The sequence below is a fragment of the Carcharhinus amblyrhynchos genome, chromosome 8, assembly GCF_965287045.1.
Source record: "Carcharhinus amblyrhynchos chromosome 8, sCarAmb.v2.hapA, whole genome shotgun sequence".
In the NCBI taxonomy this organism is placed as follows: domain Eukaryota; kingdom Metazoa; phylum Chordata; class Chondrichthyes; order Carcharhiniformes; family Carcharhinidae; genus Carcharhinus; species Carcharhinus amblyrhynchos.
In genome coordinates, this window is record NC_137331.1 from 121,911,026 (window position 1) to 121,983,114 (window position 72,089).

The window sequence follows — 72,089 nt, forward strand, 5'->3', positions numbered from 1 at the left end:
CCCCTGTCACTAAGGGGCAATTTGCCACGGTCAATCAACCTCACCCGCACATCTTTGGGCTATGGGAGGAAACCGGAGCACCCGAAGGAAACCCATGCAGAGATGGGGAGAATGTGCAAACTCCACACAGGCAGTGACCCGAGGCTGGAATTGATCCCGGGTCTCTGGCGCTGTGAGGCCGCAGCGCTAACCAGTGTGCCACCAAGTCATCCCTTTGGTCATGGGTTTCTTGGTCATGAATCTGAAGATGTTCGTATGCAGGTGCATTGTGTAATAAAAAAGGCAGATGGGATTTTGGTATTGATTGCGAAAGGAGTGCAGTACAAAAGTTGCTGCAAATGTATAGGGTGTTGGCGAGATTACATCTGGTGTTAGGGTGGGATTTTCCAGCCACACTCGCCCCAATTCCGGTAAAACCCTGCCCAAGGTCAATAGACCTTTGCATGGTCTATGTCCTGCCTGCCATTATGATACCTGTGGTGGGCGGGATGGAATAATTCCACCCATCGTATCCAGTTTTGGTCTCTCTATTTGAGGAAGGGTGTGGTGGCGCTGGAGGCAGTTCATAGAAAGTTAGAATCATAGAACCCTACAGTGGAGATAGAGGCCCTTCAGCCCATCGAGCTTGCACCAACCACAATCCCACCCAGGCCCTACCCCTCATATCCCTACATATTTAATCACTAATCCCTCTAACCTATGAATCTCAGGACACTAAGGGGCAATTTTTTAGCATGGCCAATCAACCTAACCCTCACATCTTTGGACTGTGGGAAGAAACCGGAGCACCCGGAGGAAACCCACGCAGACACAAGGGGAATGTGCAATCTCTACACAGACAGTGACCCAATCCGGGAATCGAACCTGGGTCCCTGGAGCTGTGAAGCAGCAGTGCTAACCACTGTGCTACCGTGCCGCCCTCTGGATTGATTCTGGGGATGAAAGGGTTGATGTATGCGGAGAGATTAAACAGTTTGGGTTTGTACTCACTGGAGTTTAGAAGGATGGAAGGGGATCTTATTGAGGTATATAAAATTTTAAGAGGGATTGATCAAAGAAAATAGACCGAGGGCGAGATTTTATGGTCTTGCTCAAGTGAGATTGGAAATTCCCACCTGAGGTCAATGGATATTTCTGTTGCCCTCACCCGCTCCTATTCCATGGTAGAATTCCAGCATAAATGTTTCCTCTTATGGGGCACTCTAGAACAAGAGGTCACAGGTATAGGTTGAGAGGTGGTAGATGTCAGCACATGCACGATAGCTCTCTCTGCTGCTACAGCAAGCTGGCTGGTCATTTAAGCCATGCCCGCTCACTCTAGTGGCTGGAAATGGTCTAGCCCATTTTTTCATTGTTTAAGTTTTTTTTTTGGGCGCCGCACCTGCGCAAAGATATTTTGGCCTTGGAGGGAGTGCAGAGGAGGTTTACTAGGCTGATACCGGAGTTGAAGGGGTTGAGCTATGAGGAGAGGCTGAATAAACTGGGCTTGTACTCGTTAGAGTTTAGAAGAATGAGAGGATATCTCATTGAGACGTATAAGATGATGAATGGGATGGATAGGATAGAGGTGAAAAGACTCTTCCCGCTCAAAAAAGACAATAGGACTAGGGGGCACAGCCTCAAGATAAAAGGGGGGCGGTTTAGAACGGAGTTGAGGAGGAACTTCTTCACTCAAAGGGTGGTGAATCTCTGGAATTCTCTGCCCGTTGAAGTGGTGGAGGCTGCCTCGCTAAATATTTTTAAGACGCGGGTTGATGGGTTTTTGGTAGGAGAGGGGATTAAGGGTTATGGGGAGAGGGCGGGAAAGTGGAACTGAGCAGCGACAGATCAGCCATGATCTTATTGAATGGCGGGGCAGGCTCGAAGGGCTGGATGGCCTACTCCTGCTCCTATTTCTTATGTTCTTATGTTCTTATAAGTTCATGAGATTCGGAGTAAAGGCTCATCCAAAAAACTGATATGAAACCCTCCTGTGTTCATGCTAGCTGGACAGTCATACAATTGCCCATCTCATGTTTGATAGGCAATATTGATCTGGTTAATTTACTAACATGAATTTATCATAAAAAATAAAGTTATACAGAAGGAAGACTCACCAATTAGCAATAGTACTATTGAACCATAAAATCCCTACTGTGCAGGAGCAGGCCTTTTGGCCCATCAAACCTACACCCAGGCCCTAGCCCCTTAACCCCACATATACCCTGCTAGATCCCCTGACAGCAAGGGGCACTTTAGTAGGGCCAAGTTCCCTAACTTGCACATCTGTGGAACGTGGACAGAAGCCGGAGCACCCGGAGGAAACACACACAGACACAGTGCAAATTCCACATAGACAGTCACCGAGGCAGGAATTGAACCTGGGTTCCCTGGTGCTGTGAGGCAGCAGTGCTAACCCACTGTGTGGTGGCACAGTGTATATCACTTAGCTGAGTTTAAAATGAAAACAAAAGACTTTAAAGTTTTTATACCATTTTTCCACAAAGTCTTACAAATGAAATTTTATACTATTGTGACAAGGAGTTTAATGGCTGAATTACACAGAACTCAGCAATTGGCAGTGGTTATAATATACATTCCCAGCCTTTGGATTTGGAACTGTCAATCAATGCAGATTTCCACCACATTCGCGCTGTCAATCAGATACCAGATTTCAGATTCTGACATCTGAAGAAGCTGATTTCAATAGGCAAGCGTGTTGGTTGCTGGCTCCCATCAGGAAGGACATTCCCTGGAGATAACCGGACTGACTCTGATAGCAGGAATATAATCACCTGAGAAAAATAACAAATCACATTGTCCAGAACACAGTAAAGTTTATTTATCACTCACAAGTAAGGCTTACATTAACACTGCGGTGAGGTTACTATGAAATTCAAAGTACAAGGAACCCTCTGAGAGTAATCTAATAAATAGAACCCAGTTCATTCTTTTTGAAACTGGCTTTGATCTTGAGGTGGGATTTTATGCTCCTAACCTCCGCTTGCAGGTAAAGAACAACTCATATAGCGTGGCATGGTGGCACAGTGGTTAATGTTGTTCCCTAGAGGGAGCGGGCAGGGCTTAAATGACCAGCCAGCTTGCTGTAGCAGCAGAGAGAGCTATTGCGCATGTGCTGACATCTACCGTCTCTCAACCTATACCTGTGACTTCTTGTTCTAGAGTGTCCCATAAGAGGAAACATTTGTGCTGGAATTCTACCACTCCACCCGCCATGGAATAGGAGCAGGTGAGAGCAACAGAAATATCCATTGATCTCAGGCGGGAATTTCCGATCTCCCTTGAGCAAGGCCATAAAGTTTTGCCCTCAGTCTACATTTACTTGATCAATCTCTTTGAAAATTTTATATACCTTGATAAGATCCTCTCTCATCCTTCTAAACTCCTCGATGGCCTGACATGCTGCCAAGGGCAGTGCTCCCACAAAGAACACAAAGAACAACACAGTACAGGAAACAGGCCCTTCGGCCCAACAAGCCCGCACCGCCATCTTAACAATGTATTTTTCCTCCACCTCCCCATGAAAGAAGTTGATGTTGTTACAGCAGGGTGTGGAATCTTCCACGTTCAACACAAAGCAGCCGTTCAACTTGATAGAACGTAGAACACTACAGCACAAACAGGCCCTTCGGCCCACAAGTTGCGCTGATCATGTCCCTACCTACCAGGCCTATCTATAACCCTCAATCCCATTAAATCCCATGTACTCATCCAGAAGTCTCTTAAAAGACCACAGTGAGTTCACCTCTACCACCACCGACGGCAGCCGATTCCACTCACTCCCACCCTCTGAGTGAAAAACTTACCCCTGACATCTCTTCTGTACCTGTTCCCCAGCACCTTAAATCTGTGTCCTCTCGTAGTGACCATTTCAGCCCTGGGAAATAGCCTCTGAGAATCCACCCTATCTATTCCTCTCAACATTTTATAAACCTCTATCAGTTCACCTCTCAACCTTCGTCTCTCCAGGGAGAAAAGACTGAGCTTCCTCAACCTATCTTCATAAGGCATGCCTCCCAATCCAGGCAACATCCTTGTAAATCTCCGCTGCACCCTTTCAATAGCTTCCACATCCTTCCTGTAGTGAGGCGACCAGAACTGTGCACAGTACTCCAAGTGGGGTCTGACTTATACAGCTGATGTGGAAGCTTTTGACGCAGCAGAGACACTGGGCCTGATTTTACCATCAATTTGCACCCGTTTTTGGGCATGAAAACTTGGTAAAAGTCGGGCATGCATTTACATTGACTTAATGGGCTACACACCCTACTTTACCGGCACTTCTCGTTACCACTGCCATGTTCACCCACCCAGAATTGGTGCAAAACAGACACGCTCCATAAAAGCCCGATTCAGGGGCCCCAGTTAGTGAGGAGGTAAGTGCCGAGTGTCCGACAGCTTGAGATCGGCGGGGTGGAATGTGGTGAGGGGGTGAGGAAGGCGGGTCCGCTGCCACTCTGCCTGACATCAGTGGGGAGGAAGTGGGGGGAGGAGCTGTGATTGGTCTGGGTGGCGGGAGCTGGGGGGATAAGGGGGTCAGTAATGTTGTGGCGGTGGGACAATGTCTGTTGGACCGGGGTGGGTGGGTGGGGTGGGGGGGGGGGGGTGCATTATCTGGTCCGGGAGGGATGTGGTAAAGGAGTCGCATCCTATCTTTCTCTTTTTTGCGCATGCGCAGTTGGAGGCGCTGATTGGAACTGTAGGGTTTCGGGTGCGTTAAGCCCCATCCACAGGCTCGTGACCTGGAATCGCTAATGTTTTTTCAGGCAGAGTGTGTCTAGGGGCGCCTGAGAACGGGTCTAAAAGTTGGATCTGAAACACTCCCAGTTTCAAGTCCGTTCAGCACTTAGAATCAAAATGGTCAAATAGGGCGCACAGGATCTGACAGGTAAGTGTCTTGACCAGATGGAGTGAACTACACAAGGTGACTGCAACTTTACAAACACTATGGGGAGTAATGGATCACTACCTAACACTAACACTACAGGGAGTAATCGATACATGGATTTGGGCCGGTGTCCGTGGGAGTTTGCACATTCTCCCTGTGCTTGCATGGGTTTTTTCCAGGTGCTCCGGTTTCCTCCCACACCCCAAAGATGTGCTCTTAGGCTGATTGGCGTAACAAATTGTCCCTAAATTAGTCTCTCCTCAATCTGGAGTGCCATAAGCATAGACAAGGGTCACAGGTGGAGAGGGGACTCATAATGTTAAAATGACGGCGTGGGCTTGTTGGGCCGAAGGGCCTGTTTCCCGTGCTGTGTTGTTCTTTGCTCTTTGTAATGATGAAAGGATGACCTGAGGGGATCAAGGACACACCAGTAATCACAACAGTATACTGGACACACTGAGATAAATTGACAGTCTAAGCAGCATCTTTTCAAAGGGGATGAGTCATCATCCCTCAGGAGATGAGAGGAGAGATGCAGAAGCAAGTTCTCTAAGGAATAAAATCAACACTGAGAAAGGCAAGAGAAATGCTCTCCTGGCCAAACTTAGAATCTCTACAGTGCAGAAGAAGGCAATTCGGCCTATCGAGTCTGCACTGACTCTCCATAAGAGCATTTTACACAGGCCCATCTCTGCCCACATCCCCGTAACCCAAGTATTTATCAAGGCTAATGCATGTAATCTACACATCTTTGGACACTAAGGGTCAATTTAGCATGGCTAATCCACCCAACCGGCACATCTTTGGACTGTGGGAGGAAACTGGAGCACTTGGAGGAAGCCCACACAGACATGGGGATAATGTGCAAACTCTACACAGACAGTCACCCTAGGCTGGAATCGAACCTGGGTCCCTGGTGCTGGGGGGCAGCTCTGCTAACCACTGTGCCACCGTGCCTCCCATCAGCTATTAAGTTAAAGGCCACATTGATCAATGCAGTGTTTGTCACGAGTATCAAGCTACGCAAGCTAGAGAATAACTGGTGATGCCTGACATCCCAGTAACACCACGGAATAAGTTCTTCACATTGGCCAGGAGCGATTATCTTGTCACAGTCGATGACCATTCCAACAGCTGGCAGGTAAATCAGTTGACTTCAATGACATTGAGAGAAATAGTAGGATGCTGAAAGGCACTTTGGCTGGCATTCCAGATATTGTGATGAGTAACAATGGCCCTCGGTTCACTAGTAAAGAATCCACTTTCAATTCATAAATGACTGATAAATTCATTTCCACACATCTTCTACACACTATATCTCTTTGATTTGATTTGATTTATTATTGTCACATGTATTAACATATGCTGAAAAGTATTGTTTCTTGAATGCTATACAGACAAAGCATACCATTCATTGAGAAGGAACGGAGAGAGTGCAGAATGTAGTGTTACAGTCATAGCTAGGGTGTAGAGAAAGAGTGCCAAATTTGTAAGAGATTGAATTAAAGCATTGTTAGAGAGTTTAAAAGTGTTAGAATGAAGTTTTAGAAGCACAGAGTGAAAATAAAAAATAGAACATAAGAACATAAGAAATAGGAGCAGGAGTAGGCCAACTAGCCCTTCGAGCCTGCCCCGCCATTCAATAAGATCATGGCTGATCTGTCTTGGCTCAGCTCCACATTCCCGCCCTCTCCCCATAACCCTTAATCCCCTCGCTTATCAAAAACCCATCAACCCGCGTCTTAAAAATATTTAGCGAGGTAGCCTCCACCACTTCAACGGGCAGAGAATTCCAGAGATTCACCACCCTTTGAGTGAAGAAGTTCCTCCTCAACTCCGTTCTAAACCGCTCCCCTTTATCTTGAGGCTGTGCCCCCTAGTCCTACTATCCTTTCTGAGTGGGAAGAGTCTCTCCACCTCTATCCTATCCATCCCATTCATCATCTTATACGCCTCAATGAGATCTCCCCTCATTCTTCTAAACTCTAACGAGTACAAGCCTAATTTATTCAGCCTCTCCTCATAGCTCAACCCCCTCAACTCCGGCATCAGCCTAGTAAACCTCCTCTGCACTCCCTCCAAGGCCAAAATATCCTTGCGTAAGTACGGCGCCCAAAACTGCACACAGTACTCCAGCTGCGGCCTCACCAATGCCCTATACAGCTGCAGCAAGACCTCCCTACTTTTATATTCAATCCCCCTCGCGATGAAGGCCAGCATCCCATTCGCCTTCCTGACCACCTGCTGCACCTGCAAGCTGGGTTTTTGCGACTCATGCACAAGGACCCCGAGGTCCCTCTGCACCGTCGCCTGATGCAGTTTTTCTCCACGTAAGTAATAATCCTTCCTACCATTATTCCTACCAAAGTGGACCACCTCGCACTTGCCAACATTAAATTCCATTTGCCATTTCCTAGCCCATTCGCCCAGCCTATCTAGATCCTTCTGTAGACTCTCCCCACCCTCCGCACAATTTGCCTTTCCCCCAATCTTGGTGTCATCAGCAAATTTCGACACCCTGCACTCGGTTCCCTCCTCCAGATCATCTATATAAATGGTAAATAGCTGAGGCCCCACCACCGACCCCTGGGGCACTCCACTAGTCACCATCCGCCAATCCGAATAGCACCCATTGACCCCCACTCTCTGCCTCCTACTTGACAACCAGTCCTCTATCCACGCTAACACCCTACCCCCAACTCCATGCCCCCTTACCTTCTGCAATAACCTCTTGTGAGGTACTTTGTCAAATGCCTTCTGAAAATCCAGAAAGACCACATCCACCGGCTCTCCTCTATCCACCGCCCTCGACACATCCTCATAGAACTCCAGTAAATTTGTCAGACACGACTTCCCCTTAACGAAACCGTGCTGCGTCTGCTCTATCAAGCAATTCCCCTCAAGATGCCACGTTATTTCCTCCTTGATGACGGATTCTAACTTTTTACCTACAACAGACGTTAAACTAACCGGCCTATAATTCCCCGCCTTTTGCCTGGCACCCTTCTTAAACAACAGCGTAACATTAGCCGTTTTCCAATCTTCCGGCACTTCCCCGGAATCCAGCGACGTCTGGAAATTAGGAGGCATGCTGAGCACAGCTTGTAAGAAGTCACTTCACTCCGGCGATACCTTGGAATAAAAAAGTCAAATCAAAATGAGGCCCTGGTGAAGAAGAAAAAAGAGGCACATGACATGCATAAGCAGCTGGAATCAAGTGAAACTCTTGAAGAGTAAAGGGGGTGTAGTATCAAAGTTAAGAGAGAAGTCAGGAAGATAATGGTTGCAAAGCAAATCATTTCAGGTAATCAGGTCTTTACAGGTACAGGCGGTTCATGTCACACTACATGTAACCCTCACCATTTGGCCTGGGCTTGCAAAACCCTATTAACTCTCCAGGCTTGAGACAGTTCACACCTCTTATTCCTCTCTCCACTCGCACTGTCTGTACCTGTAAAGACTTGATTAGCTGTAAAGACTCGCATTCCAACCATTATCTCGCAATTGAGTCTTTGTCTATATATGCCATGTTTGTGAAACCCTATCTCCACTCACCTGGTGAAGGAGCAGCGCTCCAAAAGCTCTTGATTCCAAATAAACCTGTTGGACTTTAACCTGGTGTTGTGGGACTTCTTACTGTGCCCACCCCAGTCCAATGCCAGCGTCTCCACATCAACCTGTTAGACTGTGTAGCGTGCCAGAAACAATACTTTTCATTGTGTACTAATACATGTGACAATAAGAAATCAAAGTTAAAAAAATCAAATAGATCTGAGTATTTGAGACACTGTCAAACCTTCAACATGCATCATTGGCATAACATCGTGGGCTAAAGGGCCTCTTTCTGTGTTGTACTGTTCTATGTTCTATGTACCAACTAATGACGCTGCTCCTTCACAGCAATCGGGCAATCGGGGAGAACTGACTCACCAGCTGCATTGGGCATAGAACGGGAATCAATCCCAGGAGTTCATGAATCTCCATCAACTGCAATGGAACAACAACAGTCACCAAGGTAACAAGGGCACAGGAGTGAGAATCTCCAGACAAGAATCATCACCCAGACAAACAGCCAATGGCAATACTAAATTTAATTAAGATTTCTGTATGTGTAAAGACTGGGGTTAAGGATTTGTGGTCCTGCGGAACTAAACGGCAATTTAAACAGCCTGCCACGTCTGAACAAAGAACAACACAGCATGGGAAACAGGCCCTTCGGCCCAACGAGCCCGCTCCGCCATTTCAACATTGTGAGTCCCCTCTTCCACCCATGACCCTTGTCTACGCTTATGGCACTCCACATTGGAAACCAGATTGAGGGGACACTAACTTAGGGACAATTTGTTACACCAATCAGCCTAAGGGCACATCTTTGGGGTGTGGGAGGAAACCGGAGCACCCGGAGAAAACCCACGCCAGCACGGGTTGCATCTGCTGGCAGGAGACGCACCGCAGTGGTGTGGGCGATAGAATCCTGGCCAACGTATGCAATACATGTGGACAGACTGGTGAGTGGAACAAACAGTTGTCAATGCACGAGAGGAGAGGGGGTGTATAGTGGGCAATGTGGGTAATACACCATCACACACAGGACTGTGCCTGCAAATGTACCTTGAGCTCGTAAGGGATTGTTCTGTATGAAAGGGGGGGCTGATTGGGTTTTGAAATGATTGATCTGGCTTTACATTGTTGGGTAACTGTGCCACGAGGCTGCCTCTGGAGGCAGGCATCTTCCGATCAGTTCACTAAAGACCTCTCACTGAACAGCCCTGAAGGAGGTTTGAGCAGAGCCCTCAGTGTGGAGACTGCTGACAGGATGGGTGGAGCTGTCGCTCTTGGCTATGGGCGAAGGTTTATTGCTCGTCCCTCTCTCCCCATTGGTTATGAATTGGGTTCGACCTGATTTCTCACTCAGCGACGTAAAGGCAGAACTTACCTTTCTACAGGTCAGAGAACGTCGCAGCACTTTGGAAGGTAAAAGAGCACATCTGCAACGATATGCGGGACCAGGTGGATTGGTCGCAGTAAATTGCCCCTGAGTGTCAGGGGGATTAGCAGGGTAAAGGGGATGGGGCCTGGGTAAGATTATTGCCGGTGCAGGCTCAATGGGCTGAATGGCCTCCTGCTATACTGTCCGGATTCTATGAAATGCAGGAAATTCTGCAGTCAATTTCTGCACAGCAAGATCCCACATATCTCAATGTGATGGGGGGCATTTCTGTTTGATCATCAAATACTTTAAGTTCTAAAGTTAACTTATTTATTAGTGTCACGTGTAGGCTTACGTTAATATTCCAATGAAGTTACTGTGAAAATCCCCTAGTCGCCACACTCTAGTGCCTGTTCGGGTACACTGAGGGACAATTTGGCATGGCCAATGCAGCCTAACCAGCACATCTTTGGACTGTGGGAGGAAACCGGAGCATCTGGAGGAAACCCACGCAGACATGAGGAGAAGGTGCAGACTCTGCACAGGGAGTGACCCAAGCCTGGAATCGAACCCGGGGTCCCTGGTGCTGTGAGGCAGCAGTGTTAACCACTATGCCACCGTGCCACCCCATGTACCTTTATCATTTTTTTGAGGTACTGGAAAGCTTGAGATCTAAGTTCCCACAAGCAGAGATTTGAAGATTAAATTTACCTCAAACTGAAAGAGACACTGCGCATAATATCTTTAAGAATACTTTGGAGAGGTGGCGTAACCTCTTGGGAACACCCAGCTTACCTCTGCCAAAAGCCTGCCTCGGAGGGTTGGTTTTGATTCCATTACCAGCAATCAATGGAGGCAATCCTTTGGTTCTGACTGCTGCCGCTGGCTGCATTATTGATGTGACGAGACACGAGATAACCGCTCATTATGATTTCCTTTTGAATCTGTGCCAACAGACAAGCCTCAGGCTCGACTCCACTCGAAGGCAATTCAAGCTTAACACGGACATGAGGGGAAAGACTTTCCGATGAATGTCAGCCCTGCCTCCCTGGTCACTGCTCACCTCTTCCCTGAGTCACAGCTTGCTGGGTTCAAGTTACACGCTGGAGACCCGAACCTCAAAAATCTAGGCAGTATGGAGGGAGAACTTCACTGTCGGGGGTGCTGCCTTGTGGATGAAACATTAAGCTGAGGCCCTGTTTCAAGCGGTGTAGATATGGACGGCACAGTGGTTAGCACTGCTGTCTCACAGTACCAGGGATCCGGGTTCGCTTGGGTCACTGCGCATCTCCTCCAGTTTCCTCCCACAATCTGGAGGTATGCAGGTTAGGTGGATTGGCCAGGCTAAATTGCCCATTAGTGTCAGGGGATTAGCAGGGTAAATACATGGGGATAGGATCTCGGTGGGGTTGTTGTTGGTGCAGGCTCAATAGGCCAAATGGCCAATTTCTGCATTGTAGCAATTCTGTTCTATCTCATGACACACTTTTGAATCATAGAACCATAGTGCAGAAATAGCCATTCAGGCCATCGAGTCTGAACCGATTCTGACAGAGTTTCTTACCTCCCACAAACCCACACATTTCCCATGGCTAATCCATCCAAGATACACATTTTGGACATTGGGGCAATTTAGCCTGGCCAATCCATCTAACCTGCACATCTTTGGGCTATGGGAAGAACCTGTAACACCCAAAGGGAACCCATGCAGGCTCAGGGAGATGACCTATCATCTCCTTGAGACAGAGGATCGGCCATGACCATACTGAATGGCAGAGCAGGCTTGAAGGGCTGAATGGCCTCCTCCTACTCCGAGGTTCTATGCTTCTGTTCACCTCCATCACTCAATGTGGTTGTGAGTTGCACTTTCTCGCCACTCTCTGGGTAAAGACGTTTCTCCTGAATTCCTGATTGGGATTGTTAACAATTCTCTTATGCTGATGGCGAGTTGCTGGAAGGCTTAATTGAAGCTAACTGACAATTGTTTAAGGATAGGACAAACTGTCCGCATGCTGGAATATCATGAGAGTGTCCAGTGAGTGGAAGTTATTCAACCAGCTCTCCCTTCTGGCACAGAAGGATTGATGTTAAGATTGAAGGGATCAGAAGAGTGGATATTGGGCCCAGAGAGCTGGTTGATGACAACGTGTTCCAAACCATAAGACAATAAGATATAGAAACAAAATTAGGCCATTCAGCCCATCAAGTCTTCTTCACCATTCAATCATGGCTGATATGATTCTCATCCCCGTTCTTCTGCCTTCTCCCCCTTATACAAGAGCCTATTTATCTTTGTCTTAAAGACACTCAATGACCTGGCCTCTGAAACTCTCTGTGGCAAAGAGTTCCCCAGATTTACCTCTCTCTGGCGGAAGAATTTCCTCCTCATCTCAGTTTTAAAGGAGCAACACTTCACTCCGAGATTGTGTCAAAAAATTCATTGAATTCCTGCGGCGCAGAAGGAGGCCATTTGGCCCATCGAGCCCACACCGACCACAATCCCACCCAGGCCCTATTCCCGAACCTCACACATTTACCCTGTTAATCCCCCTGACGCTAGGCTCAATTTAGCACGGCCAATCAACCTAACTGCACATCTTTGGAGTGTGGGAAGAATGTGGATCACCCGGAGGAAACCCACGCAGACACAAGGAGAATGTGCAAACTCCACACAGACAGTGACCTGAGTCAGAATTGAACCCGGGTCCCTGGTGCTGTGAGGCGGCAGTGCCAATCACTGTGCCATCTTGACAATCAAGTGTCCTCAAGTTCTAGTCTTTTCCACAAGTGGAAACATCCTTTCCATGTCCACTCTATCCAGGCCTCTCGGTATTCTGTAAGTTTCAATAAGATCCGCCCTCATCCTTCTAAACTCCACTGAGTATAGATCCAGGGTCCTCAGACACTCCTTATACGACAAAGCCTTAATTCCTGGGATCATTCTTATGAACCCTTGAGGTGAAGGATAGTTTGGTGTTGACTGAGTGGCCAAGGATAGCACTGTGGTGACAGCCACCATTCTGAAGGGGGAGAAAGACAAATGCATTATTCATTCGAGATTAGATTCGATCTGAACATTTCTACCCTGTCCAAAACTGGATCAATGAACATTCATAAAAAAGCAATTAAAAAGTCAATGTTTTGCTTGCTAAAGCCTCGTTCAGCTTATTAATGATGTATGGAACTCCACGGTGCATAGTCAAGCTAAAAATTAAATATTCTACCTCGGGCTAAACTGTCTGCAGTGACTTCCATGCAGAAGATTATGAAACATTGTCATCTTTGAAATGAAATGTCGAGGCAGATTCAACAGTAACTTGCAAAAGTCAATTCAATAAATCCTCGAAAATCAGATGTTTGTTGGACTCACAGGGGAAACTCCAGCCTGGCCAATTATTGATTTTTGATTTGATTTGATTTATTATTGTCATGTATTAATATACAGTGAAAAGTATTGTTTCTTGCGCGCTATACAGATGAAGCATGCCTTTCATAGAGAAGGAAAAGAGACGGTGCAGAATGTAGTGTTACAGTCATAGCTAGGGTGTAGGGAAAGGTCAATTTAACATAAGGTAGTCCATTCAAAAGTCTGACAGCAGCAGGGAAGAAGCTGTTCTTGAATCTTTGGTACATGTTCTCAGGCTTTTGAATCTTTTTCCCTAAGGAAGAGAGAATGTCTAGGGCTCGTGGCATCCTTAATTATCACAGAACCCTGCAGTGCAGAAAGAAGCCCTTCAGCCCATCGAGTCTGCACCGAACACAATCCCACCCAGGCCCTACCCCCATATCCCTACATATTATACCCACTAACCCCTCTAACCTACGCATCCCTGGGCACTAAGGGGCAATTTCTTAGCATGGCTAATCAACCTAACCCCCACATCTTTGGACTGTGGGAGGAAACCGGAGCACCTGGAGTAAACCCACGCAGACACGAGGAGAATGTGCAAACTGCACACAGACAGTGACCCGAGCCAGGAATCGAACCCAGGTCCCTGGAGCTGTGAAGCAGCAGTGTTCTCACCTTAAACCCTATGCCTCCCCTACCTTTGGGAAAAGATATTGACTATCTAGCTGATCTGTGCCCCTCATTATTTTACATGATTTCATTATTTTATCATGTCTGATAAAAAGCTGCAACTTCCCTAACAAAAAATTTGAAAAATTAGGGCTTTTTAAATTGGAACCAAGGAGATTATTGGGTGATTTGTTAGAGGTGTTAGAACGGGGACAGACATAAGGACATAAGAAATAGGAGCAAGAGTCAGCCATCTAGCCCTTCGAGCCTGCCCCGCTATTTAATAAGATCATGGCTGATCTGAAGTGGATCAGTTCCACTTTCCCGCTTTCTCCCCATAACCCTTAATTCCCTTGTCTATCAGAAACCTATCTACCCGTGACTTAAATATATTCAGCGAGGTAGCCTCCACCACTTCAACAGGCAGAGAATTCCAGAGATTCACCATCCTTTGAGTGAAGAAGTTCCTCCTCAACTCCATTCTAAACTGCCCCCCCCCTTATCTTGAGGCTGTGCCCTCTAGTCCTGCTGTCCTTTCTGAGCAGGAAGAACCTCCCCACCTCTACCCTATCCATCCCCTTCATTATCTTATACGTCTCTAAAAGATCCCCCCTCATCCTTCTAAACTCCAACGAGTACAGACCCAGTCTATTCAGTCTCTCTTCATAGTCCAACCCCCTCATCTCTGGTATCAGCCTAGTGAACCTCCTCTGCATTCCCTCCAAGGCCAAAATATCCTTGCGCAAGTGCGGTGACCAAAACTGCAGGGGAGATGGACTGACTCCAGTATTTGGGAGGCTTAGAGTAAAAGGGCCTTAGATACAAAATTAAATGTAAGAGTTTCAGAATGCAGAACAGCAGAAAGCTTTTTGCGTTTCTGTGAGAGGCCATGAAATGTGCGCGTGGAATCAATGATTAAAGAGCAGCTAATGTCAGCATTTGAAAAAGCCTTTACGATCGGTATTTGAATAAAGAGGAATACAGGGAAATACACTCTCTCTGACCTACATAGAATCCTTACAGTGCAGAAGGAGGCCATTTGGCCCATCAAGTCTGCCCCGACCACAATCCCACCCAAGTCCTATCCCCATTACCCCACACGCTTACCCTGCTAATTCTCCTGACACTAAGGGGAAATTTACCATGGCCAATCCAACTAACCTCTACATCTTTGGAGTGTGGGAGGAAACCAGAGCACCCAGAGGAAGCCCGCGCAGACACAGGGAGAACGTGCAAACTCTCTCAGAATTTTACATGTTTTAATAAGATCACCCCTCGTTCTTCACACCCTCTGACTGAATTTTTTTTCCCTCTGGGCCCTTTTGTATCTCGCCCCTCTCGCCTTAAACAAATGCCCTCTGGTTTTAGACTCCCCTACCTTTGAGAAAAGATGTTGACTGATCTATGTCTGTCATTATTTTATATTATTTCATTGTTTTATAATGACTGATAAAAAGCTGCAACTTCCCTGGCAAAAGACTTGAAAGCCAATGACCCAAGGTGAGAATTGAACCCAGGTCCCTGGCATGGTGAGCAGCAATGCTAACCACTGTGCCACTGTGTGGCCTACACTGATCCTGAGCTCAGCAATGCCTCAAGTTTAAAATTTTCATCCTTATCCTCATCCCTCCATGTGTTCCTGCTTCTGCAACACCCATTAGTCTTCAGTGCCACTGTGTCTCTGTCTTGCTACAACTTTTAAGTGTTGTTGGTGAGATTGTGTATGGTTTTGGTCATCTTATTTATCCAAAGATGTGTAGTTTAGGTGGATTGGCCATGCTAAAATGCCCCTTAGCGCCCAAAGATGTATAGGATTAGTGGGGTAGATACATGAGGTTATGGGGAAAGGGCCTGAGTAAGATGCTTTAGCAGAGAGTCGAGACAGCCTTGATGAGCGAAGGGCTTCCGTCTGCACTGAACTGTGTACAGTTCTGGTCATCCTATTATAGAAAGGATATTATTAAACTAGAAAGAGTGCAGAAAAGATTTACTAGGAAGCTACCGGGACTTGATGGTTCGAGTTCTAAGGAGAGGCTGGATAGACTGGGACTTTTTTCTTTGGAGCGTAGGAGGCTGAAGGGTGATCTTATAGAGGTCTATAAAATAATGAGGGGATAGGTAGTCAATATCTTTTCTCAAAGGGGCTAAACTAGAAACAAGAGGGCATAGGTTTAAGGTGAGAGGGGAGAGATACAAAAGTGTCCAGAGGGGCAATTTTTTCACACAGAGGGTGGTGAGTGTCTGGAACAAGCTGTCAGAGGTATTAGTAGAGGTGGGTACAATTTTGTCTTTTAAAAAGCATTTAGAGAGTCACATGCATAAGGTGGGTATAGATGAATATGGGTCAAGTGCGGGCAATTGGCACTGGGGGCGGCATGGACATGTTGGGTCGAATGGCCTGTTTCCAAGCTGTAAACCTCTATGACTCTACGCATAGTAGGGATTCCCTGATTCTATATTACGATGTACTTGCACTGGAAACAGTTCAGAGAAGGTTCACAAGACTGATTCCTAGGATAAAGGCTTTATGAAGAAACTGATTGGGCCGAAACTCATTGTAGTTTAGAAGAATGAGAGGTGATCTTATTAAAACGTGAGAGAATTTGACAGGGTCGATGCTGAGAGGATGCTTCCCCTCTTGGGGGCCTTCAGACCTAGGGAGGCACAAAGGATCTCTCATGTAAGATGGAGATGCAGAGGCATTTCTTCTCTCAAGTTTGTTACTCTTTGAAATTCTCTTCCACAGAGAGCAATGGGTCCTTGAATATAAACTGCTTTTTAGTAGTGAAGGGTTACAAAAGACAGGCAGGAAAATAGAGCTAAGACCACAGTCAAACCAGCCATAGTCTTATTAAATGGTTGTGCAGGCTCGATAGGCCAAATAGCTTATCTTTGTTCCTTAATGTTTATTTAATTAGTGTCAAAAATAGGCTTACATTAACACCACAATGAAGTTACTGTGAAATTCCCCTAGTCGCCACACTCTGCCGCCTGTTCGGGTACACTGAGGCAGAATTTAGCGCGGTCAATGCACCCTAATCAGCACGTCTTTCAGGTTGTGGGAGGAAATCAGAGCACCCGGAGGAAACCCACACAGACACAGGGAGAACGTGCAGACTCCACACAGACAGTGGCCCAAGCTGGGAATGTGAACCTGGGTCCCTGGCGTTGTGAGGCAGCAAATCTAACCATTGTGTCACCCGGCCATCCATATTGAATATCATAGAATCACTACAGGGCAGAAGAGGCCATTCAGCTATAAGATTCAATGACACTGAAAGTAGCAACACAGATGGAGAAGGTAGTCAAGAAGGCATACGGCATGCTTGCCTTCATCAGCTAGGGCACTGAGTTTAAAAATTGGCAATTCATGTTGCAATTTTTTAGAAGCTTAGTTGGCTGCACTTGGAATATAGAACAAAGAACAAAGAACATCACAGCACGGGAAACAGGCCCTTCGGCCCAACGAGCCCGCGCCGCCATTTTAACATTGTGCTTTTCTTCTTCCACCCATGACCCATGTCTACGCTTATGGCACTCACATTGGAAACCAGATTGAGGGGAGAATAATTTAGGGACAATTTGTTATACCAATCAGCCTAAGAGCACATCTTTGGGGTGTGGGAGGAAACTGGAGCATCCGGAGGAAACCCACGCAAGCACGGGGAGAATGCGCAAACTCCCGCAGACACTGGCCCAAATCCATGCATCTGCACAGCAAACAGTGATAGTCACTGAGCTGTCGTGGTGCCCATCTGCTGGTCCAGTTTAAGCGTATTGAATGGCGGGGCAGGCTCGAAGGGCTAGATGGCCTACTCCTGCTCCTATTTCTTATGTTCTTATGTACACAAACAACACAAAGTACTAGGCTACTCACGAAACATCCAAGAGCAGCCCATGCACAACCCACCGCGTGTATGCCCCTTGTTGGGCAACAAGGCGGACCAACACACTACCAGAAGGATGTGAAGGCTTTGGAGAGGGTACAGAAAATGTTTACCAGAATGTTACCTGGTATGAAGGGCATTAGCTATGAGGAGAGGTTGGAGAAACTTGGTTTGTTCTCACTGGAACAACGGAGGTTGAGAGATGACCTAATAAAAGTCTGCAAGATTATGAAGGGCATGGACAGAGTGGATAGTCAGAAGCTTTTTCCCAGAGTGGAAGAGTCAATTACTAGGGGGCACGGGTTTAAGGTGCGAGGGGCGAGATTTAAAGGAGATGTACTAGGCAAGTTTTTTACAGAGGGTGCTGGGTGTCTGGAACTCGCTGCGGGAGAGGTAGTGGAAGCGGATACAGCAGCAACTTTTAAGGGGCATCTGGACAAATACATGAATAGGATGGGAATAGAGGGATAAGATCCCCGGGAGGGTAGGGGGTTTTTAGTTCAGTTGGGCAGCATGGTCAGTGCAGGCTTGGAGGGCCGAAGGGCCTGTCCTTGTGCTGAATTTTTCTTAGTTCTTTGACCTGGAAGGACAGGAAGGGAGCTTGGATTAATGTTTAATGCAAAAGGCAGACTTGTAAAACTTGATGGAACTTTTGAAATGGGCCCCATTGACTGATTAATAACCCCTGTGGCAGTTAAACTGGCTAAGTGGCTTATTAACTGCAAGGGAAGCATTAGGTGATTAACGTTGCAAATACAGTGAGATTAATTTCATGTCTCCCATTCCAGCCGCTAAAAACACATTTCGGATGTGACATCTGTAAAGCTGTCGCGTTGGTGTGGTTTCGTTGAGAGATAATAAATGGCAAAGAGGGAAAGAAGTGGCCCCTTTACTTTTTCCTGAATTGAATGAGCTGCGCCTCTTGTTCCTCTTTTTCCTGTCAGCACACTATGTGCAAAATGAGTCAGACAAATGGTTGCTCTCAGAGACAATCTGTACAGAAGATTCTCTCAAGGTTAGCGGTATAGGCCATCGAACAGTGTTTATGCTTATAGAGCCTTTTTCAACATTAGGATAAATTGATTTGATTTTGATTTATTATGTGTATTAACATATTGTTTCTTGTACCCTATACAGACAAATCATGCCGTTTATAGAGAAGGAAAGGAGAGAGTGCGGAATGTAGTGTTACAGTCATAGCTAGGGTGTAGAGAAAGATCAACTTAACGTGAGGTAGGTCCATTCAAAAGCCTGACAGCAGCAGGGAAGAAGCTGTTCTTGAGTCATTTGGTATGTGATCTCAGACTTTTGTAATTTTCCCCTTCAGAAGAAGGTGGAAGAGATGCTTTGCAGCTGATGAAGTGTCTTTTTAAGCGCGCTTACTGTTATAATGCAGAGAAACGTAATGACATATAGAGAGCATGTTGGTGAAAAAAGCATATGGGACACGCCTTTATCAATCGTGGCGTAGATTATAAAAGCAATGAAGTTGTTTGGGACTTTGGTGAGGCCGCAGCTGGAGTACTGTGTGCAGGTCTGATCATCACATTATCGGAAGGATGTGATTGCACTGGAGGGGGTTGCAGAGGAGATTCACCAGGATGCTGCCTGGGATGGAATATTTAAGTTACAAAGAGAGGCTGGGTAGGCTTGGATTGTGTTTTTTTGGAGCAGAGAAGACTGAGTGGTGACCTGATCAAGGTGTACAAAGTTATATGAGGGGCATGGACAGGATGGATAGGGAGCAGCCGTTCCCCTTCGTTGAAGGGTCAGTCAGGAGGGAACATCGCTTCAAGGTGAGGGGCAGGACTTATTGGGGGGGGGGGGGGGTGCTGTGAGGAAAAGCATTTTACCCAGAGGGTGGTGAGGGTCTGGAATGCGCTGCCTGGAAGGGTGGTGGAGGCAGGATGTCTCACTTCCTTTGAAAAGCACCTGGATGAACACTTGGCACATCATAACATTCAGGGCTATGGGCCGTGTGCTGGTAGATGGGATTAGGTGGGAGTGCAGGTGTTTCTCATGTGTCATTGTGAATTTGATGGGCCGAAGGGCCTCTTCTGGGTGGTGTGAAACTATGACATGGCCATTGGTGAGGAAACAACACTCATTGTTGACCTTGAATAAAGCTGCTCACAAAGGGTTAGAAATCTCTACGATGTGGATTTCCCCTTCCTGGGTCCATTTTTAACCTGGCACCGAGCCAATGAGATCTCCAGTCCTCCGGCAAGTGTGATGTCATCAAAAAAGGGAAGCAACCAATCACATTGAAGCACTCTCACAGACCGCAAGCTAGGCAGCTAAAATGACCTGATTTTTTTCTTTTTAAGTTAGGATTTTGCACAGAGCGCCGTACCTTATTCATAGAATCCCTACAGTGCAGAAGCAGGCCATTCAGCCCATTGAGTCTGTACTGACCACAATCTCATCGTGGCTCTATGCTCCCCACGCATTTACCCTGCTAATCCCCTGACACTCGGGTCAATTTATCATGGCTAATCAACCTAACCCGCACATCTTTGGACTGTGGGAGGAAACCGGAGCACCCAGAGGAAACCCATGTGGACACGAGGAGGAAAAGCACATTGTTAAGATGGCGGCGTGGGCTCGTTGGGCCGAAGGGCCTGTTTCCTGTGCTGTGTTGTTCTTTGTTCTTTGACATGGAGAGAACGTGCAAACTTCACACAGGCAGTGACCTGAGAGTGGAATTGAACCCGGGTCACTGGCGCTGTGAGGCAGCAGTGCCGTCCGTGTATGTCTGTATGGGGACATACATGTGGGATTAATGTGGAAGATGAAGTATCATGAAAAGCTATTTTTTAAATTGTTATTTTAAAATTGGGATTTTTAAAATCATAATAGAGAAATTTGATTTTCAATAATTATAAAACTAGTTTTTCAGGATCAGTGACACTGTTCAGCAGGAATTATGAATTCAGTAATCTGTTAAAAAGCAACTACACCTCACTCAACAAGATGTAACTTCTTCACAGGCGCTTTTTAATAGTGGGTTCAAATGTTTAATGTTTATTTATTACTGTCACAAGTTGGCTTACATTAACATTGCAATGAAGTTACTGTGAAAATCCCTTACTCTGGCACCTGTTCAGAATTTAGCACGGACGGTGCACCTAACCAGCACAACTTTCAGACTGTGGGAGGAAACCGGAGCACCCGGAGGAAACCCACGCAGACTCGGGGAGAATGTGCAAACTCCACACAATGGCCCAAGCCGGGATTTGGACTTGGGTCCCTGGTGCTGCTAACCACCGTGCCACCGTGCCACCCAAAGGGACAAGCGCTCATCACTTTCGTGTTTTCTAATCAATTGCAGTCTGAGGGAGCTTCAACTGCACATCCTCTGGAGAAACATAGAATCACAGACAGCAACCTTCATATTCAATCGCGGATACTGTCAGTTCTGTGGGAGGAATGGCTGCGAACGATCGCAGTTTTGCTACTAGTGCGAAATTCTGCCTAATGTATATCATAACACAGGGAAAGTGACAATGGAATAGAAGATCAAGATGACAGAGTGTGTAGCGATAAATGTTATACTGACCAGAACATGACATCCTAAGGCTAAGGGATGACAGAAGTGTGCTTCTGTAAGATCAAAGATATCAACAACAACCATCTTTATCGTTGGAAGTTATTTATTTTCGCCTGGAAAGATCACACAGTTGGGAACAGGAGTATAAAATACGGCTTATTCAGCAGAAGCCACCGTGTTTTCTCTGTTCCGCATTACCAGTTCCAATTTGTGTGCACTAACATGCATAAAGGTCTGCGATAATATTTCGGGAAAGGTCATTCATACTTCAAAAACATCTCATTCTGTAAAGGTCAAGCAATTAATTTCCAGTCTCACCACAGCTCAGACAAGGTATGCAAGAGATTAAATGTGACTTTTACCAGTCACCGGGGACGGGGATGACACCTGTCCATATAGTGACATATCCCAAATGAGGCGGGGGTTTGAAGCCACAATGAATTCTCTGAACTTAAAAGTGTGTTGTCATATTGCTGTTACAGTGGTGACTGTCAATGTCCCTCACACTGTTTGGTGCGGGAACTTGTACAGAAAAGACGTGACAAGTGCCAGCTTGAAAGCTATATCTGCTTGGAATATTAAACCTACGCTTAAAAGGATCGCTATGACACTATTGTCCCCGGTAAACCACTGTCCCTTTGTGCAAGCTGTGGCGATTTTTGATTTGATTTGCTATTGTAACATGTATTAGTATACAGTGAAAAGTATTGTTTCTTACGCACTATGCAGACAAACTTACCGTACATAGAGAAGGAAAGGGGAGAATGCAGAACGTAGCGTTACAGTCATGGCTAAGTTGTATTTAAGGATCAACTTATTACAAGGTAGGTCCATTCAAAAATCTGATGGCAGCAGGGGAGAAGCTGTTCTTGAGTCAGTTGGTATGTAGCCTCAGATTTTTGTATCTTTTTCCCGATGGAAGAAGGTGGAAGAGAGAATGTCTTGGGTGTGTAGGGTCCCTAATTATGCAATGGATGGGAGGCTGGTTTGCGTGATGGATTGGCAAATGGTGAGAATTATTTGTAAACCTCACTGAAGAATAAGTAAGTTTCGCTCTACTATTCATAGAAACCTTACAGTGCAGAAAGAGGCCATTCAGCCCATCGTGTCTGCAACAATCCCACCCAGGCCCTATCCGAGCCTAGTTACCCTGCTAATCCCTTTAACCTATCACATCCCCGGATATTCAAGGTTAGTTTAGCATGTCCAATCAACACAACCTGCACATCTTTGGACTGTGGGAAGAAACTGGAGGAAACCCACGCAGACACAGGGAGAATGTGCAGACTCCTTACGGACAGTGACCCAAGTCGGGAATTGAACCCGGGTCCCTGGAGCTGTGAGGCAGCAGTGTTAACCATTGTGCCACCCCTTGTATCCGAATACTCAATAAACATTAGCAGAGAAGTGGTAATGAGTTGGTATTGGTGAATATTCCTTTATCTATGATTTTTAACCCAGGTACTCAAGGTTAGAAAGGTGTGCCAATGGAAACTTCTACTTTTGTCCATTTTAAATGATTGGGTTAATACCACATTACCCCAGTCACAAGGGGACATAAGTTCAAGGTGAGAGCAGAAGGTTTAGCAGGGATGTGAGGAATAATTTTGTTGCCCAGAGAGTGGTGAAGGTCTGGAATGTGCTGCCTGTGAGGGTGGTGGAGGTGGGATGCCTTCCATCCTTTAAGAAGTACCTGGATGAACACTTGCTATAGCACTCAGGGCTATGGGCCAACTGCTGGTTAATGGGATTGAGTGGGAGGTCAGATGTTTCTCATGTGTAGGTACAGACTAGATGGTGCTTCTCTCCCAGACCAGTTTCCTCTCCAAATCTTATGGCACTTTGTCAAAAGTGATCAAGGTGTGTCTTTCACATCGCTATTTTGAGGTTTAGGAACTAAACATGCCGGCAAAACTGGTTCCACGGAGATCAGAGCACCCTTATCAAAGCAAAGAGTAACCTTCCCTCCACGGAGGCATCAGGGCTCCTCCACCGAACGGCCATCAACAGCAACTCCCTCTCACCCCACCCCCACCAACCCTGTTATCGCCAGCACCCTTACCTTCCCCGTGGTCATGGCTGTCATTGACCACCGTCCTTCCCGGGATCTCCCACTCTCCCTTCCCACCCACCCCCCCCCCCCCCCCCGCCTTGAGAGTGGGCTCAAGATCTCATCCACCTTCTCTATACGCAGTTTCCTAACTCGAATAACTTCTATCAGGTCACCAAAACCGCAAGAAACTACAAAGGGTGTGAACGGAGCCCAGCCCATCTCAGCCCAGCCTCCCATCCATTGACTCTGTCTACACTTCCCAGTGCCTCGGCAAAGCAACCAGCATAATCAAGGAATCCATGCTCTTCTCTTTTCTACCTTCTTCCATCAGGAAAAAGATACAGAAGTCTGATATCACGTGCCAATCGACTCAAGAACAGCTTCTTCCCTGATGCCACCAGACTTTTGAATGGATTTAGCCTCGCATTAAATCAATCTTTCTCTACACCCTACACAACATCCTGCACCTTCTCCTTTCCTTCTCCCCTATGTACTCTATGAATGGTATATTTTGTCTGTATAGTGTGCAAGAAACAATACTTTTCACTCTATCCCAATACATGTTATGAATCTGTGGAATTCCCTGTCCGGTGAAGTAGCTGAGGCTACCTCTTTGAATGTTTTTAAGGCAAGGATAGATTTTTGAACAATAAAGGAATTAAGGGTTATGGTGAGCGGGTGGGTAAGTGGAGCTGAGTCCACAAAAAGATCAGCCATGATCTTATTGAATGGCGGAGCAGGCTCGAGGGGCCAGATGGCCCACTCCTGCTCACAGTTCTTATGTTCTTATGTGATAATAATAAATCAAATCAAATTGGATCAAATCAAATCACCCCTCAGCGTGGTCTTCTTCTGAGTTCTGTCTTTCCTGAAAGCTCTGGAATCAACCTAGCAAATCTTTACTCTAAAATCTTTAACTGTTTTGACAAAGGGTCACCTGGACTCGAACTGTCAGCTCTTTTCTCTCCTTTTCTCAGCTGCCAGCATTTTCCAGTATTTTCTCTTTTGGTTTCCGATTCCAGCATCTGCAATCATTTGCTTTTCTTTTAATCTTTGCTGTCACCTTGCCAGTAGCTTGATATCTCTTTTTGTTATATGGAGACTAGAACAATGCACCCAAGGGTGGTGTAGCTTCATGCATAAGTGTTCTGGCTCAGGTTTAGATTTTTGAAAGACTGGAGGGGTTATTTAGTTTCCCCCTGGGGTATTTCTGGCATTAGCCTTAAACTTTAAAACTGAACTGTTTTATTTCTGATTCCCAACTTCCATTACTGGCTGCTTCAGGTTGATGAGCTGCTTATCAAAGGTTTGACAGGTAGAGAAACAAAGGATTAAAATCATATCATTTTATCTCTGTCTTGAACCTAAACCTGTTTGAAGGCACCATAGTAACGAACTGCGTACTAAGAAGATTGTGATGCTCAGATTCCAGGTAGCTAAAGACTGGTATCATTAATCTCTTGTCAGGGTTTACTGGGGGTTCCAGTTCCTACAGAAATTATGGATCTTAATTCTGAAAATTGAAACTGTTTACATTTTGTTAATCTAGTCTTTCCACTTAGAACAATAGAATCTCCTTAATGCAGGAGGAGGTTATTCAGGCCATTAATTCAACACGGACTTTCTGAAACAGCATCTTATCCAGATCCATCCCTCTCCTTGCCCTATCCCCATGACCCACACATTTTACCATGACTAGTCCACCTAACCTGCATATCCTTGAACACCAAGGGGCAATTTAGCATGGCCAATCCACCTAACCTGTTCACTTTTGGACAATAAGGAGAAATTTAGCCTGGCCAGTCCACCTAGCCTGCACACCTTTGGACATTAAGGGGCAGTTTAGGATGGCCAACACATCTAACCTGCATATCTTTGGACTGTGGGAGGAAACCAGAGCACGCGGACGAAACCCATGCAGATACGTGGAGAACGTGCAGACTCGGCACAGATTCCCAAGGCTGGAATTGAACCTGGGTTCCTGGCTCTGTGAAGCAGTAGTGCTAACCACTGTGCCACCGGGCCGTACGTGGTACATGGGTGTCATTGGCTAGATCAGCATTTATTGCCCATTTCTATTTGCTCTTGAGAAGGTTGTGGTGAACAGCCCTCTCGAACCATCGCAGTCCGTGTTTCGTTGTAGAAAGCCCAACAGTTGGTATATGTCCAGCAATCTCCCACAGACAACAACGTGACAAGGTTCAGGTAACCCGCGATATTGACTGAGCGACAAACATTGGTTGTGATGACTCCTGCTCTTGTGTGAAACAGTCGCGTGGATGTCTTACACCCACTCGAGAAGGCGGAAAGGGCCAAGGTTTAATTTCTAATCTAAAAGACAGCACCTCCAACACTGCAGTGCTCTGTCAGTACTGCACTGGGGTGTCAGCATCGATTGTGTGTTCAAGTGAGATTTGAACTCAGAAACTTGTGGCTCAGAAGTTGGGATTTCTACTGAGATCATGATGGATACACAAATGGGATTTTTTTATTCAGTCAATGGATATGGGTGTCGCTGGCTGGCCAGCATTTATTGCCCAACCCTAGTTGCCCTTGAGAAGGTGATGTTGAGCTGCCTTCTTGAACCACTGCAGTCCACGTGGTGTAGGCACACCCACAGTGCTGTTAGGGAGGGAGTTCCAGGATCTTGATCCAGCGACAGTGAAGGAATGGTGATATATTTCCAAGTCAGGATGGTGAGTGGCTTGGAGGGGAACTTGCAGGTGGTGGTGTTCCCATGTATCTGCTGCCCTTGTCCTTCTAGATGGAAATGGTTGTGGGTTTGGAAGGTGCTGTCGAAGGATCTTTGATGAATTGTTGCAGTGCATCTTGTAGATAGTACACACTGTTGCTACTGAGTGTCAGTGATGGAGTGGATGTTTATGGATGGGGTAGCAGTCAAGTGGACTGCTTTGTCCTGGATGGTGTTGAGATTCTTGAGTGTTGTTGGAGCTGCACCCATCCAGGCAAGTGGGGAGTGTTCCATCACACTCCTGACTTGTGCCTGGTGGACAGGCTTTGGAGAGTCAGGAGATGAGTTACTCGCCGCCATACTCCTAACCTTCTGACCTGCTCTTGTACATATCTCCACAGTGCACCTACAGTGCTGTTAGGAAGGGAGTTCCAGTATTTTGACCCAGAAACAATGAAGGAATGGTCAATATATTTCCAAGTCAGGATGGTGAGTGTCTTGGGCTGGAACTTGCAGATGAAGCAGGTTCCATCTTGAAGAAGACTGTGCTTCCATGGTATATTTGTAGATGGTACACACTGCTGCCATTGTGCAGTGGCAAGTATATGTTCAATGTCACAGCAGATTTTTTAAAAAGTTTTGTGCAGTTGATTATGGCAAAATATAAGTGGCACTAGCTGTGATTTAATAGTATCACCTTCATCTCATTCCAAAAGAGGACAGTAGGTTCATGGCCCAATCCAGACACTTGAGCACAAAATCCAGGCTGACGCTCTAATGAGAGACAGTGGCACAGTGGTTAGCACTGCTGCCTCACAGCACCAGGGACCAGGGTCCAATTCCTGGCTTGGCTGACTGTCCGTCTGTGTGGAGTTTGCACATTCTCCCCATGTCTGCAGGGGTTTTCTCCCGGTGCTCCGGTTTCCTCCCACAGTCCAAAGATAAGTGGGTTAGGTAGATCGACCATGCTAAACTGCTGCTTAGTGTCAGGGGGCAAGCTAGGGTAAATGTATGGGGTAATGGGGATAGGGCCTGAGTGGGATTGTAGTCGGGACAGACTCGATGGACCAAATGGCCTTCTCCTGCACTGTAGGATTCAATTCTATGATTGGACAAGGTGCCAATGGCAGAATTCCGATGGAGAGCAGGGGTACATCTCCCCTGTGAATACAACAGTGATTACATTTCACAAAATATTTCATTGACTGTGAACTTCTTCAGAACATCCTGAGGCCATGAACATTGGCATGTAATTACAAGCTGTCCCTGTTGCTAAGGTTTTTATCATGATACAGTTCCCAACCATGGTGTCAGATAGCAGATTTCAGCATCTCTGTTCAGTAACAATAAAGGAATAAGAATATCTGGGTTGTGCGCCAGTCTGAGATTCATGGAAACGTCCTTCATTCTGAGTCAGGGCAAAAATTGGATTCTACGTTGCCCAGCAGTGACCATACACCACAAATACCCCACAAAGCCCTTCAGGCACAAAAGGTGCTACCTCAATGTACCACTCCGTTTTCAAGTTTGCTGATGACACCACCGTAGTGAGTCGGATCTCAAACAATGACGAGACGGAGGACAGGAATGAGGTAGAGAATATGGTGAACTGGTGTGGTGACAATAATCTCTCCCTCAATGTCAGTAAAATGAAGGAGATTGTCATCGACTTCAGGAAGCGTGGTGGAGGACATGTCCCTGGCTACATCTATGAAGATGAAGTGGAAAGGGTTGAGAGCTTCAAGTTTCGAGGTGTCCAGATCACCAACAACCCTTCACAAGAGGACACAGGTTTAAGGTGCTGGGGAGTAGGTACAGAGGAGATGTCAGGGGTAAGTTTTTCACTCAGAGGGTGGTGAGTGAGTGGAATTGGCTGCCGTTGGTGGTGGTGGAGGCAAATTCGTTAGGGCCTTTTAAGAGACTTCTGGATGAGTACATGGGACTTAATAAGATTGAGGGTTATAGGTAAGCCTAGTAGGTAGAGTTTTGATCGGTGCAACTTGTGGGCCAAAGGTCCTATTTGTGCTGTAGTTTTTCTATGATTCTAATCTCTCCTGGTCTCTCCATGCCAAAGCTATAGTTAAAAAAGATCACCACTGCCTCTATTTTCCCAGGAGGCCATGGAAATTTAGCAGGTCCGCTACGAGGTCTCATTGAGTATCCACGTCTCTCAATTTACACCCATTCAAGTAATAATCTGTCTTCCTATTATTGCTACCAAAGTGGATAACCTCTCATTTGTCCACATTCTGCTGCATCTGTCATGCAGATGCCCACACACCCAGCCTGTCCAAATCACACTGAAGCATCTCTGCATCCTCCTCACAGCTCACCCTCCCACCCAACTTTGTATCATCTGCAAATTTAGAGACAATACATTCAGGTCCCTCTTCCAAATCATTAATATATAATGTGGACACTTGGGGGCCCAGCACAGATCCTTGAGGAACCCCACTCTTCGCTCAGAAAATGCCCCTTTTATGCCAACTCTTTGCTTCCTATCTGCTAACTAGCTTTCTATCCATCTCAGGATATTAGCTGTAATCATAGAATGATAGAATCCTATAGTGCAGAAAGAGACTGTTCGGCCCAACAAGTGTGCACTGACCACAATCCCATCCCTACAACCCCATGCATTTACCCTAGCTAGTCCCCTTGACATTAGGGTCAATTTTGCAGGGCCAATCCACCTAATCTGCATATCTTTGGACTGTGGGAGGAAACCGGAGCGCCCGGAGGAAACCCACGCAGACACAGGGAGAACGTGCAGACTCTCTACAGGCAGTGACCCGACCTGGGAATCAAACCTGGGTCCTTGGTACTGTGAGGCGGCAGTGCTAACCACTGTGCCACCGTGCCGCTCTAAATCCCATGCGCTTTAACTTCACCTCATAGTCTATGGAGTCTTAGTGGTCTCACAATGGATCTTAGCTCATAGTCCAGTGCCATATTTTGTTTCATAATTCTCCTCATTATGAAATGACCTATTTTATGAAAGCTGCTACATAATTATAAAATCTTCTTGTTATAATGGATTCAGTTAGTTTTGGAACATTTACCTTGAAGACGTCAAAGGCATTTGCTTCTTACAGAATGTATTGGATTAGCTATGGAAAGAAGTAGGAAAAACTTGGTTTGTCCTCACTGGAACAATAGAGGTTGAGGGGTGTCCTGAAGGAAGTCCACAACATTGTGGGGGGCATGGACGGGGCAGATAGTCAGAAGCATTTTACTAGGGTGGAAGGATCAAAGATCATAGAACCCTACAGTGCAGGAAGAGGCCCTTTGGCCCATCGAGTCTGCACCGAACACAATCCCACCCAGGCCCTACCCCCATATCCCTACATATTATCCCCACTAATCCCTCTAACCTACACATCCCTAGACACTAAGGGGCAAGTTCTTAGCGTAGTCAATCAACCTAACCCGCACACCTTTGGACTGTGGGAGGAAACCAGAGCACCCGGAGGAAACCCACGCAGACACGAGGAGAATGTGCAAACTCCACACAGACAGTGACCCGAGCCTGGAATCGAACCCAGGACCCGTGAAGCAGCAGTGCAAACCACTGTGCTACCGTGCCCTTGTCAATTACTAGGGGGCACTGGTTTAAGATACGAGGGGCAAGATTTAAGGGAGATATACGAGGCATGTTTTTTAAACAGAGAGTAGTGGGTGCCTGGAACTCGTTGCCGGGGGAGGTGGTGGAAGCGGATACAGTAAGGGGCATCTGGACAAATACATGAAGGGGATGGGAAAAGAGGGATATGGTCCCCAGGAGTGTAGGAGGTTTTAGTTCAGACGGGCAGCATGGTCGGTGCAGGCTTGGAAGGTCGAAGTGTCTGTTCCTGTGCTGTAATTTTATTTGTTCTTTGTTCTGGAGAGATGGAAATGTATCTATGATTAAATAGCAAACAGGCCTCACAATGCAGTTCTGATATCTGGATTCAATCCCATGTTCTTTTTCCATTTTATCTTAAATGATGAAGTTCTCATCAGCCTCAGATTCGCAATTTGAGTTTGCATTAATTTGAGATCGCAATGAAAATCTGCCTCAGAATTATGATTTTGCAATTGTAATTTACAATGGAAATTAAAAAATGAATTTTTAAAAGTCTACTTTTCAAATGCATATAATTATTCTCATTAATAAGTAACAGGTTTACATCTTGTTGCAAAATTGTCCTGCGGAAATCAGGCTAAGCAAAATGAACAACAGAATTTTGCTTGCAAGGTTGTGGAAAACTCTTGAATCGTCACAAAACCTTTCGACTATTAATATTGCTAAAGTAGTGAACTTCTTCACAGGATCACAGAACCTTTACAGTGCAGAAGAACCATTCAGCCCATCGTGTCTATACAGGGACCCCAAATGAGCAAGTTCCAGACCCTAACCCCACTCGCTGGGTGAATAAGATTTTTCTCAAGTTGCGTTTGCTTCTTTTGCCAGTTACTTAAAATCTGTGCCCTCTTATTCTCAATTCTATTAAAAGCAGGTACAGTTCCTCCCTGTCTACTCTGTCCAGTCCTCTCATATTTCAACATCTCTATGTTCACCCATCTTCTCTCCATGGAATACAAGGACAACACTGTGGCACAGTGGTTAGTGCTGCTGTCTCATAATATCAGGGACCCAAGTTCGATTCCAGCCTCGGGTCATTGTCAGTGTGGAGTTTGCATATTCACCTTGTTTGGGGATGCTCTGGTTTCCTCCGCAGTCCAAAGACCCACCTCTCTGACCTGTGATTAACCTTCTCTCCACTTGTATTGTCTGTACCTGTAAAGACTTGATTACCTGTTAAGACTCGCATTCCATCCATTATCTTGTAATTGAGTTTGTGCCCATATATGCCCAGTTTGAAGGAACAGCGCTCCAAAAGCTCGTGCTACCAAATAAATCTGTTGGACTTTAACCTGGTGTTGTGACTTCTTACTGCGTCCACCCCAGTCCAAATTCGGCTTCTCCACATCAGTCCAAAGATGTACAAGTTACGTGGATTGGCCATGCTAAATTAACGCTTAGTGTCAGGGGGATTAGCAGGATAATCGCATGGGGTTATGGGGATAGGGCCTGGGTGGGATTGTGGTCAGTGCAATGGGCCGAGTGGCCTCCTTCTGCACTGTAGGGTTATACGATTCTAACAATCTTAGCTTCTCCAGTCCATCCTCATAACTGAAGGCTCTCATCCCTGGAACCATGCTGGTGAATCATTTCTGCACCCCTCAGTCCAGTGCCTTCAGCTCATCTGTAAAGTGTGGCGCCCAGAACAATCCTCCAGCTGTGGTTGACCATCCACCTCTGACCTTACAACTCACGGGCAAAAATCCAATTCAAGTAAGTCTCTGAGTTAAAAAGAATTCTCACTCAATTCTGAATCAATAATGGATCTTTTGACAACATTTACTGAACAGAAACATAAAATCCCTGCAGAAGGAGGTCATTCAGCCCATTGAGCTTGTAAGAACATAAGAAATAGGAGCAGGAGTAGGCCATCTAGCCCTCCGAGCCTGCCCCGCCATTCAATAAGATCATGGCTGATCTGAAGTGGATCAGTTCCACTTTCCCGCTTTCTCCCCATAACCCTTAATTCCCCTGTCTATCAGAAATCTATCTACCCGTGACTTAAATATATTCAGCGAGGCAGCCTCCACCACTTCAACGGGCAGAGAATTCCAGAGATTCACCACCCTTCGAGTGAAGAAGTTCCTCCTCAACTCCGTTCAAAACTGCCCCCCCCAACCCCCCTTATTTTGAGGCTGTGCCCTCTAGTTCTGTTTTCCTTTCTAAGCGGAAAGAATATCTACCCACGAGTATTGTACCAATAGCAATCCCATCCAGGCCTGATCCCCATAACCCCATGCATTTACCCAGCTACTTGCTTTGACACTAAGGAGCAATTTAGTATGGCCAACCAACCTAAGTAAGAAGTCTCACAACACCAGGTTAAAGTCTAACAGGTTTATTTGGTAGTAAACGCCACTAGCTTTTGGGGTTTGCCCCTTCGTCAGGTGAGCGCTCACCAGATGAAGGGCAAACCCCAAAAGCTAGTGGTGTTTACCACCAAATAAACCTGTTGGACTTTAACCTGGTGTTGTGAGACTTCTTGCTCTGTTTACCCCAGTCCAACGCCGGCATCTCCACATCAATCAACCTAACTCACACATCTTTGGACTGTTGGAAGAAACCCATGCTGACACTAGCTGAACCAAGTCATGAAGTCATAGAATCACTACAGTGCAGAGGGAGGCCATTCAGCCCATTAAGTCTGCACTGACCACAATCCCACCCAGGCCTTATCCCCACTACCCCATGTGTTTACCCTAGCCAGTCACCCTGACACTAAGCAGTAATTTAGCACAACCAACCCACCTAACCCCACACATATTTTTACAATTTCCTGCTTGTGATTGTTTTTGTTCTTCACAATATTATCTTGTAATTGAGTTTGTGAGTGCTCACCTGCCAAAGGGGCAAACCCCAAAAGCTGGTGGCGTTTATTACCCAATAAACCTATTAGAACTTAACCTGATGTTGTGAGACTTCTTACTTAGGTTGGTTGGCCACACTAAATTGCTCCTTAGTGTCAAAGCAACTATCTAGGGTAAACGCATGGGGTTATGGGGATCAGGCCTGGGTTGGATTGCTATTGGTACAAGCTCCGTGGGTTGAATGATCTCCTTCTGAAGGGATTTTATGATTCTATGATTCTGTTCAGCGAGTGTAGTCAAAAGGTCCATTTTGTGGTGGAGTGGGTCATCTCTGCCTGTGGCCAAAAAGTTCCAAGTTCGAATCTGGCTCTGGCACGCGATGGTGTGTTTGTGACATGCTCAAACTGTTTGTCGATCTGCAGATCCCTCCTTACACCAATGGTAAGAGGGGGATACGAGGAGGCGGGGAGGCGGTAAGAACTGAAGAATTTTATCATCAGCCAGGACCTGCGTGTGTGGTGGCTACAAGTTCAAAGACCCCACCCATCCAAACTCTCACCATATTCTCTGTGACAATTAAGCACCCTCCACATTGGTGGTGTTAAGTTCTGATCTACGATTACTGCTGTGGTGTGTTTGGGGAAAACTTTGTGTTTCTATGTTGTGTGTCGTTAGCTCAGGTTGTCCCACAGGCCACGCAGCTGACCTTTACAAGACTAGCCTCCATTGTAATGTCGCAAACACTGCAGCTAAGATGCATTTGCGAGCTCCTTCAAACTGCAATAAAGAACGATCATCATTGACCCAGTGGTACTGTTTGAGATAGATATTGGCCAGGACGTGGGAGAGAACTCCCACACTCAACTAAGAAATAACACCATCATAGAATTCCTACAGTGTAGAAGGAGGCCATTCGGCCCATTGAGTCTACACCAAACCCCTGACAGAGTACCTTACCCAGGCTCTATCCCCATAACCCCCATGCATTTTTCACAGCTAATCCATCTAACCTACTCATCTTGGAGTGCTAAGGGGCAACTTATCATGGTCAATCCACCTGACCTACACATCTTTGGACTGTGGGAGGAAACCCACGCAGACGTGGGGTGAATGTGCAAACTCCACACAGACGGTGACCCGAGAATCGAACCCGGCTCCTTGGTGTTATGAGGCAGCAACACGAGCCACTGTACCACCGTGCCACCTCACGGGATCGTCACATCCAGCTTAGAGAACAGACAGGACCTCTGTAAGGATGCACTTTCAGAAGGCTTCAATAGTGAATAAAAAGGTACATGCTTACTTTTTGAAATGAGGAAGATTGAATAGGCTGGTCCCAGGGGCATTGGAGTTCAGAAGAATCCTCTTGAACCATGGAAGGTTCTGAGGGGTTTGACAGGGGCTATGCTAAGAGGATGTCAAATTTTCCATTCTCGCTCGCAAAGGGTCCTGTCACGGATGAAACTGGAGCATCCGCCCGTTGTCCCTGCAAAATGGGAGGCACAACAGTACAGTGGTCAGCACTGCTGCTTTAAAACACCAGGAACCTATGTTCGATTCCTGGCTTGGGTCACCGCCTGTGTGGAGTTTGCACATTCTCCCTGTTTCTGCGTGGGTTTCCTCTGGGTGCTCTGGTTTCCTCCCACAGTCCAAAGATGTGGGGGTTAGGTGGATTGGCCGTGCTAAATTGCCTCTTCGTGTCAGGAGGGCTAGCTAATATAAATGCAAGGGGGTAATGGGGATAAGGTTTGGGTGGGATTGTGGTTGGTGCAGACTCGGTGGGCTGAATGGCCTCCTTTTGCATTGTAGGATTCTATGAAAAGATTCTATGAAAAGAGGAGCAACTCGCTTCATCCCATTTTCCAGCATTTGATCCATAGCTTGACAGAATACAGAGTTTTGGATGGACACCCAGATCCCTGGGAAATGATTTGAGAGTTTCTGCCTCCACTCCCTTTTCAGGCAGCAAGTTCCAGATCCCATAACCCTCTGAGTGAAAAAATCTTTCCTCATTTCCTCTCCGAACCTTCTACCAATCATTTTAAATCTACTCCCCCTTGTCACTGACCTCTCTGCTAAATAAGTCCTTCCCATCCACTCAATCCAGACCCCTCACAATTCTCTACATCTCAGTCAAACCTCCCCTCAGCCTCCTCTGTTCCAAGGAGAACAACCCCAGCCTTTACAATCTTCCCCACGTAGCTGCAATTTCCCAATCCTGGGTGACAACGTCCCTATAAATTTCCTCTGTACCCTCTCAAACAGATGAGATATTCAGAGGCTCGAAGTAATGATGTGAAGACATGAATTCAAATCCCATCACACCAGCTAGAGAACTAAAATTCAATTAAATAAATCACTTTGGAAGAAGTTGGCATCAGTTTCAGTGACCTTGTTACTGCCAAATGTCTGTGAGTTGTCACTGATGTCCTTTAGGAAGGGAATCTGCTGTCTCCAGCCAACCTGGCCTACATGTGATCCAATCCCTCAACGATTGTCTTGTTGACTCTTTCACTGCCAATCAAACCACTCAGTTATGTTACATGAGACAGCATGGGTGGCATGGTAGCACAGTGGTTAGCACTGCTACTTCACAGCGGTAGGGTCCTGGGTTTGATTCCTGGCTCGGGTCACTGTCTGTGCGGAGTTTTCACATTCTCCTCGTGTCTGCGTGGGTTTCCTCCAGGTGCTCTGGTTTCCTCCCACAGCCCAAAGATGTGTGGGTTAGGTTGATTGGCCATGCTAAAATTGCCCCTTAGTGTACTAGGATGCTTAGGTTAGAGGGATTAGTGGGTAAAATATGTAGGGATATGGGGGTAGGGCCTGGGTGGGATTGTGGTCAGTGCAGACTCGATGGGCTGAAGGGTCTCTTTCTGCACTGTAGGGTTCTATGTTCTAGCTGATCATTACTTTCTCAAAGGCAATTAAGAATGGGCAATAATTGCTGACCTCTCCAGCAATGCCTACTTCCTGTGATTTTTTTAATACACATTCATGGGACATGGGTGTCACTGGCTGGCCAGCATTTATTACCCATCCCTGGTTGTCCTTATGCAGAGAGCAGTTGAGAGTCAGCCATGCTGCTGTGGGTCTGGAGTCACGTGTAGGCCAGATGGCAGATTTCCTTCCCTAAAGAACATTAGTGAACCAGATGGTTTTTTCCAACAATCGACAATGGTTTCATGGTCATCAGTAGATTCTTAATTCCAGATTTTTTTTATTGAATTGAAATTCCACCATCTGGTATGGTGGGATTCGAACCTAGGACCTCAGAACATTCGCTGAGTTTTTGAATTAATAGCCTAACGATAATACCACGCGGCCATCACCCCTTAGAACCAAAGATGTGCAGGTTAGGTGGATTGGCTGTGTTAAATTGCCCCTTAGTGTCCAAAGGTGTATAGGTTGGATGGGTTAGCCATGCTGAATTGCCCCTTTGTGTCCAAAGATGTATAGGTTGGATGGATTGGCCGTGCTAAATTGCTCCTTAGTATCCAAAGATGTGTAGATTAGGTAGATTAGTGGGGTAAATATGCGGGGCCACAGGGATAGGGCTTAGATAAGATGCTCTGTTGGAGAGTCTGTGCAGACACGATGGGGTGAATGGCCCCTTTCTGTAACCATAGGGGTTCTATGAACTCTTTTAACCCTGATCCAATTCAGATAAAATGCCAAAGTGAATGAATTTTAAAGAATGATGTTGTCAAATGCAGGACATCAGACATATCGGTGTGGGAGGGTTCCCCAAGTCAGCTCTGACCTTTCCTCCCAATTTCACTTTTCCACCCAAACCACATATCCCTTAATGTCCAAACCCTTTCAATCCTCGTCGTGAATGTGTTCGACATCTGAACATCCGCTGTCTGCTGGGATAGACAATTCCAGAGATACACAACCCTCTGATTGAAGAAATGGTTTGATTTGATTTATCATTGTCAACTGTATTAGTACACCGTGAAAAGTATTGTTTCTTGTGCGCTATACAGAAAGGCATACTGTTCATAGAGGAGGAAAGGAGAGGGTGCAGAATGTAGTGTGACAGTCATAGCTGGGGTGTAGAGAAAGATCAATTTAATGCAAGGTAGGTCCATTCAAAAGTCTGACAGCAGCAGGGAAGAAGCTGTTCTTGAGTTGGTTGGTACATATCCTCAGACTTTTGAATTATTTTCCCGATGAAGTAAGGTGGAATAGAACATAGAACATTACAGCGCAGTACAGGCCCTTCAGCCCTCGATGTTGGTCCGACCAGTGGAACCAATCTAATGACCCTCTAACCTAAACTATTCCAATGTTATCCATATGCCTATCCACTGACCGTTTGAACGCCCTTAAACTTGGTGAGTCCACAACTGCTGAAGGCAGGGCATTCCACACCCTTACTACCCTCTGAGTAAAGAATAATAAGAGTAAATAATTAAGGACCCCACGGGGTGCGTGGGGTCCTTTTCCGAGGCAGCAGGAAGTGTAGATAGAGTCAATGGGTGGGAGGCTGGTTTGAGTGATGGACTGGGCTTCGTTCATGGCCCTTTGTAGTTCCTTGCGGTCTTGGGCAGAGCAGGAGCCATACGAAGCTGTGATACAACCAGAAAGAATGCTTTCTATGGTGCATCTGTAAAAGTTGGTGAGAGTCATAGCTGACTTGCCAAACTTCCTTAGTCTGCTGAGAAAGTGGAGGCGATGGTAAGCTTTCTTAACTATAGTATAATGAGTCACCATGCAATAAAAGACAAAATAATAGCCTTGTGTCAGGAAGCAGAAAATTGATTTAATGACATAATTCTTTCATCCCAACTCCGCACCAGTTACCTGGAAAAGTTGCCCACTATTGAGATGTATAAACTGCAAGAAGGGACATGAACTAGGATACTAATCGTAGGAAAAAAATCAATAGGCCAGGATTATCCAACCTTGCCTGTGGCCGGGATTCTCTGATCCCGTTGTAATGAACGGAGATTTGGCTGAGTGCCGAATTCTCTGTTCTCATTGGCAGTGGCGGTGGGGCTTGAATGTCTGGAGAATTCCGGCCAATGTTCCCAGTTGTTTTATTTGTGGCTCTAAACCACCATTCCTCAACAATATTGGGTTCAACTTCAGATAGACAAGTGCATTTTTAGAAAACGCTCTTCAAGCTAACCCAGCACTTCAGAAAACAGGCTCAGTGAAAGTTGGGGGAAGTGGTGGTGAAGTGGTGCTGTCAAAGAACTTGGGATCGAATCCCACCTTGGCAGCTGGTGGAATTTAAATTCTATCAATAAATTTGGAATTGAAAGATGGTGTCAGTGATCAAAATAATTTCTTAATGGTGAGAATTGAGAAGGAACAAATCATTTAAATACTGCTGCAGGATTGAGTCGTGTAATTTTAGAATTGGTGTTTGTAGAATTGCATTATGCTCAGGAGAAAGCTTTGCGTGGTCTCGTCAAACTTCTTCTGTGCTTAGAGAGTTAAAAAATGTAAGTACACAGAGAGCCCAAAATGAAACATTTGTATTGAAAGGCCCAGCAGCAGGGTTACCAAGGCAACAGGCTTTCAGGCTTTTTGAATTATTTTGAATTCAGCCACATAATTCAAATTAAACGCTTAGGTACCAAGAACCTATTAAATTTAAATTGGATGGTTTTGGGAACCTAGGACCAATCCTATTGTTGTGGGGGCGGGGGGGGGGACGGGTTATTGGTATGTCATCACAGGTATGAAAGGAAGGGGGCAGTGGGACAAAGAGGGAGAGTAACTGCTTCCTGTCACAACTCTTAGCTCAAAGCCTCATCTAAATAGCAAAGGTAGCAAAGAAGAAAGAAGGCCCAGAATATTCCGGAAGACACAAAACCTGGCTGTAATTTAGAGAGTGATGAAAACTCTATTTATTGTTAATGAGTGGGAATTATATTTGTTGGACTGTTATGAAGCGGAGGTGGATCCCCCCCTTTGAGAACTAATACCAAAACTAAGCCATTAACAAACTGAATAAAACACAATTCTCATGGACCATGAGAATCGTGTTTTATTCTGTTTGTTAATGGCTTAGTTAACTTGTTCACTGTTAGTTCGATAAATAAATTGTTTCTTGCTGATTTTAGAGAGGGAGTCAGGTAGTTATTTTGATTTAACCAGGAGTTGTTGAAGAGCAGCTCACACCACTTCACACACACATTTTACAGATTATAGGGTGAGGCACTCCTCTTTGGGTGTTTCGGTGTTAGTTCTCAAAGCGGTGGGGGAGACCCACTTCCACTTTATAACCATCTGCACACACACACACACAAATAAACAAATCATTAAAAACTACCAGTATTAATCAAAACAAAAACACAAAATGCTGGAAAATTTCAATCAGTCGGACAGTATCTGTGGAGAGGGAACAGAGTTAATGTTTCGAGTCTGCATGACCCTTCGTCAGAGTATCAGTCATAACGTGGGCCATTGTGGAGTAGTGGTAATATCACTGAGATAATATTCCAGAGGCCCCAGCTCATAATAAGATCATAAAAGCATAACAAATAGGAACAGGAGCAGGCTGTTCGGCCCCTCGAGCCTGCTCCACCATTCAGTAGGATCATGACTGATCCGAAGTTCCTCGCATCCACTTTCCTGCTCTTTCTCTGTAACCCTACCTGGTTAAAAATCTCTCCATCTCAGCCTTAAATATACCCTAGCCCTCTGCCCCCATCACTCTGCGACAGGGAGCTCCAAAGACTTTCAACGCCCTGAGAGAAGAAATTCCTCCTCATTTTAGACTTACATTGGCCCCCCTTTATTCAGAGACTCTGCCCTCTGGTCCTAGACTCTACCATGAGGGGAAACAAGGGCAGCACGGCAGCACAGTGGTTAGCACTGCTGCTTCACAGCTCCAAGGGCCTGAGTTCAATTGCCGGCTTGGGTCACTGTCTGTGTGGAGTTTGCACGTTATCCCTGTGTCTGCGTGGGTTTCCTCCGGGTGCTCCAGTTTCCTCCCAGAGTCCAAAGATGTGTGGGTTAGGTTGATTGGCCATGCTAAAATTGCCCCTTAGCGTCCTGAGATATGTAGGTTAGAGGAATTAGTGGGTAAATACGTAGGCAGAGAGGGGTAGGGCCTGGGTGGAATTGTGGTCAGTGCAGACTCAATGGGCTGAATGGCCTCTTTTTTGTACTGTAATGTTTCTATGATATCTGGGGACGTAGGTTCAAATCCCCACCATGGCTGCTTGTGAAACTTAAATACAACTTATAAAATCTGGAATGGAAAGCTCGTCTCAACAATGGTGACCATGAAACAATCATTGGTCGTCATTAAAAACAAAGAACAAAGAACAATACAGCACAGGAAACTGGCCCTTCAGCCCTCCAAGCCTATGCCGCTCATTGGCCCAACTAGTTCACTAATGTTCTTCAGGGAAGGAATTTGGCCGTGCTTAGCTTGGCTAATATGCAACTCCAGACCCACAGCAACATGGTTGATTCTTTGTGATGGTTTGTCTCTGACCAGTGCAGACATGATGGACGGGAGGGCAATTTTCTGCTGTAGACCTCTGTGACTCTCATGGGGTGAATTTGTCCACTCTACCTGCCATGGGAATCATAGCGGGCGAGAGATGGCTCATGGAAAGGTCTAGGTGTTAACTTCGGGAGGGGGGGTTTTCCGATTTCAGGGCCACCATGTTCATGAAATCCCACCCTATGACACTAACTGCTCTGCTGAAATGGCCTAGCAATCACAGAATCCGTACAAGTGCAGAAGGAGGCCATTCGGTCCCTCAAGCCTGCACCGACCACACTCCCGTCCAGGCCCTGTTCCCCTGGCCCCACACATTAACCCTGCTAATCCCTTTGACACCACGGTCAATTTACCACAGCCAATCAACCTAACCCGCACATCTTTGGACTGTGGGAGGAAACCGGAGCACCCGGAGGAAACCCATGCAGACATGGTGAGAATGTGCAAACTCCACGTAGATACTGACCCAAGCTGGGAATCGAACCCGGATCCCTGACGCTGTGAGGCAGCAGTGCTAACCACTGTGCCACCATGCCGCCCATGGAGAGCCACTTAGTTCAAGAGCAAATAGGGATGTGGGCAACAAACGCTATCCCACATCCCATGAAAGAGTACATTTAAAACTTGGTATATTTACGAGCAACACGGGTTACATTTATTCATTCTTAATTTGAATCTTCTGTACTCTCATTGTGAAGTATGATTCAGTAATTTGTACATCTCTGCTATTGTGCTGGCCTCACATTTTATTAGCAGTGGAGTGTTGTTGCAATTAGTGGACCATTCAGCGGTCATGAAAAAAATTACTAAACCAAACACTATCACCAAAAGCACTTAGGTTCATTTTAAAAGCCCTGGTTCCATTGTCCTGTAGTTCTTAATTAGCCTGACTCCTTGCGTGCTGCTAATCTACAGTGATAAGGGCTGTCACCGGTTTACTAACTTTGGTACATAAGATATGGGAAGCTTCTACATAATGAATGAAGAATGTAGACATGAAACCCAGCATGCCAGGATCAGACAAAGCAGTTCTCACTGAATAAGTGAATCACTGATGTTGTCTCCTCTCATTCCGTTCCCCTAATTAAATTTTTTTTTTGGAATTATGCAAGTAATTGTTCCAACGCGGGGGCCAAGTGATGACCAGAATGCACGATAAAGCAGCAGGCACCTTGTAGGCAATGTCAACTTTGTCTGTTAGATGAGTTCATCGAGCAGCGATGTAAATGCAGCAAATCTGCCTTTGTAATATCTGTCGTCATATTAATGAGACATCGCTCCACTGAGTTGTGAAGTTGGCATGCCAGTCTCCGACCCATTGTGTCCGGATTCAGCTAAATTGCTCGCATTCAATGCAAAATAAAGTCTTCCTGCTGGCAGTAAAATAATAATTATACAGTCACTGATTATATAGATGGGAAAAAAAAAGCAGGAGAAAATTTACATATACAGCGAGGAACTGGTGACTCGAAACTGCACCGCGTCAAAAGATCCCAGATGTTGTCTGATGTTTGACAGATGTCGGCTTGGATAATACAGTTTCCGTCTGAGTATCTGCTCAACTGACCAATAGTCTATTGAATTATGCGCGGCAGACCCAATCACTTCAATTACAGGAGGTCAGTTGGAGAGGGCCTGTGAGCGATAAAGACACACAGTGTCAAAAGGAACACAAGCTGCAGTCTTTTAAAATGCTCATCAGAGAGAAAACAAAGGTTGACTTTCAGGAAGGAATCAGATTCGCAGTGCGCTGGGAACAAAGAAAAAAAATGATTGCTTTATGATCAGCAGCGTGGCAGCGGTGTATACCATAGAAACATAGAATCCTTACAAAGGCCATTTGTCCCATCAGGTCTGCACTAACTCTCTAACAGAGCATCTTAATCAGACCCTAGCCCTGTAACTCTGTGCATTTATTGTGCCCACTTTGAACACCAAGGGGTAATTTAGCATGGCCAATTCACCTAACCTATACATTTTGGAACATGAAGGGGCAATTTAGCAAAGCCAATTCACCTAACCTCTACATCTTTGGACATAAGGGTCAATTTAGCATGGCCAATCCCCCTAATCACACATTTTGGGATATTGAGGGACAATTTAGCAAGGCCAATTCACCTAACCTCCACGTCTTTGGACACTAAGGGGCAATTCAGCTTGGCTAATTCACCGAGCTGACACATCTTTTGATACTAAGGGGCAATTTAACATGGCCAATCCACTTAACCTGCACATCCTTGGAAATGAAGGGGCAATTTAGAATGGTCAATCCACCTAACCTGCAAATCCTTGGACACTAAGGGGCAATTTAGCATGGCCAATTCACCTAACCTGCAAATCCTTGGACACTAAGGGGCAATTTAGCATGGCCAATTCACTTCATCCCTGAGCTATGGGAGGAACACAGTAAAAAGTCTCACAGGTTACACCAGGTTAAAGTCCAACAGGTTTATTTGGTAGCAAAAGTCACTAGCTTTCAGAGCGCTTGCTCCCTACCTTACTTGACCAGCGCATTGAGGTGTGAAAATCGTGCCCTTGTGTTTGAAAATCACTCCTGATCTTGTTTGGTGGCAGACCACACTCAGAGGCCAAAGTTTCCTGGCCCTTCCCACTAGTTCACAACTCCATTAACAACGACTCCCCTGCCACCCTCCCCCCATACCTAAAACAAGAGGGCTTAGGTTTAAGGTAAGAGGGGAGAGATACTTCTAAAAATCATTTAGACAGTTACATGGGTAAGATGAGTATGGAGATATATGGACCAAATGCGGGCAATTGGGACTAACTTAGGTGTTTAATAAAAAAGGTGGCATGGATGGGTCGGGCCGAAGGGCCTGTTATTATGCTGTAAATCTCTATGACTCTATGACTGGAGTAATTCCCGGAACAGGTCACTAGTCTGTCGCCACGGGCTTATAGATTCCCTGGACCTTCTAACATATTTTCTGGTTCACTTGTTTTACCTTTGAGCTTCTGGGGGTTCCCTTGAATGTTTGCATAAGATGTGCATGTTATTGATGTTTTTCTCTTTTAATCCACAGGTGCTTTGGTCCACCTTGTTGTCCAACAAGGGGCATACACGCGATGGGTCGTGCGAGGGCTGCTCTTGGATGTTTCAAGAGTTGCCTAGTGCTGCACGTTGTTAGTGTACGCTTAAACTGGACCAGCTGATGGGCAACATGACAGCTCAGTGACTATCACTGATTGCTGTGCAGATACATGGATTTGGGCCAGTGTCTGTGGGAGTTTGCGCATTCTCCCCGTGCTTGCGTGGGTTTCCTCCGGGTGCTCCGGTTTCCTCCCACACCCCAAAGATGTGCTCTTAGGCTGATTGGTGTAACAAGTTGTCCCTAAATTAGTCTCCCCTCAATCTGGTTTCCAATGTGGAGTGCCATAAGTGCAGACAAGGGTCATGGGTGGAAGAGGGGACTCACAATGTTGAAATGGCGGCGCGGGCTCGTTGGGCTGAAGGGCCTGTTTCCCGTGCTGTGTTGTCCTTTGTTCTTTGTGTTGTTCTTAGATTGAGGGGTGCCATAAAGCATGACTGACCAGGCATCTCTCTCGCTCTTACTGCCAACCATTGGGTGTCTGGAAGGCTTTTGCAGGCTAACACTCAGCCTGTTTGACCGCGTTACAAACGTTCCTCCCTTGGCCATCCAGTCCTGGGGTGGGACTCGAACCCGGAGCTTCTGGTTCAGAGGCAGTGATGCGACACGCTGTGCCACAAGACCTCCTAACAACAGTTAATATACTTTTTCCAGTATTCCCACTGACCCAAACATCGAAGGCGGAAATTTCCTGTCTCACCCGCCACAGGAACCGTAGCCGAAAATTTCCGGTCTTGGGCCGAACACAGCTGGAAAATCCTGCCCTCAGTGTTCCAATTTACCATGAAAAAAACTAAATAATGGCGGATTATCATCTACTCAATCCAATCTGAGCCACGGCCCGGTTAGATCACCAGATTTGCCAATTAACATCTTTATCCCATTGCAACAAACATCAACGGTAGGTCTTTCCAATCCTTAGGGGAACACTTCACAGCAAGGAGTCTAAATACTGTTGCTGATAATCTGTGTCGCTCCTAGGTTTAGAGTATAAAGCACATCTTCCCTCACTTTGCCTGGTCTTTTATAATCTCATTTCCATTTTGCATGAGACTGTATTGCATCTCCATTAATCAGCGGCTAATCTTCACTGCAATAGCAGCCATCACTTCAGAATTAAATATAGTCATGGTTACTGCCTGGCCCCTAGGAAAATAAATTCTTCTTCATAAGATGTGCCTTAATATCTCTCGTCTTTATGGAGCATTATTATTACTGCTAAAGATGACATTTCCTGATGTGGGGTGGAATTCCCAGCCTCGTCAGGTGTTTAGTGGGAATCCAGGTGCCCCATTGAATGGGCATCGGGATTCCGATGGTGCTTCAAGGCAATCGGCATCGCCCCCACCTGCCCCGTTGGCCCCATCTGTGTTCCGGCCTAAAACCGGATATTATTCAAAACCCCTCATCTCAGTGTCATTAGGGGGATGGAGCCCTGTGACAGTGGCCTCCAGAACACACAGTCTCCAGTCAGCTGTGTTGAGTAGTTTCACTTTCTCCTTTGCAGACTCTTATTGAAGAACCCACAGCTGTCAATCAAACTTTGACTTTGTAAATATTACGGTTTGGAACAATGAGGATACTTGAGATGCTTTCAAGCAGGAAAAGGTAAATAAATGCAGCCACTGGAGGCTGAGTATAAAACCATCAAGCTGTCAATCAAAGCCTAATTCAAAGTGCTGCATTTTGATATTGAACAAGGTCAAAAGTTTTCAATGAAATTGGAAGTGTTTCAAAAACTTCAACTTTCTAGGAAGGCTTAGAGGTTGATATTTTATGGCCTTGCTTATCCCAAAACCAAAAACTCCCACCCAAGATCAACAGACCTGTCCATTGTCTGCCCCTTGCTGCTCCAATTCCCATGGCAGGTAAGGGGGCAATGCCAATTTGGAAGGGACCTTCCCACACATCGCCTTGTCCTAGGTGGCAGATGTCGTGGGTTTGGAAGGTGCTGTTGAAGGAGGCTTGGTGAGTTGCTGCAGAGCATTTTGTAGATGGTAAACACTGCCACCATTGTGTATCGGTCTTGGAGGGAGTAAATATCGAAGGTGATAGATGCGGTGCCAATCAATCAGGCTGCTTTGTCTTGGAAGGTATGGATCGTCATGAGTCTTGTTGGAGCTGCACCCATCCAGGCAAGTGGGGAGTAGTCCATCACACTCCTGACTTGTGTCTTGTAGATGATGGACAGGCTCTGGGGGAGTGAGAAGGTGAGTTATTCACGGCAGGATTCCCAGTCTCTGACCTGCTCTTGAAGGCACGGTTTTTATATGGCTAGTCCAGCTCAATGGTAACCCCCAGGATGATGGTAGTGGGGGATTTCAGCGATGGTAATGTCTTTGAATGTCAAGTTTTTTTCTCTTCTTTTCAGAGATAACTTTTGCCTGGCATTGGTGCTGTTTCAATGTCACTGATTGCCGGATCAATTTGACCGCTGGAAGTCTTTGGTACCAGTGGCAGAGTATATGCAGATTGAAAGGTGCCTGGATAGATGAGGCAATGTCTTTAGTGCACATTGGAAACAAGAATTCTCAGAGTCAACATTACCTTTGCAAAATTACCATATAAATGTGGACCCCCAAGGCTCCTCTGTACATACCTAAGCATCTCAAGAACAGTAATAAAACATTGAATAATAAGAAAAAATGGTCTATAAATAAAGATTGATGTCAATGGTGTATGAATCTGAGCAAAGCTTAGATTTTGAGATTAGGCTCAAGCCTATCTGCTTTATTAGAGTCATAGGCAGGATTTTCCTGTCTCACCCACCAGGGGAGTAGTGGACACTGGCGGACTGTGCAAAGATTGGTTGTCCTAGGGCAGGAATCTCTGGCCTTGGGGTGAGCGCAGCTAGAAAATCCCACCCATAGAGTTTTACAGCACAGAAAGAGGCCCTTCAGCCCATCTTGTGGGACATCAAGCCCCATCTATTCTAATCCCATTTTCCAGCTCTTGGTCCGCTATGGCCTTGTCCGCTGTGCTGTTCCAAGTATTCATCCAAATGCTTCTTAAATGTTGAGGTTTCCTGCCTCTCCCACTCTTTCAGGCAGTGAGTCCCACATTGAGCTATGAGGAGAGGCTGAATAAACTAGGCTTGTACTCGTTAGAGTTTAGAAGAATGAGGGGAGATCTCATTGAGACTTATAAGATGATGAATGGGATGGATAGGATAGAGGTGGAGAGACTCTTCCCGCTCAGAAAGGATAGTAGGACTAGGGGGCACAGCCTCAAGATAAAGGGGGGGCGGTTTAGAACGGAGTTGAGGAGGAACTTCTTCACTCAAAGGGTGGTGAATCTCTGGAATTCTCTGCCCGTTGAAGTGGTGGAGGCTGCCTCGCTAAATATTTTTAAGACGCGGGTTGATGGGTTTTTGATAAGCGAGGGGATTAAGGGTTATGGGGAGAGGGCGGGAATGTGGAACTGAGACACGACAGATCAGCCATGATCTTATTGAATGGCGGGGCAGGCTCGAAGGGCTAGATGGCCTACTCCTGCTCCTATTTCTTATGTTCTTATGTTCTTATTCCCACCACCCTCTGGACGAAAATGTGTTGCCTCAAATTCCTCTCTCAATCTCCTGCTCCTGACCCTAAATCTTACCTTTGAGCAGGGAACTGCAACCAGGCCAGGGTTTGAAATCTAGCTGCCGCTGTATTAAGATGGCACGGTAGCACAATGGTTAGCACAGCTGCCCCACAGTGCCAGGGTTCCAGGTTCGATTCCTGCCTTTGGTCACTGTCTGTGGGGAGTTTGCATGTTCTCCCCATGTCTGCGTGGGTTTCCTCCCACAGACCAAAGATATGCTGTTTAGGTGGATTGGCCTTGCTAAATTGCCCCTGCATGTCAGGGGGATTAGTTAGGATAAATATGTGGGGTTGTGGTGATAGGACCTGGGTAGAATTGTGGTCAGTACAGATTCAAAGGGCTGAATGGCCTCTTCCTAACTGTGCATAAGATGGACTCATACTTCAAGAAAACAAGAACAAATTAAACTATCAAAAGAACCATTTATTAGACATTAATTTCAAGGCTGGGTTTACAATTTCATGGATTCAAGCACGGAATTTGATTCCAAAGATTTTGGCAAAAGTCCCATTGAATAGAAAAGGGCTTTAACGCTTCAGTGGCTGGCACTGCTAAAGGGCCAGCAGTAATCACCAGCAAGGCTAAAAGCTGTGAGGATAGGGCAGGATGAGAGTTAGAATCGCACTTGGTGCTACGTCTGGTCGGGAAGATCCCAGAATAGAACCCTGGCTCAAAAGACCATCATTTTTACTCTTTCTTAGAAAACATGGAAGAACAGAGTCACAGGCCCACTGATTAGTTTAACAGCAAAAACTGAGAGGCGAATGGCTTTGTGGTATTATCGCGAGACTATTAATCAAGAAACTCAGCTAATGTTCTGGGGACCCAGGTTCGAATCCCGCCACAACAGATGGTGGAATTTGAATTCAATAAATATCTGGAATTAAGAATTTACTGATGACCATGAAACCATTGTTGGAAAAACCCATCTAGCTCACTAATGTCCTTTGTGGATGGAAATCTGCCGTCCTTACACAGTCTGGCCTACACGTTACTCTAGAACCACAGCAATGTGGTTCTAGTACTCTCAACAGCCCTCGGGTAACTACGTATAAGCAATAAATGCTGGATGGCCAGTGACGCCCATGTTTCATGAATGAATAAAAAAAGTTTGATTATGCGACAACACTCCTTTACTCCCACTTTACAAATATACATAGATTTTTAGGTTAATATGGGTTACAAAGTTTATCTTAAGATACAGTGTTCTCAGTACAACATACAGTCCCTTTAAGCACACAAGGCTGACTGTGGTCAGACACATTCCACTCTAAACCTGAGTGAACCTCTGTGAATTTCTCCTTCAAAGCCTCCCAGGTGATTCTTATACCGACAACAATCTTATCTGATTGAACTCAGGTTTCCACACAAATGATTTCAAATTCCACTTTCAAAAAGTTACACTTCCAAATCTTATTCTAAATTATGCTTTCCTAGCAACTTTTGATGCCTCCCCTTCAGATTTCCTTCGTCTGAAAGTCTTTTACACAAACTCTGAGATTCAGCCACTGATTCCTACAATTTTTTCAAGTAATGTCTCCCAAACTGTAGCAATTTCTCACAAAGCTTAGCACAACTGGAGATATCTTTCTGGCCCCTCATGATCCAATGCTTTTTCAACTCTGTGACTTTACTGAACAGTAATCTGTGCTCGTTCTCAGTTTCCTCTGTTCCATTACCTCCAGGCTTTTGGAAATTTCACTTCATTTCTCTAATTACTAGCGGCTCATTACTGTATGGCTTTTCATTTAGCAAAGCTGAGGGAGATGTTCTCTTTCTAGCCTTCTAAACCAACTGCTTCTAACAGAGCTGTGAGAACTATCTTCACTCTCACTCCCTAGCTCCAACTGCACTATATCTGGCTAAAAAACTAAACTCAAAAAATACTTTGATCGAAAAAGGGGCCCTCAGTTGCTAAGCAACAAATTCGTGCTTCTGCCACTTTTTATTTACTCTACATGCCGTAACCCTCTCCAAGCACAGTTTTAATTGAAATCAAAACTTCCACGCGTACAAACACCTTTGTCTTGCAGTAACAACCATAGAGTCCTTGGCCTCCTCATGGGGCCAGATTGCTGGGATTAGATTGATGCCAACAGCATTAGGTTCAATTTTCTGAGCTAGATTTGGGATCTAATTGTTTTCTCTACTAATGGTGCATGTTGTGACATTGTGGATTGGACCTGCCTTTGGCCAGAAAATGGCAGAGAAAACAACACAAGGAGGATTTACCATGGCAAATCCATCTAAGCCGTATATTTTGGGACACAAAGGAGCAATTTACCCCGGCCAATCCATCTAGTTTCCTCCCACAATCCAAAGACGATTAAGTTTACTTATTAGTGTCACAGGTAGGCTTACATTAACACTGCAATGAAGTTACCGTGAAAATCTCCCAGTCACCACACTCTGGCGCTTGTTCGGGTACAGTGAGCAAGAATTTAGCATGGCCAATGATGTGAGATTACGGTGATAGGGCCTGGGTGGAATTGTTTACAGTGCAGACTCAAGAACCAAATGCCCTCTTTCTGCACTGTAGGGTATAATAAATCCAGGAGGTGGCTGTGAAGGAACTGTGCTTTTATTGCGTAAAATGAAAATGAATAATAACCATAACAGGTCCCAACCGGGTCTAAAAAGTTAATGGACCCTCTCAGGGTCTTGCTTTACACAGACTTGGTATACAAGCACCACCTGAATGGCTAGTTACCAATCCCCAGGGAGCTCATATTCAACGAAGGCAACTGGGAGGTTAATTAGTGATTTCCCATGCAGGTCATTGACGTTATCACATAGGATTTTATGATTATAACAATCGTTCAAAGCAAAATCTTGCTGTGAGGTAACTGAAAGTAATGATCGAATAACCAATCAGGTGTGGAAAATAAGCCAGTAAATGAAACAAAAACTTGCGTTGATATAGCACCTTGCGAAATTTCCAAAGTGTTTTACAGCTGCCAACACCTAGCGGGAAGGGCAGAGTGGTTAGCAGTGCTGCCACACAGCGCCAGGGAGCCGGGTTCCATTCCTGGCTTGTGTCACAGTCTGTGTGGGGTTTGCATATTCTCCCCACGTCTCTGACAGTTTCTTCCAGGTGCTCTAGTTTCCTCGCACAAAGACATGTCGGTTAGGGTGCATTGGCTGTGCTAAGTTCTCCCTCAGTGTACCCGAACGGGTACCGGAGTGTGGCGACTAGGGGATTTTCACAGCAACCTCATTGCGATGTGAATGCAAGCCTACTTGCGATACTAATGAACAAGCTTTCCTTTTACTTTACTCTATTAGTACTCTGCTGATGACAGCGCAGACCCAGTGGGCAGGTCATGTCACCCGTATGTCAGACGAGCGCATAACCCAAGCAGCTCCTTTTTGGGGAACTCTCTGCTGGAAGACGCTCGCATGGAGGGCAGAAGAAACGTTTCAAAGACGCACTCAAGGCCTCCATGAAGTCGCTTGACATTGACACGGCCACCTGGGAAACACTGGCACAAAACCGCCCTACCTGGCGCTGCCTCATCCACACAGGCTGTCCAGCTCACAAAGTAAGGTGCATTGCTGAAGCACAACTTAAGCCCGAGCTGCGCAAGTCCAGACCCACCAGCGCAACAACTGCAGCGTCTACACAAGTCTGTCCAATATGCGCCAGGACATTCCGTGCCCGAATTAGCCTGATCTTCAGACACACCGCAACCAACCTCAAAATGACTAATGGTGTCGAGGTCCTCATCGATGACGATGGACGAACAGCAACAAGATTAGTAAGTAATTCCTGTATTGTGGTCAGTGCTGTAATGCAGGAGCGATGCATTGAATAACAATTCCAAGCTTCTCGCTGTACATGGTGGGTGGGAGTTGAAATATTTGCTTGTAAACAAGGGGCGCGGTGGGTTGTGCGAGGGCTGCTCTTGGATGTTGCTTCGAGAGTAGCCTAGTGCTTCACGTCGTGAGTGTACGCTTAAACTGGACCATCTGACGGGCAACACGACAGCTCAGTGACTATCACTGTTTGCTGTGCAGACACATGGATTTGGGCCGGTGTCTGTGGGAGTTTGTGCATTCTCCCCGTGCTTGCGTGGGTTTTCTCCGGGTGCTCCGGTTTCCTCCCACACCCCAAAAACGTGCTCTTAGGCTGATTGGTGTTAACAAATTGTCCCTAAATTAGGCGTCCCTCAATCTGGTTATGGTTCCTTTATTGTGGAGTCCAATAGGCGTAGACAAAGGTCATAGGGAGAAGACGGCACTCACAATGTTAAAATGGCGGAGCGGGCTTGTTGGGCCGAAGGGCCTGTTTCCCGTGCTGTGTTGTTCTTCAAACTGTAAACAGGCCTGGACAGGAGGAACCCATCACTGTTTTACTTACTTAAATTTCTGTACAGCAATAATATTCACCAGCATTATTCATCCTTGTGGACACGTCACCCCAGAAAGATAACTATCAGGGTCCCAGTATTGAGTCATGCACACCAAAGATTCATCAGTCTATCTGATTGAGGCGGTTTTTCAATTAAAACCAACCACAATAAATTCTATATTAAAAGAAAACAGCTTCCTCCGCTCGCTGAGTTCAATCCCGTGTTGGCTCTAACATTCTGTTTTTAAATGTCTAGAGAAAGCCAGTGACCTTTATCTGCCATTTGATTTTATGAAGAACGGAATCCTTCCAGCGTTGCTCGCTGATTAAAGTTCGAGTTTAATATAGGTGTAGGATTTCACAATGCGATTTATTTAGGCTATTAAAGTAAACAGGAGCAGTGAACCACGCAGTGACTGCTTTGACCTAATTTTAGATATATTATCTCAATACAAGCAATCCCCAACACCATCCAACTTGGAGTTGGAAACCACAAAGGTAGCAATTTCATTTTAAACCAAGAAAATGTTCCAAAAGGACCGAACCGCAGATGTTATCATTTTAAACACGTCTGTTTTTGGCCTGATCTTTCTTTCAAACCTTCAGTTGGCACAGAAAGTAACTGAGAAGCCGTTACATTTACAATCTGCTTACATTGGACATGTCCAAGTTGCAAGCTGAAACCATCCAATCTGATGGCAGGATGCAGGGGCGGCACAGCTTCAGAGTGGTTAGCACTGCTGCCTCACAGCTCCCAGGGACCTGGGTTCGATCCTCGGCTTGGGTCACTGTCTGTGTGGAGTCTGCACGTTCTCCTTGTGTCTGTGTGGGCTTCTGCCGGGTTCTCCGGTCCCCACAGTCCAAAAGACATGCAGGTTAAGTGAATTGGCCATGCTAAGTTCCCCCTCAGGGTACAGTTTTGGTCTCCTTACTTGAGAAAGGATATACTGGCACTGGAGGGGGCGCAGAGGAGATTCACTGGGTTGATTCTGGAGTTGAGAGGGTTGGATTATGAGGAGAGACTGAGTAGACTGGGGCTATACTCGTTGGAATTCAGAAGAATGTGGAGAGATCTTATAGAAACATATAAGATTATGAAGGGAGCAGATAAGATAGAAGCAGGGAAGTTGTTTCCACTGGCGGGTGAAACTAGAACTAGGGGGCATAGCATCAAAATAAGGGGAAGCAGATTTATGACTGAGTTGAGTAGGAACTTCTTCACACAAAGGGTTGTGAATCTGTGGAACCTCCTGCCCAGTGAAGCAGCTGAGGCTACCTCATTGAATGTTTTTAAAGCAAGGATAGATACATTTTTGAACAATAGAGGAATTAATGGTTATGGTAACCAGGCGGGTAAGTGGAGCTGAGTCACAAAAATATCAGCCATGGTCTTCTTGAATGGTGGAGCAAGGTTGAGGGGCCAGATGGCCCACTCCTGCTCATGGTTCTTATGTCCTTATATTTTTAGTTCTTATGTACCCAAACAGGCATCACAGTGTGGCGACTAGGGGATTTTCACAGTAATATCACTGCAATGTTAATGTAAAATCTACTTGTGACTATTAAATAAACTTTAAGACATGCTGGTTAGGTGCATTGACCCACATAGGTGCTGGAATGTGGCGACTTGGGCATTTTCACAGCAACTTCATTGCAGTGTTAATGTAAGCCTTACTTGTGACTAATAAATAAGCTTTACTTTTTTAGTTAAGAACAAGGCCACTGTTACACTTTCAGAGACCGTTTGAAGATCTTGATTGCCACATCGTCATGAATAACCATCTCTTACTGAGACTTTGAAACCTTTGCGACAAACTTTCAATCCGGTCACCCAGCAGCCCTCTCTTCTCCTCTGCTTTTTTGAGCTTTCCTGGTAGGTCTAAGCTCTCAGCTCTGAGATCCTGGGCCAACACTGAGACAGAGCTGCACGCAGTGCTCCTGACGTGACCGAACCAAGATTTTAATGCTAGTTTTACACACCTGGTCCGATTTCACTCCTTTATACAGTCGAAGGTGAGGTTTCTCGCTCGAATTCTACCACCTCACCCACCGCAGAATCGGAGCGGGTGAGAGGCAGACAACAAAAATGTCCACTGACCTTGGGCGGGAATTTTTAATCTCCCTTGAGCGAGACCGTAACATCGCGCTGTCCATTTTTACACTGAAATGATTAAACATGAAGCTTGTGAGGCAGAACCGATGTATTCCATTCTTGGCGAGAGTAACTAGTGGGTGGCACAGTGGTTAGCCTCACTGCTCCAGCAACACGGGTTCGATTCCCGGCTCGGGTCACTGTCTGTGCTGAGTCAGCACATTCTCCCCGTGTCTGTGTGGGCTTCCTCCGGTTTCCTCCTACAGTCTGAAAGACGTACTGGTTAGGGCGCATTGGCCGTGCTAAATTCTCCCTCAGTGTACCCAAACAGGCGCCGGAGCGTGACGACCGGGGGGAGGTTTTCACAGTAACTTCATTGCAGTGTTAATGTAAGCTACTTGTTACACCAATGGCTAGAACATTAACAAAACCAGCCGGATATTTTCAATGCTGATTTTGGAACTTTGAACAAAGGGGAATGTGAGGAGTGATGATGTTTATTGAGATTATCTCTTGAGTATGCCTGTAACTCTGCCAAAAGATCACAGCTCCATACAGCCTTATCCCACAGTCAGCCTCCCACTCCCCTGTGGCATTATAATGATTCACAACCTCCATCATCATCCTTCTTTTTTAATCTGTAAAAATATGATAAAGCACAATCGCTGAAGCAACGGGAATATTTTTAACATGAGCAACACTTCCGAATTGTTCATACAAATACTGCGGATGCTGCAAATCTGAAATCAAAACACAGAACCTTCTAGAAACGTTCAGGAAATATCTGTGGAGAGACAGATAGAGACAGGGTTTAGGTTTCGGGGCAAGGATGAAAAGTTAAAGTTTATTTGTTAGTCGTAAGTAGTAGGGGTGGCAAGTGGTACAGTGGTTAGCACTGCTGCCTCACAGCGCCAGTGTTCGATTCATGGCTCGGGTCACTGTCTGTGTGGAGTTTGCACATTCTCCCTGTGTCTGCATGGGTTTCCTCCGGGTGCCCCGGTTTACTCCCATAGTCCAAAAATGTGCAGAGTTACGTGGATTGGTCATGCTAAATTGCCCTTAGTGTCGGGGGAGCTAGCTAGGGTAAAAGGGATAGGGCCTGGGTGGGATTGTAAATGGTGCAGACTCAATGGCCTTCTTCTGCAATGTAGGATTCTATGATTGCATTAACACTGCAATGGAGTTACTGTGGAAATCCCCAAATTGCCATACTTCAGCACCTGTTTGGGTACACTGAGGGAGAATTCAGCACGGCCAATGCACCTAACCAGCATGTCATTCAGACTGTGGGGGGAAACCGGAGCACTCGGAGGAAACCCACGCAGGCATGGGGAGAGTGCGCAAACTCCACACAGACAGTGACCTGAGCTGGGAATTGAACCCGGGTCCCCGGTGCTATGAGGCGGCAGTGCTAACCACTGTGCCACTGACTGATGTTCTGATGTTTCATCAGGATGGAGGTGAGTGGAAGTTTTAAAGTTAGCATTAGCGGGGAGGGGAAAGGAAGATTGGAGGAGGAGAGGGGTCTGTGATCGGGCAGAGGGGAAGTTAACTAACAAAAGATATCATGATGCAAAATGAGTACGAATGGACATCGTAAAGAGAAACAAAATAAAAGCGAAATACTGCGGATGGCGAATTTAAAATGGACATGAGGAGCAATTATTTCACTCAAATCTGTGGAATCCTCAACCCCAGAGTGCAATGGAACACTGAACAAATGTAAGGAGGAGTTAGATAGGATTTTAATTAGCAACAGGATGAAGGGTAATGGGGAATGGGTAGGAAAGTGGAGATGAGGCCAAGGTGAGATTAGTTATGATCGTACTGAATGGTGGAGCAGGCTCGAGGGGCTGAATGGCCTACTCCTGCTCCTAGTTCTTATGGATTCTGGAAATCCGAAATAAAAACAGAAAATGCTGGAAAATGTTAGCAGATCTGGCAGCATCTGTGGAGAGGGAAAAAGAGGCTGAAATTCCCCCAAGTTCCTTCCATCTGGGAGGGAGTTCCAGGATTTTGACCCAGTGATGGTGAAGAAGCGATGATATGTTTCTAAGTCAGGATGGTGTGTACTTTGGAATGGAACTTCACAACAGATCTCGAGAGGAGGCATCTGGATTCGAAGCATTAACATTGGGTGGATTCTCCTGTCTCACACGCTATGATTCCCATAGCGGGTGAGACAGAAATTCTGCGGACCAATTAAAGGTCCAAAGAGTTCAGATGGGAATTTTCAGTCCTGGGATGCATGTGGCTGGAGTATCTGCCCAGTGTTAATGTTTCAAATGCAAATGGTTCCTCTTCAGATCTTTTGTAAAGTTCTGTTCCAAAGCAAACACCATCCTGACTTGGAAATATATCACTGTTTCTTTGCAGTTATTGGATCAAAATCTTGGAAACTCCCTCCTTAACAACACTCAGTGCCCTGAATGTTGCGTTGTTGAGTTGAGTTGTTGAGTTGCGTTGTTGTCTTGAGTTGAGTCGTTGGGTTGAGTTGAATTGTTGAGTTGTGTTGTTGTGTTGAGTTGAATTGAGTTACTGAGTTGAGTTATTGAGTTGAGATATTGAGTTAAGTTGTTGAGTTGAGTCGTTGAGTTGTTGAGTTGCGTTGTGTTGAGTTGAGTTGTTGAGTTGCGTTGTTGAGTTGCGTTGAGTTGAATGGAGTTATTGAGTTGAGTTGTTGAGTTGGGTTGTTGAGTTGAGTTGAATTACATTGTTGAGTTGTTGAGTTGAGTTGCAGCTTTTCAAGAAGGTCGCTCACCACCACCTTCTTAAGAGGCAATTAAGGATGAGCAATAAATGCTGTGACATCCATGTCCCATAAAAATGAATAAAAGTACTCCACTTTCCTATCCTATCCTTTGGTTTGTGTAGAATCTAAATGTTTATAGATCACTGCCTTGAACATAAACAATGACTGAGTGTGGAGAGTTCTCTGGATTGCAGAATTCCCAATATTCACAGGCCTAATAATGAAGCAACTTCTCCTCATCTCAATTTCCATTTCTTCAGAAACTGTTACCTCGTGTTCTAGAAACCCAAGCCCCAGGCCTTGAAACAGGCCCCCAGCAATAACCCTGTCAAACTGGTAGGGATGAACATAGAACATAGAACCCTACAGTACAGAAACAGGCCCTTCGGCCCATTGAGTCTGCACCGACCACAATCCCACCCAGGCCCTATCACCATATCCCTACACGTTTTACCCGCTAATCCCTCTAACCTACACTAAGGAGCAATTTTAACATGGCCAATCAACCTAACCCGCACATCTTTGGACTGTGGGAGGAAACAGGATCACCCAGAGGAAACCCACGCAGACACGAGGAGAATGTGCAAACTCCACACAGACAGTGACCCGAGCCGGGAATTGAACCCAGGTCCCTGGAGCTATGAAGCAGCAGTGCTAACCACGGTGCTACTGTGTTGCCCCATCTTGAAATGTTCTTTGTTTCTGTCTCCACAGATGCCACCGGACCAACTGAGCCTTTCCAACACTTCCTATTGCATCTCAGATTTCAGGCATCTGCAGGATTTTCCTTCAATTATTCTCAAAATAGAGAATCATAGAATCCCTACAACACAGAAGGAGGCCATTCGGCCTGTTGAGTCTGCAATGTCTCTTACCCAGCCGTACCTCATAACCCCACATATTTACCCTGATAATCCATATATTTTGGGGAACGTGGGGAAATTTAGCATGGCCAACCCACCTAATCCACACATCTTGCTCATGACACAGGGAGAATGTGCAAACTCCACTCAGACAGTCACCCGAGGCCGGAATCGAACCCAGGTCCCTGGTGCTGTGAGGTAGCAGTGCTAACCATTGTGCCACCGTGCCACCCCAGTTGTTAACAGGTGGGCCAATTGGCTTTTATGTTTTAGCTTCAACCCCAGCCCAGAGAGGGATGAACTGTCTGGGCTGAAATGAAATATTAAAACAGATGCCCGGTGGCTAATGTTTGTTCTTGAATGCGCTGCTTAGACACTCTTTACGTAGTTTCTCAGCTGCCATTTATTTTTTACAAATCAGCAGCGTCTGTCCCTCTGAGGCAGCCTATTAAAACTCCCAGACCCGCGCCCTCACTATTTGCCACGTCTGCCATCTTCCCAATTCTCTAGGCAGTGCTCAGCCTTTCCCAGGCCATGTCTAATGCTGACTGCCCATTCTTGCGCCTGGTTCCTGGCCTGCCAAGTGCCCTGAGTGTAGGGTTGTTGAGTTGAGTTGCTGAGTTGAGTCATTGAGTTGAATTGGGTTGCTGAGTTGAGTTGTTGAGTTGCTTGAGTTGTTGAGTTGAATTATTGAGTTGATTTGTTGAGCTGAGTTGCATGTTGAGTTGTTGTATTGAGTCGAATTGAGTTATTGAGTTGAGTTGAGCTGTTGTGTTGAGTTGAATTGTTGAGTTGAGTTGAGTTGTTGTGTTGAGTTGTTGAACTGAGTTGAGTTGTTGGTCAATGGCGGTTTGCTGGCAGTGCTGCCATATAGCTAGAGTGGAGGTGGTTAGAATTGCACTTATTGGAGATTCTTCAATTGCCTGCCTCTTGTGCGGTGTGAATGTTATGGTCTAATTGTGATTGCAACAGAAAACCTTCTGGATAGTGAAAGCATCTTGAAACTTCCTATGAATTGAAAACAGAAAAAGAGGATGCAAGTTCCCAGCGTTGCATTATTTTAGGGGAGGCGATAACCTGATGGTATTATTGCTAGGCTATCAATCCAGAAACTCAGTAATTTTCTGGGGACCGGAGTTTGAACTGCACCATGGAAGATGGTGGAATTTGAATTCAATAAAAAATATCTGGATTAAAAATCTACTCATAGAATCTCTACAGAGCAAAAAGAGCCTATTTGGCCCATCGGGTCTGCACTGACAACAATCCCACACAGGCTCTAACCCACAATCCCACATGTTTATCCTGCTAATCTCACTAAACTACACATCCTGGGGCACGAAGGGGCAATTTAGCACAGCCAATGCAACTAACCTGCAAATCTTTGGACTATGGGAGGAAACCAGAGCACCTGTAAGAAGCCCACACAGACATGAGGAGAATGTGCAAACTCCATACAGACAGTGAAAGAAGCCAGAAATTGAACCTGGATCCCTGGCACTGTGAGGCAGCAGTGCTCACCACTATGCCATCGTGCCACCCTCTGATGACCCTGAAACCATTGTCATTTGTCAGGAAAACCCATCTGGTTCACTTAGGTCCTTTAGGGAAGGAAATCTGCCATCCTCACCCAGTCTGGCCTAGATATGACTGTAGAGCCACAGCAATGTGGCTGATTCTCAACTGTCCTCCAAGGGCAACTAGGGATGGGCAATAAATACTGGCCACCAGTGACGCCCATGTCCCATGAATGAATTCAAAAAAAAGTTCTTCAATATTGGAAGATTCCGCCTTGCACAAAACAACAAACCGTTAATCAAAGGGAAGGTTTGGAACTCCACAGATGCTGTGACACATTCTGGATTGTGTCTGGCTTTGGCTGATGATGTTTTCACCAGTCTGCACTTAATGGGAGCGGCATAGCCCCGGATTCATGTCACAGACTTTTCAATCCTGAAACACTGCAGACAGCCGATACACGTCCACGATTTGATTTCAGAACAGGGATGGACTGACTCTTGTCGTCCGACAAGCTGCTTGACAAGTAAAGATACTTTCCTATCGCCAGTCAAAGCTTTGCTTGTCTCTTCCTTTTGCTTAATCTCATCTCCGCAGCTTTGTAGAACCGTCTCTCCCTCGCACAGATGTGTCACCAACATTTCCTGCCTGACGCTTCAGTGCAGCTGTTAAATATTAATGCCACTTGGATAAAACCAAAGGTGTGAGATAAAATTAATATTGTGTCACTTAACATTAACTGTGTTTAGGAGCCCTGGTCAAAGGGAGTCACAGATATTTTCTGGGCAGATAGAGCTACACAACAGCAATAAATTTTGCTAGCCCTCAGCAGAAACCATAACTCTGCAGATGAGTGCGGTCTTGCGCGCAGATTTATGGTTTCGCAGAGAAACATGGATGGAATACAAGGTAGGATTGAACCTGCGAAATGTTTAATATTTTTAACAGCTCAGACATAGTTTGCAGCATTACTCAGTTTTGAATCTTCATCTTCATTCATTGAAAGGTGTGGGTGTCGCTGGCCAGCATTTATTGCCCATCCCGAATTGCCCCTTGAGCAGGTGGTGGTGTGCCATCTTCTTGAACCTGCTGCAGTCCCTGTGATGTAGGTACACCCACAGTGCTGGTAGGGTGGGAGATCCAGGATTCCAGGGTCTCGGGGTGGCACGGTGGCACAATGGTTGGCACTGCTGCCCCACAGCACCAGGGACACGGGTTCCATTCTGGTCTCGGATCACTGTCTGTGTGGAGTTTGCATGTTCTCCCTGTGTCTGCCTGGGTTTCCTCCAGGCGTTCCGGTTTCCTCCCATAGTCCAAAGATGTGTAGGTTAAGTTGATTGGCCATGCTAAATTGCCCCTAATGTCAGGGGGATTAGCAGGGTGAATATGAGGGGTTACAGGAATAGGACTTAGATGGGATTGTGCTCCGTGCAGACCCGAGGAGCTGAATGGGCTCCTTCTGCCCACTAGAGATTCTATGATTTTGACCCAGCAGCATTGAAAGAATGGTGACATATTTCCAAGATACAAAAGGCTGAGATCACGCACCAACTAACTCAAGAAGACCTTCTTCCCTGCTGCCGTCAGACTTTTGAATGGACCTACCTTACATTAGGTTGACCTTTCTCTTCACCCTATCTGTAACTGCAACACTATGTTCTGCACCCTCTCCTTTCCTTCTCCCCTATGTGCTCTATGAACGGTATGTTTTGCCTGTACAGCTCGCAAGAAACGATAGTTTTCACTGTATCCCAATATGTGTGGCAATAATAAATAATACATGCCAGAACAGGAGGGAAGATTATTATCTGAATGGTGGCAGTTTAGGAAAAGGGGAAGTGCAACGTGAGCTGGCTGTCATGGTGGAAGAGTCGCTGAAGATTGGCATGTGGGTACAGCAGGCAGTGAGGGAAGCTAATGGCATGCTGGCCTTCATAGCAAGAAGATTTGAATATAGGAGTAAGGCTGTTTGCTGCAGTTATAAAGAATGTTGGTGAGGCCACACCTTGAGTATTTTGTGTAGTTTTTGTCTGCTAGGCTGAAGAAGGACATTCGTACTGTTGGATCTTCCATTAATGTCTGTAGAGCCTGTTGTATGTCTATTGATGTCTCCTTTTTACAACCACAGGCGACCTGGTCCGCCTTGTTGGCCAGCAAGGTGCATACACGTGGTGGGTCGTGCGAGGACTGCTCTTGGATGTTGCTTCGAGAGTTGCCTAGTGCTTCACGTCCGTTAGTGTACGCTTAAACTGGACCAGCTGACAGGCAGCACGACAGCTCAGCGACTATCACTGTCTGCTGCACAGTTACAGGGACCCGGGTCGGATCTCCGGCTTGGATCAATGTCTGTGGGAGTTTGCACATTCTCCCCGTGCTTGCGTGGGTTTTCTCCGGGTGCTCTGGTTTCCTCCTACATCCCAAAAATGTGCTTTTTAGGCTGATTGGTGTCAATAAATTGTCCCTGAATTGGATCTCCCTTAATCTGGCATACATATAATTCTCTAAATTTCCACCCCCTTTATTGTGGAGTTCCACTAGAGGTAGACAAAAACATCGACGATCGATGAAAGACTTGAAGAAGGCACTCACTGAGTGTTAAAATGGGCAGCACAGCTTGTAGGGCCGAAGGGCCTGTTTCCTGTGCTGTTCTTTGTTCTTCTTTGAGGGAATCCAGCTAAGGTTCACCAGACTGATTCCAGGAAGGGTTGGACTGACATGTGAAGAGAGACTGGATCGACTGGGCTTGCACTCACTGGAATTTAGAAGAATGAAAAAGGATCTCATCGAAACATATAAAATCCTAATGGGACTGGACAGGCTGGATGCGGAAAGAATGTTCCTGACGTTGAGGAAGTCCAGAACTTCCTCAAGGGGGTCACAGTCTAAGAATACAAGGTAAGACATTCAGGGCTGAAGAGTGGGAGAATTTCGTCACTTAGAGAGTTGTGACCCTGTGGAATTCTCTATCACAGAAAGCTTTTGGGGCCAGTTGGTTAGATATGTTCAACAGGGAGCTGGACGTGGCCCATACGGCCATGGAGAGAAAGTGGGAGTGGGAAATTGGAAGTGCATGATCAACAGTGAACATATTGAGAAGTCTCCCAACACAAGCACATGATTCCAAATAAACCTGTTAGGCTTTAACCTGGTGTTGTGTCACCCCAGTCCAATGCCAACATCTCCACATCATGAACTTATTGAATGATGATGCAGGCTCGAAGTGTTGAGTGGCCGACCCCTGCATCTATTCCTATGTTTCTAAATCAAATCAAAGTCAGGATGTTGTGTGGTTTGCAGGGGAACTTACATGTGTTGGTGCACCCATGTATCTTCTCCTCTTGTCCTTCTAGGCAGTTGAGGTCATGGGTTTGGAAGGTGCTGTCTAACATAGGAATCAGGAGCAGAATTCGGCAAATCCAGCCCTTCGAGCCTACTCCACCATTCAATCAGATCATGGCTGATCTCTCCCTGGCTTCAAATCCACCTGCCCACCTCTTCCCCAGTTCTAAGGATGCTTGGTGAGTTGCTGCAACGCATCTGGGAGATGGCACACACAGCTGCTGTTATTCATTGGTGGTGGAGGGGGTGAATGTTTGTGGATGGGGGGCCAATCAAGCGGGGCTGCTTTGCCCTGGATGGCGTTGAGATTCTTGAGTGTTGTTGAAGCTGCACCCATCCAGGCAAGTGGGGAGTTTTCCATCACTTTCTTGACTTGTGCCTTGTAGCTGGTGGACAGGCTTCGGAGAGTCAGGAGGTGAGTTACTCGCTGCAGGATTCCCAGCCTTTGACCAGCTCCTGTAGCCACAATATGACTGGATGAATTCAATTTCTAGTAACCCCAAGCATGTTGCACTGTCCCACACATTCTCTCCTTCCCATCGCTTGTCAGCGCAATATCTGATACTTGTATCATCTTCACACACACTGTCAAAGTCTTGCAGTTGTCCTTACTATAACCTTCTCCAACATCTGCTGAATAAATCTTTTCCAATTTGACCAATCCCCTGAAGTGGCCTTGAAAGGTTCAAAATTCTTTAACAACAGGATGTTGAGTGCTTTTAGAATAGCGATTGAACCCATTTTGAAAGACTGTCATGACAAGACTTCTTCAGTGTTAACATCATATCTGTACGATGTCAATGCATCATTCGATTAAAAAAAGCCTGACGTTACTTGTGGAAAACAACACTCGTTAACAGTAATCATTGGCTTAGAATATGGCACTATTTATCATCTATCAATCAAATCAAATTTTCTTTAGCCATTTATCTCATTCTTGTGTTTGGATTTTTCTATGTGCAAATGACCTTGCCTTATTTCCCAATAACAGTAAGTACACACACCAAATGTACTTCATTGAAGAGTTGGAGCCTTGGGAGGGCGGGGGGGAGGGGGGGGGTGGTTAACATTGGACGGCGGGGATGGAGGGATGAGGATGACAGTCTCGTTGTAAGGGGCCAGTAATTTAAGACTGAAATGGTGAGAAATGTTTTCCCTCGGAGGTTGTGGATCCTGAAAAGTTGCGTGAATGCTCAGTGGTTGAGTTTACTCCAACCTGTGACTGACACATCTTTGAATGCTCAGGGAATTAAAGGATATGCGGATAGAGCGAGGAAGTGGAGTTGAGGTAAAAGATCGGCCATAATCTTTTTATTCATTTGTGGGACATGAGCATTATTGGCCTGCCAGAATTTATTGCCCATCCCTAGTTGCCTGAGGGCAGTTGAGAGTCAACCACACTGCTGTGGCTTTGGAGACACATGTAGGCCAAACTAGGTAAGGACGGCAGATTTCTTTCCCTAAAGGACATTAGTAAACCAGATGGGTTTTTCTGACAATCGACAATGGTTTCATGGTCATCAGTAGATTCTTAATTCCAGATTTTTTTTTATCTTGAGTTCAAATTCCACCCTCTGCTATGCTGGGATTTGAACCTGCGTCCCCAAATGTTAACTGAGATTCTGGATTAATAGTATAATACCATCACCACACCATCACCTCCCCCTCCTATTAAACAGCAGAGCAGGCTCGATGGCTGTGGGGCTGTGAAAGCTAACTCCATAGGTGGAATTTTCTAGGTCGCATCTCTCCTGGGAGGCAGTGGCGTAGTGGTATTGTCACTGGACAAGAAATCCAAAGACTCAGGGCAAGACCTGGGGACCCGGGTTTGAAGCCCACCACGGAAGAACCTGGATCCGTGGCATTGTGAGGCAGTGGTGCCAATCCACTGTGCTGCTGTGCCGCCCCAATCCTGGAACTCTTCGTCGAACAGCACTATAGCGATTCAAGAAAGCATCTCACCACCATCTTCTCAAGGGGCAATTAGGGATGGGTAATAAATGCTGATATCCACATCCCAAAAATAAATATATACAAAAAACATCCTGATTTATTGATTATTTGAATCCTAACTGTTGCGGTGATGAGATTTGAACCAATAGTGATAGAATCCTACAGCGTAGAAGGAGGCCATTCAGCCCATCGAGTCTGCATTGACCATAGTCCCACCCAGGCCCTATTTTCATAGCCCCATGCATTTACCCTAGCGAGTCCTCCTGACACTAAGGGGCAATTTATCATGGCCAATCCACCTAACCCGCACATCTTTGGACTGTGGGAGGAAACCGGAGCACCCGGAGGAAACCCACGCAGACATGAGGAGAATGTGCAGATTCCACACAGACAGTGACCCGAGCCAGGAATTGAACCTGGGTCCGTTGGGCTGTGAGGCAGCAATGCTAACCGCTGCGCCAGCATGCCGTCCCAGAGCATTAGCCTGCAGGTTATCAATCTAATGATAACAACACTACATCACCGTTCCCCCAAATGCACGTTAAGTACATCTTGCAAAGTGGTTGTGCTGAGGAAGATTTTGCAAACTATATACCACTACCTTTACTGCTATTGTCTGTCAGCTACGGAATATTGCTGACAGCTACAACCTGAATCAGGTAATGAGATTAAACCTTTGTAAAACTCTTGTCGGTAATAACTCCCCAAAACCTGATATCTTACTGAAAAGCTTAGATGATTGAAGCTAGTACAGTGGTTAGCACCGCTGCCTCACAGTGCCAGGGATCCGGGTTCAATTCCAGTCTTGGGTCACTGCATGTTCTCCCCATGTCTGTGTGGGTTTTCTCTGGGTGCTCCGGTTTCCTCCCACAGTCCAATAGATGCGCAGGTTAGGTGGATTGGCCATGCTTATTGCCCCTTAGTATCATTGGGACTAGCTAGGGTAAATGTATGAGGTTGATGGGGCCTGGGTGGGATTGCAGTCTGTGCAGACTTGATGGGCCAAATGGCCTCCTTCTGCACTGTGAAGATTCCATGATTCTAGTTTGCTTTCTCCCCAAATCGTGCTGAATTATTTAGAATGTTTGTTTAAACTGTTTATGTTGTCAGATGGGGTCAGCTGACAGCACCCACCATGTCGGAGTCAAGTCCGAAACAAAGTCATAAAGAAAGGTTCGCCCTTGGGTGCAGCACTGAGGCGGTGCTGCATTGTTGGAGACACCGTCTTCCACCTAACACGTCAACCTCTTGCCTGGAAAAGATCCCAGAGTGTGCTTCCAAGAATAGGGAAGCAGAGGGCAACATTCAACACTCATTCAATGTCACTGATCATCATCATGTTGCTGTTTGCGGGATCTTGCTGTGCACAAATCAGTGGCTGAGCATTCTTTTCTTTATTCATTCATGGGGCATGGGCGTCACTGGCTGGCCAGCATTTATTGCCCATCCCTAGTTGCCCTTGGAGACAAGTTGAGAGTCAACCACATTGCTGTGGCTCACATGTAGGCCAGATCGGATAGGGAGGGCAGATTTCCTTCCCTAAAGGACATTAGTGAACCAGATGGGTTTTTCCGACAATCGACAACGGTTTCATGGTCATCAGTAGATTCTTAATTCCAGAAATTTTTTATTGAATTCAAAAATCCACCATCTGCCACGGTGGGATTCGAACCTCGGTTCTGAGAACATTAGTTGATTTTCTGGATTAATAACCTAGCAATAATACCACTAGGCCATTGCCTCTCCTTACGTTACAACAGTGATTACACTTCAGAATAATTTCATTGGCTGTATAACACTGTGCAAATACAAGTCTTCTCTTTCTTTAAGAAATCATAGAATCCCTACAGTGCAGAAGGAGGTCATTCGGCCCGTCGAGCCTGCACTGACAACAATCCCACCCAGGCCCTATCCCCAATGCCCCATGTATTTACTCTGCTAGTCCATAAGACCAAAAGATATACAAGCACAATTAGGCCACTCGGCCCATCGAGTCTGCTCCGCCATTCAATCATGGCTGATAATTTTCTCATCTCCGTTATCGCGCCTCTTCCCCATAACCTTTGATCCCCCCATACCAATCAAGAACCAATCTACCTCTGTCTTAAAGTCACTCAATGACCTGGCCTCCACAGACTCCTGTGGCAAAGAGTTCCACAGATTCACCACCCTCATTCCTCCCCATTTCACTTCTAAAGGGTCGTTCCCTTTATTCTGAGGCCGTGCCTTCGCCTACGAATAGAAACATCTTCTCCACGTTCACTCTATCCAGGCCTCTCAGTGTTCTGTAAGTTTCAATGAGATTCCCCCCTCATCCTTCTAAATTCCATCGAGTACAGACCCAGAGTCCTCAAAGTTCTCAATGCTCTTAGTTCCCCGACACTAAGGGGCAATTTAGCATGGCCAATCAATCTAACCCACACATAAAAACATAGAAGCATTGAAGGTAGGAGGAACCATTCAGCCCTTCGAGCCTGCTCCGCCATTCATTATCGTCATGGCTGATCATCCAACTCAATAGTCTAACCCTGCTTTCCCCCCATAACCTTTGATCCCATTCACCCCAAGTGTGATATCCAGCTGCCCCTTGAATACATTCAATGTTTTGGCATCAACTACTTCCTGTGGGAATGAATTCCACAGGCTCACCGGGTGAAGAAATGTCTCCTCATCTCCGTCCTAAATGGTCTACCCCGAATCCTCAGACTGTGACCCCCTGGTTCTGGACTCCCCCCACCATCGGGAACATCCTCCCTGCATCTACCCTGTCTAGCCCTGTTAGAATTTTATAAGTCTCTAAGAAATCCCTCCCTCATTCATCAGAACTCCAGCAAAAACAATCCTAACCTGGTCAATCTCTCCTCACGCATCAGTCCTACCACCCCTGGAATCAGCCTGGTAAATCTTTGCTGCTCTCCCTTGAGAGAAAGAACATCCTTCCTCAGAAAAGGAGACCAAAACTACACACAATACTCCAGGTGTGGCCTTACCAAGGCCCTGTATAATTGCAACAACACATCCCTGTTGCTGTACTCGAAACCTCTCGGCCAACATACCATTAGTCTTCTTTACCGCCCGCTGCACCTGCATGCTTACCTTCAGCGACTGGTGCCCAAGGACACCCAGGTCCCTCTGCACACTCCTCTCCCCAATTTACAGCCATTCAGGTAGTAATCTGCCTACTTGTTTTTGCTTCCAAAGTGAATAACCTCACACTTATCCAAATTATCCTGCACCTGCCATTCATTTGTCCACTCACCCAACCTGTCCAAATCATTCTGAAGGATCTTTGCATCTTCGTCACGGTTCACCCTCCCACCCAACTTGGTATCATCTGCAAACTTTGAGATGTTACATTCTGTTCCCTCATCCAAATCATTAATATATATTGTGAATAGCTGGGGTCCCAGCACTGATCCCTGTGGCACCCCACTAGCTACTATTTGAAAAGCACCCATCAATTCCTACTCTTCGTTTCCTCTCTGCCAACCAGTTTTCTATCCATCTAAATACACTTCCCCCAATTCCATGCACTTCAATTTTGCACGATAATCTCTTATGCGGGACTTTATCAAACACTTTCTGAAAGTCCAAATATACCACATCGACTGCCATTCAACTCTACTCATTATATCTTCAAAGAATTCCAACAGATTTGTCAAGCATGATTTCCTCTTCATAAATCCACGCTGATTCTATCACTGCTTTAAGAACATAAGAACATAAGAAATAGAAGCAGGAGTAGGCCATCTAGCCCCTCGAGCCTGCCCCACCATTCAATAAGATCATGGCTGATCTGTCGTGTCTCAGTTCCACATTCCCGCCCTCTCCCCATAACCCTTAATCCCCTCTCTTATCAAAAACCCATCAACCCGCGTCTTAAAAATATTGAGTGAGGTGGCCTCCACCACTCCAACGGGCAGAGAATTCCAGAGATTCACCACCCTTTGAGTGAAGAAGTTCCTCATCAACTCCTTTCTAAACCACCCCCCCTTTATCTTGAGGCTGTGCCCTCTAGTCCTACTGTCCTTTCTGAACGGGAAAAGCCTCTCCACCTCTATCCTATCCATCCCATTCAACATCTTATACGTCTCAATGAGATCTCCCCTCATTCTTCTAAACTCTAACGAGCACAAGCCTAGTTTATTCAGCCTCTCCTCATAGCTCAACCCCCTCAACTCCGGTATCAGCCTAGTAAACCTCCTCTGCACTCCCTCCAAGGCCAAAATATCCTTGCGTAAGTGCGGCGACCAAAACTGCACACAGTACTCCAGCTGCGGCCTCACCAGTGCCCTTTCTAAATGCATATCTTTAAATTGTGGGAGGGAAGTGGAGCATCCGGAGGAAACCCATGCAGACAAGGGGAGAACTGGGGGATTTTCACAGTAGTGTCATTGTAAAGCCTGCTTGTGACAAATAAACTTTACTTAACATGCAAACTCCACACAGACAGTGACCCAAGCCAGGAATTGAACCCAGGATCCTGGAGCTATGATGCAGCAGTGCTAGCCACTGTGCCTCCCAGTGATTACAACTAAAGATTTTCGCCAGTTAAACTCTTTGGACTTAATATTTTATCTAAAAGCCCATCAATAGGTTTCATAGCATAGTCAGCGTGGGCTGAATGGCCTCGTACTGAGCAAGAAAATTCAAGGATTTTTGTATCACAATAAAAGGAAATAAAGGTTGCCGTACATCGATAGAAATAGCATCCTCTTAAATCAGCCTCAATGGTGGAAGAAAAAGATTGATGAATTTATTAATGTCCTGGGCATGTTTCAGTCACATCCCTCGATGTTTTATCAATCTGTTGTGGTGTACGGCAGCCAATCCATCTCCCTCCTGAGATGATGTACCTCAGCATCTTGTCCTCAGTGGCCCTGCTATTCAGAGCGACAATCTGCTACTTCCTCTCACTCGCTGCTTCGACAATAAGGAACTCGTTTCGACTCTTGGTTGAATGGGATGCTTCAGTGACCCCTCCGTTGGCTGATACCCCGTATTTTCCCTGGCAGAGTAGGTGCTATGGGCCGAATGGCCTAATTCTGCTCCTATATCTTATGGTCTTATGGGATTAGCAGGGGGTTGCGGGGATGAGTCCTGGGTGGGATTGTTGTCAGTGCAGGCTCGATGGGCTGAATGGCCTCCTTCTGCTCTGTAGGGAGACTTTGATTTCTTAAAGAAAGAGAGGACTTGTATTGGAACAATCTTACACAGCCGATGAAATCATTTCAACGTGTAGTCACTGTGGTATTCTCAGTGGTATTATTGCTAGATTATTAATCAAGAAATTCAACTAATATTCTGGGGTCTTATTAACAATCTATCTGCTTTTTGCACCCTGCACTACAGTGCCTGTATTACCCCTATTTGTCACCTAACCCTCCCTTAGAATCGTAGAGTCATTGAGGTTTACAGCATGGAAACAGGCCCTTCAGCCCAACTTGTAGTATCTTCAGAGTTATCCATCATGGCTCATTGGGTAGCACTGACCTCTGAGTTCGAATCCCACCAGGGCGGATAGTGGAATTTTAATTCAATAAAAAATATCTGGAATTAAGAGTTAAACTTAAAGAACAGTCTTGGGTTCATCGAGTGGCCCATCCCCTTTACAGCAGCATCTGTTTGGAGTGTCGCTGCTATGGTGCAGGAAACACAGCAGCCAATAGTTACACAGCAATGAAATAGCAAACTCCGTTATCTTGGGCCTTCCTTTCCTGGCATTAATAGATGGATAATGATTGGCTGGGGCAGTGGGAAGAACGGCCCACTCTTTTTTTATATCTGCCAAAGTACGGGCGAGACCACAGTTCGAAGTTGTAAGGAAAACAGCGCCTCCAACAGTACTTCCCTCGCGAGGGTCAGATTGGATTATGTGTTCAAGGGCCTGGAACAGGACTTCAACCTCTGACCTTCTTATTCAGAGGTCAGAGTGCTACCCAATGAACCATAACTCTGAAGATACTACAAGTTGGGCCTGTTTCTATGCTGTAAACCTCAATGACTCTACGATTCTAAGGGAGGGTTAGGTGACAAATAGGAATAATTTAGACACTGTAGTGCAGGCTGCAAAAAGCAGATAGGGTGTTAATAAAGAGTCAAGCAACTTGAAGGAGTGTTAAAAAGGGAATTACATGGAGTTAACCAAGTACTGGAAACACAAACTCTGACTACCATTCCTCTGAATATGACAGACTGAACTGTGGAAGAACTGTCAAGTTTCATGACCATCTGAAACTACAAAGGCGAGGTGAAAGAGAAGGGATATCAAGTAAATGGTTATTCTCCATTGGGAGGGACGAATATTTTCTTTGGAGAAGAAAGGGAGATGTTGTATAATTTTCCTACCACCATTGGAATGTATCTGCCCAGCAGATCAAGATTTAATGTGGGATTGGGGAATAGCACCATGCATTGTATGATGTTTAGAGTCACAGGGTAATAGATTCAGAGAACAGCTTAGAAGGAACTTTCATGGAGGCAACACCATGCATGGCAGTAACTGGCATCTGTTAAGGATTATCAAGAAATGGCTCATGTTTAAACATACAAGCCTCAAGATCTCATTATAGAAACTTTACACCATCCTATAACACAATGCAAGCTCAGTAACAGGTTATCAGAGGGTTGCACAGATCGACTAAAAGCCCTGACTACAGCTCACTAGATTTGTCTGGATGGCAATTGTCTGCTTAATGCTGATAGGCGAGGCATCTTAGAAGAAAGGGACAGCACAGAATCAGGCCATTCAGCCCCATGGTCCGTCTGCTGTTTATGCTCCACGCAAGTTTCCCATCATCCTTCCATTCCTTTCTCCCTCATGTTTTTTATCTAGGCTCCCCTTCATTTCATCTATGTTATTCACCTCATCTACCTGGTCGAAAGCTACACCTTCTCACCCTCTACGAGGGAGAATCAGAGAATCCCAAAAGTGTAGAAGGAAGCCATTTGACCCATTGAGTGTGCACTTGTCCAGATCCTTTCTCCCACCTTAATCCCACACATTTCCCATGGCTAATTCATCTGGCCTACATATCTTTGGGCACTAAGGGGCAATTTAGCACGGCCATTCCACCTAAACTACACGTCTTTCGGACTGTGGGAAGAAACCGGAGCACCCGGAGGAAACCCACGCAGATTCCACAGAGTAACCCAAGCCAGGAATTGAACCCGGGTCCATGGTGCTTTACTGGCAGCAGTGCTAACCCACTGTGCTACTGTGCCACCCTGAATGCCCTACTTAACTTAGTTGTGACTGTTCTATATTTAATGTCGTTGTTCTGGTTACATCTGTGAGTGGAAGCATTTTCTCTATATCTATCTTATCAAACCCCTTCGTAATTCTGAAGATTTCATTAAATCGTCACTCAGCTTTTTTTTTTCTTGATATCTGGAATCTATCACTTTTGTGTCCAAAGATGTGTAGGTTAGATGCATTATCAAACCTGGGAAATGTACGGGGTTACGGGAATAAGGTGGGGGAGAGGGCGTGGGTTTCAGGAAATCTCCATGCAGAAGAGGCAATTCGGCCCATTGAGTCTACATCAATTCTCTCTGAATTGCCTCTTCTGCATGGAGGTTCTCTGAAAGGTTCGAAGGGTTAGTCATGAATCAATTCCAGTCTCCCGGACTGCCTGGATCCACTACAGTTTGCCTTCAGTCACGACAGGCCCACAGCAGACACCATCTCCCTGGTCCTGCACTCAACCCTGGAACAGCCTAGATAACAAGGACACTGATGTCAGACTCCTATTTATTGACTACAGCTCAGCCTTTAACACTATTATTCCCACAAAACTGAAGTGGTGGAGGCTACCTCATTGAATATATTTAAGTCATGGGTAAATAAACTTCTGATAAACAAGGGGATTAAGGGTTATGGGGAGAAAGCGGGAAAGTGGAACTGATCCACTTCAGATCAGCCATGATCTTATTGAATGGCGGGGCAGGCTCGAAGGGCTAGATGGCCTACTCCTGCTCCTAGTTCTTATGTTCTTATGTAAAACCCATCTCCAAACACTGTGGCCTGGAGCTTAGTTCCTCCCTCTGACTGGATCCTGAACTTCTTAACCCACAGACCACAATCAGTAAGGATAGGCAACAACACTTCCTCCACAATCATCCTCAACACCGGTGCCCCACAGGGCTGTGTTCTCAGCCCCCTACTATACTCCTTATACACCTGTGACTGCGGCCAAATTCCCCTCCGCCTTGATTTTCAAGATTGCTGACCACACCACCGTGGGTTAGATCTCAAACAATGATAAGACAGAGTACAGGGATGAGATAGAGAACCTGGTGAACTGGTGCAGCAACAATAATCTCTCCCTCAATGTCAACAAAATGAAGGAGATGGTCATCGACTTCAGGAAGTGTAAATGAGAACATGCCCCTGTCTACATCAATGGGGATGAAGTAGAACGGAGGTTGAGAGCTTCAAATTTTTAGGTGTCCAGATCACCAACAACCTGAGAGGCTGAGGGATTTGGGGTTGTTTTCGCTGGAAAGAAGGCGGCTAAGAGGGGATCTTATTGAAACATATAAGATGATTAGAGGTTTAGATAGGGTGGATAGTAATAGCCTTTTTCCTCTGATGGAGAAATCTAGCACG